The sequence below is a fragment of the Osmerus mordax genome, chromosome 13 (genome assembly GCF_038355195.1).
Source record: "Osmerus mordax isolate fOsmMor3 chromosome 13, fOsmMor3.pri, whole genome shotgun sequence".
In the NCBI taxonomy this organism is placed as follows: Eukaryota; Metazoa; Chordata; class Actinopteri; order Osmeriformes; family Osmeridae; genus Osmerus; species Osmerus mordax.
This window is the reverse complement of record NC_090062.1, coordinates 13,756,324-13,809,535: the sequence shown is the minus strand read 5'-3', so window position 1 is coordinate 13,809,535 and position 53,212 is coordinate 13,756,324. Positions and strand designations below refer to the sequence as shown.

The following is a 53,212-nucleotide window of genomic DNA, read 5'->3' as shown; positions in this document are numbered from 1 at the left end:
GTAGTCAAACAAGGCTGCTTAATTTAGCATTAGCTGACAGTTTTACCATGGCAACCAGAAAATACATAGTTTGCACATTGTCCTAGTTTAATTTCATTAACTTAATGACTTAATTACTGTGACATTGTTACAGAGTGAATATATTTATATTTATGTAAGTAATGTTTATCCTAGATAACAAAAAGGACGAGGAAATGAAAGACTATTATGGTTTAAACAATGAAAATGGTCTATGGCAGCTGGCATGATTTGTCTTACATTAATACAATACTGTATAGATTAATCTATATTTATCCAGCTAAACCAGACCTTGAAAGATATAATAAGATTGAATGTGCATATACATAAATCATTATTGGAAATCACAGGTGACATTTACTGAAAACACAGTGAGCATGTAGACACCCAACTAATTCACAATGGATGTAGTCTCATGTTCTGCTAGACTCCTTACACTCAGTTTTTTAATTAACAGAGGGTGGAGTTTTCATGTCTGAGATCTATTTATAAAAAACGTTTTTTTCTGCCTGCCAGAAATCTGTTGCTCATGCAGTCCCCCTGTGAAAGCAAATTTTGATAGCTAGGAATGGTAGATTTCCTCTTTGGGTTGTCAAAAAACAATATGCTAAAGTTGTAACTTAAATATGTGCAAAGGGAGCTGCTGTCTTTAATTTATTTACAAGTCTGACAGATATTGTTGTTCTTCTGGAACTTTGAAGAGACAGATGAGAAGGAGCTGCTGTGTCTCTTCAGGGATTCCCTGTTTTGCACAACTGCTTATGGTGAGGGATTTACTATACTATGATTAAGTTAGAAATGTATACCTATCACGTAATGTATGCATTCAGTATTCCTCATGGTCATATATAATTAATAATACAGGACTACCTTTCATCTGAGATGAAGAAATGCATTTTGCACGTGTGTGCACTGATGCTGTCGACAACTGTCAAAGGCCCATTTGGGCACAGTAACACCATAAAGCTGGTGTTAAAATCAAGTGTGCTGCAAAATATCCAATACATAATATTGCAATGTCTATAGTAGACGTGAATGTCCATCGGTTCATTTCATTAAGAGTTAAGGAACTTACTTCACCCAAACTTTTTAACTCCAGAGACCTTTAAAGTCAATCAGCACAGGATCAATCAGTCCACCATCTGGCTTTCCAGTTGATCACCTTGATGCTGGTTCACGCCCTGTCATTGTGGGCAAGCTCACGTGCCCTCTATTGTCACTAGTATGCTTTTAATCCTGTGGGAGATATATCTTATTCACCCTAAGGCAGCAGTGCGGCACCTCTAATAAAAGGATCAACAATGGGCTGCCCTCCACTTGCACAGGTGGGTGGTGTATGGAGGAATTAGAGGCTGGGAGAGGGTCCTATGTGAGGAATCATTGTTTAGCACACATCATAGTAGAGTCATAGTGATCCAGGGAGACTGGTCCCTGTTCTGTCCCTAAGGTACCTCACATAAGTGTTCTAATAGCCATCCAGCATTGCCTGAGGAGCGCACAGTAAAATAATCCTTGTGGCTCAAATGACACGCAAAGGGAGTCTCTTTTCACCTCACGTCCTCTCACTGTCCGACAGTAAAGAGACAGTAAACCTCAACACTTGTTGATGTCCTCGTTCTTGTAACACATTGTCCCATTTAGATTTTCATGTGTACACTTTGCACTTTTGTCATATTATTCTAAGCCTTTATACATTTACATTACATTTAGTCATTTAGCAGATGCTCTTATCCAGAGCGACTTACAGTAAGTACAGGGACATTCTCCCCGAGGCAAGTAGGGTGAAGTGCCTTGCCCAAGGACACAACGTAATTTCGAACTGGAAACCTTCAGATTACTAACCCGCTTCCCTAACCGCTGAGTCCCTCCCTTATACACCGCTGAGCACAACCAAAATATAAAATATGAATATCCTAAGACTAATACTATTGGGAATCCGATTTAAAGAGGGTCATAGTGTTCCTTCAGGGCTTTAAATTCAACAGACAAAGGGGTATTTAAATCTCCTCCTTGCTCTTATTACTTTTTCATAAGTGCAGAAATCTATTTTCTATTAAGTGTTTTTTTCTTCAAAATATTAAAGTGACCTCTAAGCCATACCAAAAATTGTGTGTTGTAGATCATATAATACATCCTTAGTTCATCCAAACGTACTCAATGTTTCATAGAAATGGCAACGAAAACATAGTCACAGGAACTTGGCAGATGCCCGCTCCACCTTAGGCAAAACGTTATCACTGGCAGATGTTAGTGTGAGCAAAGTGCATTTCTGGGTTGTAGAGCGGGACTGAGTGTGCTACCCTACTCTACAGCTGTGAAGAAAGTACAATATAAACCTCCTCTCATTTTAACAGGAGACCACTATGCTCCACTTTTAAATTAAATTCTCTAAGACCTTGGCCAAATCACTCTTTGGCTCTCCCTCACACAAACTTATTGCATTTAGCCTTGGCACATTGATATCACATACTCAACGAGATAACACTGTCATCATTGTGCACAGAGAGCAGACTTGGACCAAATTAAATCAAATTTTGGATAACCCTTTTTACAACCAATGTCAGAGGGCTTCACATGCCCATTGAATTGTACCTGGGCAATACCAACCTAAACACCACAAAGAAGACAAGGAAAAACTGCCAGGAAAACTGCAATTTTCTTCCAGAAAAAGGAAGAAACAATGAGGAGCAATTCACCAAGAGATCTCCTCCTCCAGAGATGGTTGTTGATACAGGGAGGTACAGAGGGTCGGCTCCAAGGGGGGACTTTGGGGGGAATGGCCCCCCAAATGGAATGCTGTGCCCCTTCAAAAAATTATTTTGTTAAAGTATAAATAAGAAATACCGGCATTGGCTATACATTAAATATCAAGATTGCTACACTTTCCTGCAGAATATGCAGGTCTGCTCTTATTTTGACTCTCATACATGCAATGCATGCCCCCCTTGTGAAAAAAAATGCCCCTCCATTTAATTCGTTCTGGAGCCGAGTCTGGGTACATACCATATAGGTTGAATACAATCATTCAGTAAAAGTAGAAAAACATTTAAATGTCCAACTGGATGGTGAAACACAGATATTCAGAGTTCTGAATCAGTATAGCATTTGCAGGGAAGTACAGGATCAGCATAGCACCACCACTTGTTTAAGAATCAAATTAATGTGGATCCCTTACAGTGACTATAAAGTAAGATACTGTAGACCAATCAGTAGACATGGCTGACTCATCGCATATTACTAGACTATGAAACAAGTTGACAATCCTTCATATCCCTGTTTGCAAGCAATGCACTTGATGTGCAAGGTAGAACAAGTCATTTGAAATTATTTTGGGGGGAATAAGACACAGATAAAAATGAGCTCTACATTACAAAATATGACAAAATAAAAGCAATATCCAATGCATTGTGGCATTCCGGTTTCTGCTTGGCAACAGCTAAAACTAAAGCCTACTGGAAACATCATTGCAACACAGAAAGATGGCATCAACAAGAACCATCAATCATTGGGGACCGAGGACTGGATTCTGTCAGTATGATGGATGTCATTGGTAAAATGAGAGAGTACAAGGAATCTTACAATCCACTTGTCACACCAAATTTGTATTGATTCATCAGCATTTTCTCTGCATTTATAACTGGCAGTTCAGTATTCAAATCAGGGGGCTTTTAAAATAAAGTAACAAAAATCCTAATGACACACATTTATTGTGAAGCTTGAAGATCCTTCAAAGTGGTAAAATAAGTTATGTCTGGGATTCAATCATTCTCCTGCTTTCTGAATCCTGACTTAGTCACTTCATTTAAATCAGTGTGCACGTTTCACATCCTAATCTGAATTGATTTCAGACATGCTTGCTTACACGGCAGATGGTCTAGCTGCCACCTAAAACTTCAATGAATGGCAATGTGTGAACTGCTGTTGTGCTGTTTTCCATTCAGTCAGTAGGACAGCAGAAGCCATCAAAATAGTCAACATTACCAGGTGGTGGTTACTGCACTGCATGACAAAAATAGCTACATTTTAACAGGATGCCAGAATTTAAAGCAGCTGTGGTCAAGGAAAAACAAGTCGGAGTCAGATAGTTTTTTCCCCTGTTTCCACCACTCTCCCTCACACCACATAAACTGCCCACACTGCAATGCATGCTTGTCAAACTCTTCACATGTCACAGTGAATACTGTATAGGATGGCTTGTTCTTTTGTCATGTGCTTTTTAAATTTTGTCTAATTATGTCTGGAAAATCGAAAGGTCAGTCTATAAAAAGAGCAGATGTACACAATTAAAGTGCTCTGTCGCTGATCTTTTTCACTTTGATGTATATTCTTTCATGCAGAATTTGCCACAATTTTGCAAGGTTATTAATAAAGTTATTTGTATGACCAACAAATTGTCACATTGTAAACAGTTCGATGTTTGTGCATTGAACAGTTTTACCATAGCTATTGCAAGTCTAAAATGTATCAACTGAGAGTGGGCTCATCAATTAAAATAGGCTGTCAAATATTTAGAGAACCTTGTAACAGATGTCGTGTCGCTCGTCAGTAGTTTACTACTCTAGGCCTACTCGCCTACTCAAACTGGGGTGCAATCCCAGGTATTGTGAATAGTGAACGCGACGACCACCTCTTACACACCACTTGAACTGAACCAGCTACTAGCTCTTCGATGGCACGGATGGACGGTATATAGGGGGGAGTGAGTTTATCAAATTAAAGTTGGTTCAAGCATTCTTTTACTTATCTTTTGCTTCTGATGTTAAATTGTTCTTGAATGACTGGTACACGAGCTCCCCCATCAGGACTGAGCTTGGGAAAACATCCCAGGTTGTCCTCTGTCAGCGTCCATGGATAGATACTTCCATATGGTCAAGCAGGGTCGGCAGGTCGTGCTCAACCTGGTGTATACTGCCACCTGTTGGGGTGAATCGTGAATCTGATAGGGGTGTGCGATACTACAACATTTGGTATCGATCCGATACCAAGTAAATACAGGGCCAGTATTTCCAATACCAATACCGATACTTTTTTACTTAGAAAAGCAGCTTATCTACTTTCGTGTAGGGGAAAGCAATGCCTCGTAATTTATGAAGTGAATGCATCATCAATATGCTAATTTGAATTTTCATGATCATTGAATGATTTTGTGATTAGTTGATCATGATTATGATCATAATAAAACACAGGACACAGGAAAGAATTTTGTCAAAAATACTGTTAGTGTGCTGCTGGGTCATGTTATCGCGTTCTATAGTCTCGCGATGTTGGATCAACCCCACCAGCACAATAGTAGGGAGGACAAACCCGTTTGAGCGTTTTTCCTGAAATACGTTTTAATAGTTATTCCTGGGGAAATTATGGAATTAAATTACATATTAACTATACTGAAATACGTGTGCACAATAATATCAACAATATTTGCTCAATTTAGACGTTTTTAAAGGTTTTTAATTTTACCTCGAAGCTACTTCCGTTAATCAGCTGTTTGTGAAAAAGAGGCTAGTTTTACGACAGTGACTTTGGATGTAGCCTACTTTAACATGCTAGCTGATTAGCCAGTACGAGTGAGATATGTAAACAGCTACGTTAACAAACATCTTGTTTGTAAAATATGTAGTCTTAAATACGATGGGAACACATCACATAAACAACTCTAAAACGTCCGACACGCCAAATGTTGTCATTTTTTGACAAGCGTCCCTGAAGCTCAAATTCCGAGTCAGAGTTCCATGAAGCTTTTCATTGCAGTGAATGGGGCGGAGAAGCGTTTCTTCTCTTATCTGTACTCTTGTATTGTCCAGTCGATTTATAATAACATGTTATCAAAAGTGGACCTCTAAATTACTTTTTGTTGTCTTTATTCAAATGAATGTAATTTTAATTAAGTTATTCCATTGAAACATAATACATGTAATATAATAATGACACGACTTAAATTTGTTCAAGAACAACAATGTTTAATATGCATATTTAATAGGAAACCTAACTCATTTTCCAGAGGGAATCAAAAAACCAGTTAACCCATTTTAGCCAATATGGGATACTGGAAAATTATTCCCCGACCCCTAGCAAAAAGGCGATCGAGCAAGCTCCTGGAAAATGTGTAGCTAATTGAAGGCACGTTCATCTGAAAAAGAGAGAGAAAAAAGTGCACATTTGTAACATACTTATTGACAATAAGTTACTTATAAACATATTTATGAAAACTTCATTTTACTATACAACCTCACTGCAAACGGAATGTGCTGCTACTGTTTCATTTTCTCTTCATACCTGAAATTAGAAATACATAAATTATTAAATATCAATATCAAACCTGATCAACAGCCTTACTAGAGTAAAACTGCCAATATTTAGCTATATAAACATCCTATAAGAGATACGAATATATGCAGAGGGAACTATTTACATCAGAAATCTTACATGAAAGAAAAAGATTATATTAGATACACAATAGTTACAAATAATTATACAGCTAACTTCAACCTAAAAGAAAAGATTAATATTAGAAGATACACAATAACTACAAATTATAGCCAATGCCCTACTCTATACTGTTGGCTTTTAAAGCCCGCTCAACAGTCTAACTGCCAATGCCCTACTCTATACTGTTGGCCTTTAAATCCCGCTCAACAGTCTGCCAATGCCCTACTCTATACTGCTGGCTTTTAAATCCCGCTCAACAGTCTGCCAATGCCCTACTCTGTTGGCTTTTAAATCCCGCTCAACAGTCTGCCAATGCCCTACTCTGTTGGCTTTTAAATCCCGCTCAACAGCCTTGCTTTACAACCTATGTAAATCTGACTTCATGATTTAAATAATCATCTAAAAGAGGACATTCGTAAACCCCCTCCTCTTCGTCCTCACCCTCGTACTCTACAACAAGTAAACTACCTGTGCTACAGCCCACTACTCTACCTGGATACCAGCACTCCAACCCATCATCACTATCTATGTACATGTGCTTTATTTTCCTGCCTATCATGTCTGCAGCACTGACAGACAACAACTCCACATACCCCTCCTGAAAATCGGACCATAAATCAAACCACCACAGTCTCTTTTCCCCATCATATCTTACATGGGAAATGGTCTTACCATTTACCTCCTTTTCCCCTATAACTGTGGCTCTGTACCAGACTTTAGTCCCATCTTCATCAAACCCATGTCTGATGATTTTACCAAGGAGCTGGTCTGCCGACTGCACATCAGGTACTATGACCTTTGAGAGCCCCCCCCTCTTCCTACCTGAATCCCGAACAAGTGCCTGCTGCTTCTCAGCAAGGCGTATAAATTCAGCCTTTGCCTCTGCAAAAACATGTGCTGATGCACACCCATACTGCCTATCCTCAGTGTCCTCCAACTCTAGAGGTGCCTGAACTACACTCCTAAGATTCCTAGTGAGAGTCTCTAAAGGCAATCTTCTCCTGTCCTTACTTAGATTGAAGACACCATTCTCATTTTTCATCCCTAGTACCACCCGTCTAAACCTCAACTGTGCTGATACAGCTAACAGTTTGGATCTCTCACCTAAACTCTCTAGTTGCTCATCTATTTCATCTAAAGTTGTCCACAAGCCCCCATACTTACCGATCTCCAATGTCAGCTTTTGCTTTGTGGCAACATCCCTAACTTCCCTCTCTCTCTCTTTGACCCTAGACGCCTGCAAAATTCTAAGTCTCTCATCCCTAATTTGTCTTTAGACTTTACTTACCAACAATTATGGAAAACAAACTCCAACTCCTTCGAAAGCCACGCGTGTGGATAATCGGCAGCTCGCTGATTTACTGGCTTGAACGCCACCTGACCGCCACGGGACACAGCCACCCTCGGCTTGATGTGCCAGATTGAGTGGATGGGGAAGAGGGGTATGAGATGGGAGCAGCTCCTGCCTCTTCTCCAGAGAACACCGGGTCCAGGTCCCGACGTAATGATCGTACATCTAGGCGGAAACAACCTGGCCTCTCAAACGTCGTGTTCTCTGATGATCCAAATGAGGAACGATCTTGGATGGTTACTGCAAAAGTACCCCAGTACCAAGATCATATTTTCAGATATTATCCAGCGATGGGTCTATCGGAACCATGTACCTGGCACCAGTGTGTATGGGATTGAACGGGCCCGAAGGCGTGTGAATGCCGGCATAGCCGCCTTTCTGGCTGATAGGGGCATGTCTGGCATCCGAAACAGCAACATCCATCATAAGGATGATTGTTATTTTAGGGACGGCGTTCACCTAAATTTCAGGGGAAACGAAATGTTTCTTTTGAATGTCCACTCAGGTCTGAGCAAGATATTGTGAAGACTCCCGCCTAAAAGCAACAAAGGCTCTTTTAAGAGCCACCTAAATAACCCCAAAATAAACTTTCACTAATGCACTCAGTGAAAGTCACATTGAGCTGATCACTGTCACTCAATACACACAATAGCCTACTTAAATTTGGGATTGGCTAAATTTGTTGTTTAATCTATGTGATATATAATTGTCTCATTATGTGCTGGTGATTGAAGATAATGCAGATCAGTTCACAAAAAAAGTCACTAGATGGCGGAGTTGAGGGGAATATAAAAACGCGCCTTTTTACGAGTATGAACATACTTTTTTTTTTAATAGTAAACCTTGCAAGATACAAGTATACTCAAAATACAAATGTTATATGAAGCCCAATGTACCAAAAACGTCAAAACGCAACCATGTCATGCCACTTAGGCACTGTAAAACTAAAACAAAGCCAGTATACCATCAGTCTGTCGTGGGCATTCCAAGCTAGGTAGCTAGCTACTGTCAGAATTCAGTAAATCACAGGCACTCCTCGGACTTAAGCTCGATTATAAAAAAAACCCCAGCTGGGAAATGTTAGAGGTTTTCACAGTCCTGTAGAGGAGACCTTCATGAACAGAATGACATCAAATTGAGGCTGTGGCATTGAAGTTCAGGTTAGTAGCCAATGGCTCAAAGTACTCTCAGCCCATTACAGACGTCTTAAAATGGGAAAACCTCTGTGCCACATACGGGATGGTATTGGCACAGGGATTGGCTCTAATTTGAGTGACAGGTTGATTCACCAATTGAAAAACTCATCTGGGAATTTTGATTTTTGTAAGGGGAGGGCCGAGATTTTACTGTCGCCGTTTGGCTTCCTAAACAGCAATAGAATTACAAGTTTCTCTAAACCGCGTCGCGTACAGCATAACAGTGAGCTACACTGGCTTAAAACTACAGGTATATAATGATAATTGTACCCATTAACTGTTTACTAGTAATATTATCTCATAATAAATCATAAAACGTTCATTGATATGTGAGCCATGTTTATTATTTTAACGATGGAAAACGGATGTATCACAGACCGCTATCGTATATGTCGTCCAACAGAGGCTAATTATGCTAACGTCTCAGTCAACAAGCAAAAATTGACTACTGTTTTCGAAAGTAAATGTACTAATAATATCATCGTACATCGTATTGTACATTAAATCTCACAAGTGTGTTTTTTATGACAATTTTAAATGAGCAATAAGTTCAGTTTAGCATTTGTTGACGCTTGGAACTCTCCGTTGTGATTACATTGAGAGCAGAACGTTTGTCCTCCCTAACAATAGTAGGTTGTACTCGGACGTGCAGAAAAGCAAATATTGGCACGACCAGGAGAGAGTGAGCGGCCCTTGGGGTGAGCTTATCTGGAGTTCGAGAAGCATCAACTACATAAAAATGACCAGTGGGTATCAACATATTAACTAACCGTAAGGCGTCTTATGTTCATACCATGACAATGATGTAAGCCTATACATAACCAAAGTTTATATTTTTTTTGTGATCTCTGCAATGCATAGACATAGCGACAAATGCTGCGGTTGTGTTGCTAGCTAATGTCCCGAGTTTGAGGACGCCTGTTTTTATAGTGCAACTAGGCTTGCTTTACACCCAGTCACATGCATGTCCGTGACATGTGGTTATCAAGTACTGTACATTCTATAATTAAAATAGCTAGATATTGGTTGCCAAAAAAATGTAAGGTAGGTAGGCTAGCCTAGTGTGGACAGACAGTGGCCTAACGGTAACTCGTTACAAAACTAGTCAAGCTAGCCTACCGTTTATAGTGGCTAGTAGTATGCTAAAGCTATCAATAAGCGGTTAGGCCGCTTATTAACCTATACTACTAGCAGGGTTATCTTGCTAGCCAGCTAATTTAGTAAACAGAAGCCACCTTGCCACCTTGACTATGGCTATATCCCAGGTTGCTAAACTATACATACAACTATATCTGAACATACATAGATAAACTATGTATGTTCAGATACTAAGTACATTCATTGTATTTGCAGGAGGAAATCAACGTGATCTTGCCCGCTTAAAAAATGCCAAGAAGCAAGGGGACCAAAACAAGGGGAAGAGGAGTGATGATGGTTTGTCTGCTGCAGCCCGTAAGCAGAGGTAGTGTCATCTTGACAATTCGTGCTCATTTGAGTTTGCATGTACACACAAACTACAATAGCGTAGTCGTCAGTGTAGTTAAGCACTTTAGAATCTGTTAGTTTTTGGGATAGTTTATTATTCCAACTCACTTGAATGTGATTTCTTGTAGGGATGCAGAGATAATGCAACAGAAGCAGAAAAAAGCAAATGACAAGGGAAGTGACAAGTCTAAATAACCTCGGAAAAGGAGTCCAGATCTTAGAGGACGTCCCTCGCCTCACTTACTTCTGAGTTTTGAGAAGCGATCATACTGTCTAGGCTCCGGAAAATAGAATCCTACAAACCTACATTCTTTCCTATGGCAAATTACGTTGCGTGTTGCATTTTGGATTTGTTTAAAATGTCTGGTGAAATAAAGTCTGAAATTGTTGGTTGGCTCACTTTAAACATGTTTCAATTAAGTGTCAATTGTGTAGCAGAATGAAGCTACATAACAATTGTGTATTTTTGTATCAATCATGACCCACTGACCCCAAATAAAGTATCTTTTTAGTTCACTCTACTCTAGTTCAGCAACTACTAATAGGAGTATATGCAATGGCTTTAGGTTGGCATTAGTCAGTTGGGTTTAAACTTTAATGAAAGATAACATGTCTAACGATGCTATTATAAGTAATCCATTTTAAAACACACAATAATTCACTTGTTTTGTTGTACACATCCTAATAGGAACTACACAGTCATTGCATTTGCACATGGATTACATTTTTTATCTTGGTGCTATTGACTTTGAACTCTGAAAATAACATCCTTGTGTTCAATTCTACCAGATTTATTCACATCACACATCATGAATCAAAGTCAAATTTAGAGTATGTGAATAAGACATCTGAATACACATGTTGAACAGAAGAGAGGAAAATAAGATTGTGATGAAAAGCCTTTTGCCTATTTGAAATATCTCAGACTGCACCCTTGCACAGGTAAGGAACATCAATCATCCTGGGTGTGACAATTAGTGACCTCCACTGCATCCCACAGGATCTCAGTACTAATTTCATCACTCATTTGTATTCCATTTTATCTGAGTCTACATCAAATGGTTTCAGGATATAAAGGGATCAGAGAGAGTAATTACAAATTTGCTAGGGAATGAAAAGTCCTATGGTAAAATACATCAGTTGACAACCAAACAATAATCTATGTTCTTAAACCATTGTCACCCTTAACCCAAACGAGAATATTGTTACGTGTTTTGACATATAGGCCCAGTTTCCCATACATGGATTAAGCCTAGTCCTAGATTAAAAAAACTTCAATGGAGATCTTCATTTAATTTTTCTTTTACTTTAGGACTAGGCTTAATCCATGTCTGGGAAACTGGTTCCTTATATGCAATACATTTTTAAATTGCATTAATGGACAATGATGACCTGTCCTAAATACGAATATGGATGGTAGTTCCCCATTTAAAGCGATAGGCAACCTCCTTCTTGCAGAATAAATATGATTTGAAGCTGTTGGGGTATGTCTTCTGTAGCCAAGATTGAATGGTCGCTGTGTTAGTTTTAAGCCAATGCATGTTCACTTTGATTGTTTCCAAAGATTGCTTGACAAAGGACATATGACACAGTCTTTTCTTTGTCACAAAGAAGTTGTAAACCTAGAATATGACAGAGACAAAATCATTTAATTCTTCCTTTTCAAACTAAACGTTTGGACTGTTTGAATGACTTGTTTGTGAGAAAGATCTGTTACAATTACCTCATCATATTTCTCAGTAGAATTAAAATGGGATGTAGTAGATTTTACAATACCAGACAAATAAGGTGACCCCAAGGGATACCTATGGCAATAAAGAAGTTTCAACTTTGTTAAGGAAGAGCCTGATTTCAATAGCATGCTCAGCTCAACCATTCATCAACATAAGTGCTATATATACAAACATAAATGCTTTATGCAACTCAATTATGCAATGGCACCTACTTCAACAAGATCTGTTCCCAGTGTTTCTGCAGGAATTTCCACACCATCTCATTGGTTGTGGGTCGGAACGCCAGCTGCTCCACAATGAGGGAGAAGTCCTGAGTCTTGATCACATGGTGCTGGAGAGACGCATTCAGCAACCTGAATGCAAACTCAGTAGTTTAGGATAATATCCGCAACCACCCAAACGGTTTGTGTTTTCGGACATAAAGCCAGCCAGGCTGTAGACATAAACTCCTTAAGAATGCCCTTTGACATATTAGGTAGAGGATACACATCTTACTCTCATCGGAATCCCGAAGACCATCCCATGTATTATTGGGGAAAACCCTAGGGTTCAGTTGGTATAGTAAATAGGTAAACCTATCAAAAGGTGCCTGTTTTAGTGTGTTTTACCCACTGTTCTGAAATAAGGTGAAGACATGATAAACTTGCCATAGTATCTTCCTCTGACTGCTGGTGTGACAGAGAGCTGCTAGCATAATAGCCTTTTCTTTACAAGATGTATTCTGCTGGTACTTTTTCAGAAGGAACTTCCACTCGATATGACCTCCTTTCCTGACACCCACCTGGAATATCAGCCCCCGCAATGTAGCAGGCAGTCTGCATCAGAATGACACAAAACAAGCACTGAAGTTAGCAACATGTCATGAAGCCTACTGGTCACCAGGTGGCAGAATGTACTAAAATAGAATAATCAGCAATAATTTTGCTGCATTTGGCTGGAGATTATCTGGGTAAGGTCTCGGCTGAGGGAGTTGTGAAATGGGCGAGATAGTTTGTTTTGCATAGCCTATATATGTAGTATGGTTCCTCTCACGGGTGGTCTCCATTTTTGGCCATCCAGAAGTGGAAGAGGCGCAGGGCATTTTGCTCTGTTTCTGGGGAGCGTCCCAATCGGGCTGCCAGTTCCAGAAGCTTGACTCTCCTGCTCTGGAAAGGCAAAGACCCGGCATCCTCCCAACGCTGGGCATCCGCCAGCCTTCCCAGCATGCTCCACAAGTGCTCCTACACACAGGAGCAAAAAAGCAGTGACGCCAGATGCTGGAGGATATTATAGAGGAACTAATCATCCTAAATCGACCCCTGTGGTGATGTACGGATGTAATATGGAGATACAATAGCTATATCCTCTGGTAGGCTAAGAAGAACATCAGTCAAATTCTTGACTTTCAGTTGTTTTTTGTCTAAACGTGGCCTAGGGGTGTATTTGTTGTTGTGCAGTATGGATTTAATTGTGATGGAAGTGGCATTTCTCACCTTGAGAAGATGAGTAATGCAAGGTTGTTTGTTGAAGGAGAATTTGCTTATCATGTTGGACATGTGATTGATAAAGACAGTTATGGGCAATAATTCCTTTTCTGTCTTCATGAACAGAGTGTATTTGAGTGCTTCACAGTAGTGCAAGGATCCTTGTCTGAGGGCGAAAGGGGTTCATCTTTATTATGAAAGGCAACAGTTTACAGAATCAAATGGCTTTTTATAGCAACAAACTGCAGCGTAACTCTACATATATATGAACTGTATGCAGTTGACATATACCTAAACTAATGAGAACATTCTATACGGAGCTATGCCATCATCCTAGGAGTCAGGTGGCTGAGCGGTGAGGGAATCGGGCTAGTAATCCGAAGGTTGCCAGTTCGATTCCTGGTCTTGCCAACTGACGTTGTGTCCTTGGGCAAGGCACTTCAACCTACTTGCCTCGGGGGGAATGTCCCTGTACTTACTGTAAGTCGCTCTGGATAAGAGCGTCTGCTAAATGACTAAATGTAAATGTAAATCCTGGCCCCATGTAGTGCAGAATGACTAAACTCTGTACCTGGCCAGATGAAAGGTGTCATCGATCAGTCCGGCCCTGTCAGCAGAGCTGAGACCAGCCTGTCCCCCCTCCAGCTGTGTGACCAGGCCTCGCAGCATGTGTCTGTCATAGAAGACCCTGTAGAAGCCACTGGAGTTCACATTGGCTTTGATCCATGTCACCTCCTCTGGAAGATCAATGATCTCTGAGCAAAAGAAAAATGGGGATGAGGAGGTCTGCAGGGATATCTGAGTTACTGCTTCAGGCTTATGTAGATTTGGGTGTTCTAGCCCAGTTCCTTTGTTAACCCTCGTGCTGCCTTCGGGTCACATGACCCAAAGGTTCATAACGAACCATCGTTGTGTTTACCCAATTTTACCCAATACAAAAACAAATAAAAATAATTTTCTTTTAACCTTCGCAATGTGGGGGGTCTGAGACAGCCCAACGGTTAAAAGAAAATGCTTCACTTTGTTTTTGTATGCGGTAAAGTTGTCGCAATACGACGGTGGGTCACAATGACTGATGGGTCAGAACGACCCGAAGATAACACAAGGGTTAACTGCCATCAATACTAAGTGTAGTGTGTTAAGGCCTGGACTGACCACATTCATTCACTCTCTGGCTACTTTAATTCACCGTAGAAGTAAATCTGTTTCTTTTTTTCAATTTCATCATCAGCGAACCATTGTCATGAAATATGCACTACAGTCATTAAAACAAAATGCAAGCTGACTGTAATTGATTTCATTTTGAAACACACAAAAGCACTTTCACAGCACAGTGATTTGTTAATAATGAATACCAAATTACCTTCTTTGCTTGTCATCAAATGAATGGTGACAGTGGATGAGCTACTGGTGTAGAAAGTAAATGGGATCTGCCACAAGGAGCTAACATCAACAGAAAAAAAATACATTCGAATTCAGTTCTAGGAAGCCTAGCCAGCCAGATAGAGGGACAGAAAGAGAGCGAGAGAGTGGAGAGAAAAAAAAGCATGAGACAACTGTAGAGAAGGAGAGAGATAGACAGATAGACGACAGGAGGGCTTTGTTTTAATTACTCTGTGTCATTCTGAGGCAAGATGGTGAAAAGATCCTGTCGCAAGTGAATGTGCGTCCCCTGAATGCTCACTGACACAACAGGATATCCCCTCTGGGTTATCCATGTGTCCATCAGGGCTTTCACATCTGTGAACATGTGATTCTGCTGGGCTGTCTGGGTAGGAAATAGGGGCATTATTCTGCTGGCAGCTTCATCTCAGTAGGAATCAGATATAAGTAGAGAGACAGGCAGACAGACAGAGACAAATGGACAGAACCTCTGACATTGCTGTCCACAGGTCGTCTGGTTGGGCATTGTTGTAGAGATGGGTCCTCAAATAGCTTTGAATTCCACTAAGGAACACATGGTCTGACAGATACATGTGGAGCATTCCAAGAACACTTGCGCCCTGTGACAAAATGTGAATGGTTCCAATTACAACAGTTACATCGACAGAAGCTGCAACATGCAAGAAACACTTATTTTGAGAATTTCAAGTTGCTATGCACGTGTCCGTTAATGTATGTTTGTTTATGTGCGTAACCTTGGAGTAGGAGACTGCGTCAAACATCTCTCGGATCTGAGTGGAACCGCTGACGGGTAGCGACACAGAGTGAGTGGTCAGAAGAGAGTCCCTCTCCAGGGCTTTGTACATGTTCATCAAGAGATACTCGTCCTCCTGCAACACAACAACACACCATGTAACTAAAGCTTGACATTTTCCACAGTAACACTGTGGGTTCGGATACACTGCATTCAAAACCTAATGACCTAGTAGGCTTTTCCTGAGTAACTTGGTCAGTAAAATTTGTGAAGAAAAGAAAAGAAAATGTATGCTAGTCACTCACCATACCCCAGTGAGGTTCTAGGTGTTTTATGGCTACATACTCCAAGTAGCTGGCAAAGCCTTCATTCAACCACACATCATCCCACCACTGCATGGTCACCAGATTCCCAAACCACTATAATGATGTTTGGGATATATACTGTAAGGTATACACTGCCCAGGGATTTCACATGTAGAATGTTGAATCCAACCACATAGATAGAGGATGACAAACAGTATAGTGTATGACAGTATTATCAGAGGTTGCTGTGTGAGTCCTACCTGGTGGGCCAGCTCGTGAGCGGTGACGAGACTGACCCAGGACCGTCCCCTCAGGCTGTCCCGGTGTTCCTGGTACAGCAGGGACGTCTCCCGGAACGTCACCAGACCCCAGTTCTCCATGGCTCCTGCCTCAAAATCAGGGATTGCCACCAGATCTGGACACACGGTCCTTGGTCATTGGTGAGGGGTCAGAGAGTAGGTCAGATCATGTTTTTATATCATGTAATCCGTACCTATTTTTGGTAAGGGGTACGAGATCTTGAAGTACTCCTCATAAAACTCTAGGATATCCACAGCTACTTTGAGAGCATGGTGAGTTTGGTTTATCTGATGGTCTGCCGCAAAGACCGAAACCTGTCACAAACCCCCAAAAGATTTCTATTCCATCTCGTAAACAAATCGAAAGGCAATGAATGATGCACAATTTCTGTGTTATTATACGAGTACTTTTCATGACAAAAGAGCAAACCTTGACCCCTTTCTTGGTCTGTGCTGTGTTCTGGGCAAAGTCACAGACGACAAAAGCCACCAGGTAGCTGCTCATCCTCACACTAGCCTGGTAGTGGTCCTCCTCCAGACCATCTTGCAGTGCTTTGGTGTATAACTAGAGAGAAAAAGATCATCTTAAAATATGCATTAGAACATATACTGTCTTTATGATTATCAAAACTCTTTGATGACACTAAGGTTAAACAAAAATCAGTTTCTACAATACAATTATCACAACACACATTATAATTTGGGCACTAATTTATTCACCTTTGGCATGTTAGAGAGGGATATTTGTCCAGCCTCCCTTACCACCACCAGAGAAAACTGGGCTTTCATTCCAGGCTCATCAAAACAAGGGAAAGCCTCTCGAGCATAACTAGGCTCAAAGTTGGTCGCCACGATAGTTCTGGTAAAGAAAAACCAATACACTCATCAATAGAACCTCTAGCACTCCTCGAAACCTGCGTTTTTAAGATACATTGTTTTTCCTACCTGAGGTCTCCATCTGGTGTCATGTAAGTGGCTTTGTAGAGACCTGAGTAACTCCTGGAGAAGTTCCCGGAATAGGAGATGGAGAGCTGGAACTTATGTCCTGCGTTGAGAGGTACGTCTGAGATCAAAGCCAACTGCTCATTGGCTTCTGACTCCAACACACGCAGGGACACCTGTTTTTTCACTGACCTCTCCTGTCTTCCATTAGCTTCACGGAGAAGAATCTGTTTCTGTATCTCCATTGGCTGCGCCCGTCTGTAAGTGGCAGCGGGATGGGTGAGGGCTCTGAGAACAACTTCCTTGATGGCCAGACCCTTGCTGTTCAGCACAATAAGTCCGGTGTCGTTCAACACCGTGACCAGGATGTGAACCTGACCAGTGAAGGTGTTGGCGATGAGGTCAGGGTGGATGCAGATGAAATACTGGTCGGGTTGAACGACGATGGGAAGCCTCTGGTTCCTCCATGGAAAAATATCCTCTGAATTTTCAGTATTAATCTCATTGGATGGTATCTCCAGCTCAGCCCAGACAACAGCCAGAGACCAGAGAAGCCACACAGCAGACACCATGGCATCAAAACAAGTCTAAATTATGGAAGACATAAAGTGAGAACAAGGAGGGAATTTGGGATGATGGCACCAAAGACTGCCTGTCGAAATTGAATAGAATCTTGATGAACACTTACCAAGAAGGAGTGCTCTGTCAGTATGCGTGCTTACTGTCACAGAACAATGCTAAAGTGAGAGTCAAAGCTAATCTTTCTGTCCACTCTGATAAGAGACAGTTTTGCACAGCCATGATATTATAGGCTTCATTCACATTTCTTCCAAAGGTTTTGCCTTGTAAAAATGAAATAGTACTCCTCATTGTTGATACTACTGCATGTGTTGGTCCATATGTATGTCACAACCAATGTAAACAAATTATAACAATCACAAATAATGTATCCAACTGTAGTTTTGTTCACTTTCAGTTTTATGCAAATCTATCTTTTGCAACTCAAATTTCTGTCTCCACCCACGCCTTTTAGAATGGGCATAAGTCGCTGAGCCTATGCAAAGGACATGATAAAGTATCTAAAAGGAATGACCCAGCACAATATAATCCCAAATAATACAACCCAAAGACTATATTCAAAAACATTTATTTATCTTAAAAAATTAAAATAAAGTGCTTTGTATGTACAATATAATAAAAACAACTGTCACAATAATAATGTATAATACAAGTAATACAGTTCACAACAGTTTTGTACACAACAGGTCCATTAAAAAAAACATTTTCATGCAGGCCATAGAGGACCATGTTAAATCAATATTTCAGTCAACTAAACATATGGTGTACATTATTGTCATACTGTAACTGGGAGGCTAACTGGAGTGTTTCATGAATTGTATGGACAGGAATAGAATTGTGATACTATTTAATAAACCGTGGCGACCCGACAATATTTCCATTTGTTTCTATAGTTACCTTATTAAAGTACAGTACACTGTGCCCAATATTAGAGTAAAATAATGAAGCAACTTATTATCCTGCTTTTAAATAAAATAGAGTTCTGCATTGTTCTTAGAGATGCTAAGACCTGAACATGTGATTCACTTAGATAACAGCTACATTCACCATGGGAGCTGCCCAAAATATCAGGCAAAAACAATGTGTGTCTTTGAGAATATCCTTTACCTTAATCTTCAGCTTGTGTCAAAATAAATAAAAATTGTCATAAGCTCCACGCAAATATTTACCTTCTGGCTTAATCGACCTGTAAGTACAAATATCAAGTAACGGTATAACATCTCCATGTGAGATTCACAGGTAGACAACTTTTACACATAGATTAATTTTCAGCAAGTCTACAGTAGCCTGAAAATACATTTTTGACACAATCCAATACAAGTAAAAAAACGAAAAGCGGAGCAGCTCCTAGTCCTGACTGTTAGGTGGAATATAGCACAAGCTTGGGTGGAATGATGTCCTTGGTAAGGCTCCATTCAGATGTAAATATGTGTAGTTTAGTTTGTTAGTTACGCTCCTGGTGGGCTACAATCAAACATGTTAACTACTACAATGTACCGTTGGTGAGGTCACCACCTAGTAGCGTTACATTGGACAGTATGTGGCACGTGGCTAAAGGCAGGACTCGATGGTGTCTGAAGGCATTTCAAAATGTGTCTAGGCTTTGATCGCTAGCTGACAACATACTTGTGTGCAGTAGTTTGTGCCAGAAGAAAGTACGCAGAAGTAGGCAGTAAGCAAAAGAACATTTCAGCAGTGGGCACTCTCACGTACATGACTATCTCTACCACAACACATCTTGCACCAGATCCCTTCACACACAATATAAGTACAGGTATACATTAAACCACTGTGACCATTGTTACGCAGTATGCTCCTTGTGCAATTACTTTGTCAAAATGTAGCAGACACGTAGCTTTTTAAAAGTTCCTTGATATTAGATAAAGCAAAATATTGTTTGCATTTTGGAATACATTAATTCATCGATACATAACATTGGGGATACATTCCACAATACTGTACGTGCCATTCTCTCCCTATGGCTGGTTATAGTTACCATGAGTTTGCTACATCTTTGGAAATTAGTCATCACAATTAACAATTGCAAAAATGGTCCCTGTTCTATAGTTCAATATAGTTGTACAAGTGGATGACATATCTGGATCAGTATAACCCCACAACTTTCAGTAGTGTCTCACACAAGACTGCTCCTCGGTTAAGCATAAAATAACTGAAATGTGCAAACGACTTGAAAGTGTTCAATCCCCATTCCCTTGTGCTTTAATGTTTCACATGGTCTGACTGATTGTGGTCATGGAGTGAGTGCCAAGACTTGTAGGAATGTGTATGGTACCTGGGGTGAATACAGCTCTGCTCTACACTGGGCCCTTAGTTCACAGTGCAGGACAAAGAGACAGTTGTCAACCCTTTTTATGAACTGGTTCAGTAACATGTACTCTTCTTTAACAGTGATCAAAGCTGACAGAAGGCAGTTCACAGAGCAGTTGCGAGAAAATGACACTAGTCATGGCACACTGAAAAATCAAAGACATTCTTGGGACAGTGTGCAATGATTTTGGTGCATCCTTGAGGACAGGGTGGTGTCCATGTCTTACTTGCGTCCGGAAACGTCCTCTGGTGGAACAGGACCTGTGTTCCTCTAATAAATCTCCCAGTCCCTAGATAGAATTTGTATTCACGTCTGTGAAAGTCTGTCCCAGTTCAGGCGAGTCCATCCTTTTTCACAAGACCTTACTGCCTTTGCAGTTCAATACTGAGAAAAGTGTCTAATTGTGGTAGAGTGGACACAAAGTCAGAGACCCTGCTTCCAAGTCTGACCACACATCAGGCTCCATGGCAACTGAGTGTTTATCTCTGAGCAGCTCCAAGGTTTTAAGAGGTAAGTTCAGCTCTGATTCTCTCAGGAAAATGTACTGCTGTCAGTCAGTCCCCATGTGCCTTGTTGAACAGTGGCTCCCATAATGCTTGTTCAGCCCAGAGAGGGTAGGCAGGAGCCATATGTAATCATACCCACCTTACTTGGCTCCACGTCAATTTCACGAACAGAAGCTTGCTGGACCACTGTCATGTTCCTCCCAGGCATTGTTTATCCCCTGACGGTGGCGTGTGTCTTACTCACATGCACGTGTAGAATGGGTGTTACATTTATCCTTTTTTTTGCCATTTCTGACTTATGTGATGAAGGACAATGCAGAATGCTTACTTGTAGCTTATTTGACTAATAGTAAGACTGTGATGGTTCACATCTGCAGCACATTCATGTATAATAAGTGGGTACGAAAATAACTCGGCAAATGAAGACGGTTGTATTATGGCCATTCTTTGCGGTCGTTGTGGTTTGGTGATGTCAGCAGAAGGGCAGGCTCGCTACTATCTTCATGACATGGGGACTCACACCCACATGCAAATAGACACCGACTCTGGAGCAGCAATGCTTTAACCCAAAAAAACTCCAACGTGTGCACAGAAAAAAAGGATGACAGAAAAAGAAAAGAGATGGCCTTCTGTGCTGTGATGGGAGCTGGATGGCTGAGCCTATATCCCACTGAGATACAGTCCATCAGCATTTCTGCCAGCCACTTTTGCCCTCTCTCATACTATCGAATCCTTGATCTCGGAGCCCAGTCGTACTCGGGGCCGGGGGCAGGTGGGGGAGATCTCTACGTGGCTCTCCTTCAGGTTCAGCAGCCGTCTCTCAGACTCGGAGAAGCTCTTGCTGTTGTCTGGCGAGGACTCGTGGGTGGGCGTGCTGCAGATGTAGTTGTCATTGAGCGTCTGGTAGCCCTTGTGGTCGGAGGTGGAGACGGGGATGGTGTTGCCATTGAGGGGTAAACTCTCCGCAGGCTTCCCTACGATCCTGGCCTTCTTCTGCTGCATGTTCGGACACTCCCCCTTCTTTAGCATGGATTTCATGCGGTCACGGTTCCTGTAGACCACGAACAGGGAGAAAACCACCAAGGAGAATGCTAGCAGGGCACACACCACAATCAGTTCATTCCAGTAGGTCTTTGCGTTGATCTGAGCCGAATGTGATTCGCCAGGCAGGATGATGGACTCCTCGTGATCGATGTGGGGGGTCCGCGAATGGCCAATCAAGGTGGTGCTCTCCTGCCTGGGCTCCGCCTTTACGCAGTAGTTGGCTAACAGCTGCCTGAAGCCCTCCTCCTGCGACCAGCACTCGTAGGTCTCGTCTTTGTCAGCCTGTGCCACCACTACCAAGCTCCCCTCAGGGGTGGCGTACAGGAACTGGCTGGCACTCTGGCTGTACTGCCATCTCCTCTCTGCCAGGTTGGAGCGGAGCTTGCATGGCAGGACCCTGAAGGTGTTGGCTGGGATGATAATAACCTGGCATTGGGAACCGCCTATAAAAAGAGAAAGTGTTGTTATACAGACCATTAAAGATTCCTTCCATTAGGGCTACTTTTATTGTGGTGGTAAATGCTATCAAAAATGTGTTGGTCTTCTCATTAATGTAGTCACCTCATTCAGGATTTGTTATTCACACATCTACATTTGTTGTGTGACAATGTTTAAATAGGTCACTCATGGGCCGTATGACTAACACCTAGTAATGCACAGTATTGCGTCTAACATACTAATGTTTTTAGTATAAGCCTCAATTGACAACTGTGTGTGTGCATGTTGGGGACTGTGGCAGGGGAAAATGACAGGCCTGTTGAGTGACAGGCCTGTCATTAGGTGCTGTCACACACGCATGGGGACACTCACGGGAGGGGGGCGGTCTAGCAGAACGGGGGCTGGCCGCTGTCTTATTACAAATGGCTGACGTGTCAGCCTCCTCCACGTCCTGCTGCCAATGACTGGAAGAAGAAAAAAAAAAAGCATAGATGGTTTTACTGCCTTTAATGATAGGAACCCTCTTTACAAGCACCCAGAACCACCACCTTGAAACCTTTAATTGTGACACGAAAGAACATGTGTGTGAGCTGACAATGATATCAGAGCCCTAGGCAGTCATAGTTACAGTCAATGTTTTGGTTTACAGAAATAACAGACAGTATGTGTGTGTTTATATTTGTGTGTTTTTGCATTGACATGTGTTTGTATGTACAACTAAACCGACCTATCAGGAGGAGCCATCCGGACGTCCTGGCAGACCCGGCCAGTCCAGGCGCAGTACGGGTCTCTGGACAGAACACACTCTCCACAGCTCTGGTAGTTTGAACAGTTGGCCACCGGTACCTCCACTAGGCCAGAGTGGGAGGACACAAACAACAGACCCTGCAAGAGAAAGGGAGGGTCAACTCTGACCTTGGATTCTGTCAAACAATATCTACCTATAAATATATAATATAGCTTTTTTTTCCATTTCATACTGCTTTCATACAACCATTTCTATTTTATCTGAGGACTATATTGAACTGTATTCTGCTTTCTTAAAGAATGACATAATCCTAGGTTCATTGCTGTTTATTTTGGACTGAGAACAGCCTTATGTAATTGATAACGTGCCGTGAGTAATATAAACCGAGCCAGTCCAGTTCTCCGGAGAATCTCAACCTCTGCTGGCTCTGAGAGCAACATCTAACTGCAACATGCACAGCAGTGGATGCCAAGAGCTTTATGGTTCATCAACAGTTTGGTCAATATAAAAATAGCCAAAGATTTAGCTATAGCGTACCCTCTGAGAGTCTAGTTCAATATGTTGGACCGGCTGAGGCTGTGGAAACAGGGTCATCTCCTCGATGATGTGCATCTTGTCGTTGGCATTGATAGCCTTGTGCAGCTTGCCATCGTCTATGGAATGCAGAGCACAAAAGGGATATCAAGAGAGTTGTTAAAACCAAATCCCCGGGATCACAAGTCAAGATGAGGACAGAACTTTAATTCAGGACGGATCAGTTTAGAGCCGTTCTTCCCTGTTCAGATACACCTGTCTCACCTGTGCCGATGAACAGCACATCATAGGCCCTCTCCATGCCCTGGATCTTGTGCACGGCGATCTGGGTGTAGCGCACACTGCGCTTCAGCAGTAGGGGGGCGCTGCGAATCACGCTGTCCATTAGGAAGTGGTCCTTGACAAAGTTTAGAACTTTATCGGGCATGTGCAAGGACGACTGGATGCTCATTTCACGGGCGCTGTTTGTCACACACTGTGGGGTGAGAGGAGAGGAAGAAGCCATGAGTTACAAACAAAACATGAATATTTATGGAAGCAAATCATTGACAATGTTTTGAATTTTAAAAAGGTACTGAATACTTAAATTTAAACGTTAAAAGTTTAAAAGTTGTTTTAGATATTTTAACTGTTCGAATTTGAGCAACCTGAATTTCCAAATTATTTTTGTATCCGTTTTTTTCACATTGAAATAAATTAATATTTCTATTTTAAATAGGTGAATTCAAAACCAACAAGTTCGGAGCTGTTTAAATTTAAATATAAAATATTCAAAGCCTAAAAACATTGTCACTGATTTGGTTCCAGAATGCGTCTTCCAGAACCCATGAAACCAAACTGAGCTGAGATCCATCATAGGGCAGATGGTAATAATCAGTGCCAACTGGTCAAACGACCCATCATCATTACAATACATCATGAATAGAGCAGTGTTATAGTACCTACATGTACTTCAACAGGCCTGCCCCTGGGTATACTGCCCATTCCCATGTATATATATTATCAGGTTTAATTGAATTTGTTTCCATGCCCAGAGTAAGTCCTGGAGGGCGCCAGGGTAGGGGACTCACCGCTCCAGGGCGGGGTTCAGGGACAGGGTGGTTGTAGGTGTACCACTGCTGGGTCTCCCTGTTGACCTCACGATAGCGTCCGCTGAAGGCACGTTCCACCTGGGCCATTGTAAAGGCACAAACTGCCGAGCTGCCCGACGCACCTTTATACCTGCAATCGTGGGGTCAGATGGCTGAGAGGTTAGGGAATCGGGCTAGTAATCTGAAGGTTGCCAGTTCGATTCCTGGCCGTGCCAAATGACGTTGTGGCCTTGGGCAAGACACTTCACCCAACTTGCCTCGGGGGAATGTCCCTGTACTTACTGTAAGTCGCTCTGGATAAGAGCGTCTGCTAAATGACTAAATGTAAATGCAATCAACAACCTGATTACACTTTTACACTTGTCATTAAGGCTACATGTGAACACATAACTTTATTATATACCGGATAGGTGAAATACACTGAGAACAACTGAGTCCAATTTCAGGCCTATTTAATGACACCTATTTTCTTTCCAGCAAGCTATTCCTCCTTTTATCTTTTACAGTCAAATGACCCTGTAAATTATATCACCCAGGTAGTGTAGTAATTTCCATAGGCAAATTGAAACAGCCACTCATTTTTGTGTGTAACAGCGTCCGAGAGAATACTGGAAACATTACCATGTAAGAACCCACCCAGTTGCTTACTGCATTAATCACCAAGAGATTTTCGTGACCCGGTTGAGTACACTGTTGAAACTTATTACGGCTGTTCTAACTTCTGAGGCCCAGAGTGAGAGGAGGGTGGCGACTCGCCAGAGACTGGGCGTGCAGAATACAAATGTGAAGTGACATCCAACTGTTGGTTATAGAGAGAGCCGCGTGCAGGTGGGAATTGTGTGTGTGCGTCTAGTCTTACGTGTTTCTGAGAATGTTTTAGAGGAAAACCATACAGACCCTGCACACTAAATGCCCATAGAGTGTGATGCAGTGCTGCAGGCAAATTAAACCAGAACCTGTTCAGGGCCATAGCTAGGCATTGCAAGGCAAGACGACATTCTAGATACATTTGTCCCTATTTAGTTGCTGGAGTCAGAGAGAATAAAGTGCTGATCATGAAATGAGATTCATAGGACGGTGCCTTTCCAATTAGTGTTCAGTAAAGCATGTCCTCTTTTTCAGCTTTCTTACCATTGAGAGGTGAAGACCCCATAGAACACCGTGTTCTCCCAGCCCTCCCCATTGGGCTTGAGAACAAACATATCCTGGATGATGTTGAAGGGAAAGCCATCGTCTGGGAGGGAACACAGGAGCTGGGTCTTCAGGAAAGTGGTCCACTTCTTCTGTAGCACCCTTTCACCTCCCTTATCCCCCTATGTACAAAGGGCATGGAAGTCTGTTAATACTATTATGGTGAATGAAAATGATTTATCAGCTGCAGTTCCTTCTCCAGCCTATAGAGGGAATGTTGGGGTGTTGAGTTGGTTTGAATAGTGTAAAATGTCCTGAACTCTTAATGAGAATACAATATGTACCCAGAGACTAGACAGATATCATGTTCTGGTGAAGGTTCATGTATAGAAGTGAATTAGAGCCTGGTATGTGTTGTGTATTTATGCAGAATCAGATGGATATTTGTACAGTAAATTAGCAGCCTTGTTGCCTTTGAAACAGACACTGCCAGATTTTTTTATATATATATATATATGAACTACACACATAAAATACATTGAATGTGATAGGCTGAGAACTTAAGGCACTTGAGTTCATGAGGCATCTAAAGATGATAGATAGAGGGGTCAAATAACACCAACAACACAACTTTGAACTATTGCCCAGTACCTACAGTGTGAGGGAGATTGTTTAGTCATCTGTCACTCCCCTAAACTGTAAAACATTACAAAACTCTTATCAGAGCTCTTAGCTAACACTATAAAGGAGTGGCAAAGTACTTAGTTACACCCTAACATGAGGCACTCCTCAGAAGAATCGGCTTGTGCTACACCAAAAACATGCACGACAAGTGGAGGAGGACAAAAACAACACGCCTCACCCCAAGACTGTTTGAAGTTCTGCAGACTACTACAGTATACAGCCATGGCATCAACAGCCAGAAACCTGAGGAGTGAATAAACCTACAGCACATCATAAACTGTAAAGTAAAAACTCTTAATCCTCCTCTTCCTCCTACGTCTGCCATTTAACAGAAAACAACCATCTCCTTGAATGTCGAGGTGAAACCACATGGGACTAATGCTTGGATTCTGAGGCAATTACCAGGCTGCGGTAGCCGGCCCAGATAATGAGCAGAGTACATTCCTGCTCTCTCAGCTGTCCCCTGGCATTGTTGTTCTCCAGTACAGCAGCAGCAGCGCTTTCACTAGGGGCCACCCCCCCGCCCCCCATCCCCCCCTCCCACCCTCCAAACCACGCTAGGCCTTAACCCTTACTCTCTCTATCCATCTCTTTCCCTCTTTCTATAGAAAGAGACCAATGGGTACTCTGTACTTAAATGCCGTGTCTTTGATTTGATCTCTCCTGAGACAAAAGTGAGCTGGCCTGAGGTAAATGGGTAGAAGAGAGAGACAGTTTTGCTGTATGTTGATAAGGAGCTGGCCCCCTTGCTCTCTACTGCTCCTCATTGTGCACACCTGAATAAACAATGGAGGAAGGGAGTGGAAGGGAGGACAGGGAAGGAAAGCAGGCAGAAAAGGAGGGAGGGAAAGAGGGAGGGTGGGAGAAACTAAAGGAGGGAGAGCCGGAAAAAAACAACAACTCTATAGCAGAGGTGCAGACGCAGAAATATGAAGTGTATGTTTCTGCCACTGCCTACAGACCTATGTTAGCACCGAGCCAGCTGGGATGGGGCCATCCTACCCGTCCCTGAGTCCTGAGTTCAGCCCCACCCTCCCCCCCACCCACTGAGGGAGTAGGCCGTTTAGTCAGCTGTTAGAGTGGGGTTGTATCCTGTTTCTGTCAACACTCCCTAACCGGTTAGAAAAGACCGCAAACAAACTTGCTACTGAACATGTCTAGATATTAGCATGTGGACCATGGCTTCTCACTCACTTTTTTCACATCCAGCAACCAGCTCCAACTACACAATACACTTACATAAGAAACAAAGGATGTTGTGTTTAACTTAAGCCGTGTACAGGCCTATTCTTTATAGATATGCCTTCAACAACAAAAAACGTACAATAACCCGGGTCTAATTCAATTAAATGTACAAGCAGGGCGAGAATTGTGAAATAAGATGTCCCCATTAATCCACAGCATTTACAGTATATAAATGACTTCTCAGAAATGCAATCCTTCTGTGACACCCCAAAAAAACTGATTGCTATCCACCTTCCAGAGCAATAAACAAATATTTAGCGGGCTCCAATTTTCCATCTTATTGTACAGTGGATCTCCAGTGCAGTTCAGAGGAATTTCTGCCAATTACTTCCATATTTAGAACCCCCAAGGCTTGCAATTGGTTGAGAGGTGTCAGAGCGCTGAATGCCAAGCCGGAAAGTAGGAGGGATATCATTAAGCTGTCACTTAAGATTACACACTGTCCCCCCGATTATTCACATTACTGCTTCTATGAACAAACGGTTGCCGTCAATAAAAGATGCTGAGACTTTAGAGGCCTATTGGAGGTCTTGTGGACGGCAAGCAGCTCCCGATGACAGGTGAAAAGGGATACTGCCTTGGTGTCGATTGTTCTGGGTCACCAGCTAAATGAAACCGCTTATGAAAAGAGCTGAATGGGTCTAAATACTGTATGATTTAATTGATTTACTCTGAATTCTGAGATATTACAGCTGCACAGCTTGCCTGTAACAAATAGAGTCTATAGGAGATGAAAAACATTTCAAGTTGCTGTGGAGCGCTCTTGAATACTAATAATGGTTGCAGTGTGTGAGCAAGGGGGAGAGAAGAGAGCTGGGGGATTGGACTAGGGCTGACATGAGGAGAAAGATGGAGGGAGGGAGAGAAGGAGAGATGACAAGGCAGAGGAGAAAGGAAGTGGAGGTGGATTTCAGAACGAGAAACCCGAATCTGCAGTGTGAAATTGTCGTTGGATCAACTCCCACCTAGATATGCGAACAAATAGTCAAACAAAACACACAGTGCGTGCACAGACAGCTACATATTTCCACTTCTAACACTCGTACACACACATCGTACCATACCATGTTTACAGCCTACATGCCTTATATGTGCTTTCACACAGACACGCCTTTCTCTGGTTTAGGTAGGATTGTACTGGGATTAGAAGGAGGAGGTAGGGCTACTGTGCGTGTCTTGGTTTGACCAGGCGGTTACGTACGATGCCCCACGCCCTCCTTGGGTGTCTTACCTTACACACGCGAGCGATCCGTGACACAATGGTGTTGTCAAAGAAATCAAACTCCTTTCCAGCCTCGCTGAAGAAAAAGTAAATCTTGTCATCGTCGCCCACAGGGTTTCCGGCCGGCTGGCTTTCCTGGAGGTAAGCCGACCCCACAAAGGCTGGATCTGGAAAAAACAAGTCTTTCAGTCAAAAGACAACGTTTAGGACAAACAAAAACTAAGCACGTCATTCATGTCCTTTTATGGTCCACCGTGTGAGGGAACAATACAGTCTAAGTCTCTGCTTTTGCTCACAACAAAGGGTTAGGTTTGGAAACTGTGAGCCTCAAACTGGCTTGAGACGGTTTCATTCTGGACAAGTCAACAAGGAGGCCACGGGGATATGGCATCCTCTGTATAATTGTACTCAGATGCTAGTGGGCACTCTGCATGAATTATCCTGAGATCAAAAGACAAGAGAAGTCTTAATTGTGAGTAAAGTGCAGCTTGCTGTGAATTCAAATGTTGCAGGCATCTTGTTTTGATGTGCATACGCTGTGACTGATAGTACCCGCAATTTAAGGAGCTTGTCTTTGCGCTACGCTCTACACAGATTAGAAAATGGTCTCGCTAATGATCGCTACTTTTAGAGCCATATCTTCTTTCCTGGATAGACTGGAGATGTGCAGGGAAGCACATCAGCCGTCTTTGATGACAAACATCTTTACCTTGGAGCCAGTTCAAAGAGTTTTCTGTTTTCAGAGCAGTGCCAGGACCTAGGCTCTTGTAAATCACTGGTTCGTTTCCCTGGAAATTGCTGACCGTGCCCGCGTACAACTCTCCATCTGAAACACGACACAGGAAGAAAATCAACAAGGGGGGAAGTCCCTTGTTTTCAAGCCAACAGATCTATATTTAGTTATTTGTCTCGTGGGTATGGGAGCGCTGTATGTCCCGTGGTGCTCACCGACTATTATGGCGGTGGATTTATACTCTGGGTTGAAGGGGCATCTGCTGCGTCCGTCCTCCATCACCACCTCCCCTGTGTCATCCCGCTCCAGAGAGAACGTAGATGTGTTCTACACACAAGCAGACAGCCACAACATATGCATTAGCAATAATATAAAACAAAAGAAAATCAAATTAAATGTATACCCATGATTGAGTTAACTTCCCAATTAATGTGTGGCAGTGCTTAAATATTCCGTTTTGTTCCCATTTAGTGACATTTAACTAAATAAACAATTTCCTTCTCCAGGATCTTGCTTAAACCCCATAAATCTGACTGTCTACTAACGACCCTGCTCTGAACTAAGTGCTGTCTCAAATCCTCTGGATCGTGTCAACATTCTGATGTTGAGGCCAAGCAGTTCAGACAATCTAGCTTGAAGGATGCCTCTGGAATCCTGCTTCAGGACCTTAAGTCCTGCCAGAGACTATTCATTCTGCGCAGATCCCATATGATTTCTTCACTGTGACGTCAAAGTTAGTCCCCCACTTAGTTCCCGGGATTCAAACTAGGTCTCTACAACTTGATTTCCTCCTGTCAGGAAACGAATGTCACTGCGTAGTGACTGATGCGGCTCTCTCTTCCTCCCTATGTACTTGATCTAGACACAAACAACACCGCTTTCTGGCTTCTCTGCTTTCCAATCACATTAGTGCGAGACAGACCTTTCACCCCTTGTTGACTTACTTCTGCTAAAGTGCTTCAACAGCATTTGGCCACACTCTCACAGCAAGAGCTCCAGCACAGTCATGCCAGATCATTTAAAAACGCCCCCGTACAAAGATGTGGCATTTTAACTTACTGAAGTTGAGTGAAAAAAAATCATGGCTTTCACTAGCCCCTTTTTAATCAAAGATCCCACTCTAATGCCATTAAGAAGACCCATCCTTAAGGCGGCGTTGTTTGTTTACACTGAACTAAACAAAGGCGGCATAATCCTGTCCCATGTGTGATTTTAGATTGCAAGCCAGCGTTCCGGAATCAGAGGTGTCAGTGTGTGTAGTCGTCATGCCAGCTCTCACTTCACATAGACACGGATTCAGCTTTGTGAAAACCTCAGCTGCCGGCTTAATGCCAGTAAAACAAAGACCCCACATTACGGTTTTGTAACTTTTATACAAAACTGCGAAGTGACGTAAAGGTGCCACATTCATGCCTCAAAAAGGCAGTGTAAAAGGGGCTACTGATTGTTTGAGGGATAATCAAGATGATGCAGTAATCAGCAAAGAGGAGGATGCTCTACTTACTATGTATGCACAGACGGGACTGAAGGCGTATGTGCCACACACATAAAGATGCGTGCTGTTCAGGCGCAGCAAAATCTTGATGTAATTGAAGCAATCAGTCTGGATCAGAAACAATAAGAACATCAGTCTGGACTGTGTAGGGGAGAAAAACATGGAACAGAATGACTTTGAATGTTTTATTTTTATCCAGCGATGAAGTGCTTTTATTTAAATAGGGCCGGGAGTTTTTCTTCCTGTACAATTTAATGTATGTATATAAACGATATGGCCCACATTTCTACCTGAGACAGAAAAAACTCCCCCACAGAAACATGTGTCAAGTTATTGTAATTAACTTCCAAATCCAGGCACTTGGCCACTAAGCTTATGATGGACCTTCCCAGAACATATTGTTCAAGGTGAAACCATCTGGTGGGAGGACAGCAGAACAGACAGCAAACAGCAACATGTTGCAACCAAAGACCTACACTTCCCACATGAGCCATCACTGAGCATGCACAAATGAGTCTGTTTCTACTTGTTGAAACAGTGGTTTTCTTCTGCTGTCAGGCGCTCTTATCCAGAGAGACTTACAGTAAGTACAGGGACATTCCCCCCCAGGGAAAGTAGGGTGAAGTGCCTTGCCCAAGGACACAATGTCATTTTTCACGGTCAGGGAATCGAACCGGCAACCTTCTGATTAATAGCCCAATTCCCTAACCACTCAGCCATCTGACCCCCTATATTACCTGCAGATTCTTCCCCTTGAAGCTGCACTCTTCTCTCTTCCCTGCAGGGGTGTCCCATGTCAGCTGCAAAGAAACATTCAACGTTAGTGAGACATAGGAACTTGGCAAACTCGGTCATTCCTCTCATTTAAGTTGTGCCATCCGGCACTATGAGCTGTGAGGATTTGACTGTTACAAAAGGTTCCCTGAACTGCACCATAATAGAACATGCAGTACTAATATGTGATGAGTAATTTACTGCAACCAAGTAAGAGTAAGAGGTAAGAGTTGTGCCTAGGCATCCCTACTTCTGAATTTACACGCACGCACACGCACACGCACACACACACACACTTACACTCTTCTGCAGCTTGGTCTTGCTGATGTCGGAGAGGCTGAGGGCGAACAGGGCCTCCCTGGCTCCCACATACAACGTGTCGTCTTCCTGGCTGAGCAGGAGGGAAGTGTAATTGAAGACGCCGTCTTCGGAGAACCTCTTTGCTGACCTTTCTTTTGCATCTGCACACAAAAGGGGAAAATGATTGGACAGAGTCCTCGTCAACAGGCAGAAAAGACCATCAAATAACAGGGTCACACTTTACACACACGCACACACAGACACACGGATGCAAATGTTTGTACACATGCGGGTGCCAACTGTCATTACAGCAGTAGGTGCTATAGCAGATACTGTACAAACAGCAACACAAACGCCCATCCAACAGGGGGCAGTCATCTTGCTGGCACTGAGCATGCGGGAGGACCTACAATGAGACGTCAGCTGTGTGGGGGACACCCACTAGCACCAGGAGGACCACTGATTTGTAAGCCAACAAGGCGAGTCAAGTACTTCCTGTCCTGGCGTTCTTTTGGAATGCTGGCAGTATGGTCAATGTCCCCTCTGATGGAAGAGAGAGCACTAAATCTCTGTCTGACACCCTTTTAAAATTGTTCTTTGTGCAAAGACTAGCTAAGTCAAACGAGTAACTCTTTCCCACGTCACTCTGCCCTGCAGCCTCAGAATTTTTTGATAAAACACTGAGAAATATTCATCTGCAGTAGTTCACTTTTGCTCTCTCTGGTTTGCTTTCTCTTACTGCTTCGGAACATGAAGCTTTGGCCTCAAAATAAATAGTGCTTCCACGTAGCTGCTAAAGTGACCCTGACTAAGTTTTCTAGTACTTCCAATAGGACATTGATGAAACTTGCTTTTCAAGATCAGGTAAAATTGGAAAACGGATGGATTTGAAATTCAGTTCAAAGACCTAAGAAAGACAACAAAGAGATAGCGCCCCAAAACATGGGCCACCCCGAGACCTTAAGTTCCAGCACAGATGTAGGCCCTCTGGAAAAACATTTGCAGAGTTGAGGGGCCCGGCCGTGGTTGGAGGAGATGTTATCACTCAGCCTCATATCAACAGAACTACAAGAGTATCCTTACAGCTCTGTAACTGAGAAGCCTACATACAAACGAGAAAGAAGACAAAAGCTGGATAGAAGCTCATGTTTGTGTGTCCAGTACTTGCATGCATCATGCCCTTTGCATTCTTTGCATCTCTGGAAATGTTTATCCAAAGTCTACGACTCCAAACACATTCAAAAGCCTTTACGTGCTACACAAACTAAACGACTTGGGTCATGGACTCTATTTGCTTGTCCAAGTAGATTCTTGGCTCATATTTGAGGTCATAAACACCAATATTTGCTGCTATAAATCTGTTTACAAGCTTTCCCCCACATAACAACCACCAAATTGAATAGAGATTTTTAGACTTCTGAGAAAGAAAAAGAGACACCAGCATGAAGTGTATCTGTATCACTCCAGGTGGTGCATTGGCCTCTTACACAAATGGACCTAATAAACTGTAATAAACGTTTACAATCGAGGACTTAAACCTTTCAGCATGCTTGCAAACAAACAGATTGAAATCTTGAGGCAGTTTGGCATTAGAATTCTTTGGTGATCTAGTTCAGCCCAGCTGTGCAAGCCACAATCATGTCGAAAAATCTAATATAAGCTCCTCAGATCGTCACCTCCTCTCTGTTTTGTTACCATTGTGACATCTGGAGCCAATGAGAAAGAGGCCAGCCATTAACATCAGAGAGGGTGAGGAGGAAAGACAGGATATGGAATTAAAAGACTTCCTATTTTCATACTGAGCCATCCAAAAAAAATAAAAAGATATCCCAGGGAAGTAAAGCGTCGTCTCAGTGGGTTTACTTCAAGGTAAATCTAGTCTGTTTAAATTCCCTTAGCCTTTATGATTGTGAGAGATGAAGCTTTATTCAAGTTATAAAAAGCCATATTCGGTCCTGGTAGAGGCTGTAGACAGCAGACAAAAGGGTGCCCCATCTTTGCATGACAGGGGAGACATATCATAGACCCGTCTGCCATTACTCCCAAGGGTTAGACCCTTTCATTCTGAGCATGGGCAGTCCAAGCACAGCATATTAAAACTCCTTGACATGAATCACAGTGACATCCCGCAAGACAAACAAAAGAATAACAAGACGAAGAGAGTGAACTTGAAGGCAATAAAACTTTTACTTTTTACTCAGGGAGCAGACCTGGGGCATTTCTTCATGGGGGAGGGGGCCATCAGAAGAAAATCATTGTGTGAGGAGAACAGCAATTTTCTGACTGCAGTCCAGAGAGTTTATTGATATGGTATGACTTAGCATAATGCCTTTATTCTGGCAGCAGCAAATGCAGTTCAAAACAGTTGTGTTTTCGAAATTGCCAGCCTGGTCTACAGTCAGACTTCAACTTCTGAATGTTCAAACATTCTTTGGCACAGTGTTTCATTTGAGCACTTGTGTGTTCAGACACGCCTCTGGCTGAATGCAAGGTGTCTATCGAGAGCTCCAGCAATTATAGGCCATGCTGGCCAATTCACACTCAGGCTCCAGCTCCATTCATCACTGGGCTGTTTAATCAGCTGCCTGTCCCCAAGTAGGACCCAAAACCGCTGATAGAACACATCACACCCTCAGTCCATGTGTCCTCGCTAGCCTCTTACCACAGTGGTGCCTTCATGCAACTCTGAGCTAACGAGAGACTGGACCAACACTGGTGTTTTTTAAGACCGGTGTATATTGGCTCACAACTCAATAAAACATCAGCACTACAAGCATGCTGAAGGAAACTGTTTCAACTGAAAGTAATTCTGCTGATGGCTGTAAATACCCATAAGTGATCCATTAGGTTAAATTAATTTAGGTGATGATCTAGGCTTTCAATATTTTTTCATTTCTATCAAGCGCTGTGTGCTTGGGGTTCATGGTTATAAGTGAGTACATCATGTTTTTTTGCTTATTCGACACTGAGGTAACTGAGACATCACCACAGAGTGCCAACTCGCCAACAGCATCTCGCTGGCTAATAAAACAATGCCAGCCCTTTGCATGGCATCATATATCACGTCTGTCAGACAGGGACTGAAATTACCTCTACTTGTTGAGTTTAAGAGCATGCCAAGGAGAGGTTGAATGGCGGTTTTGTAGGTGGACGCCCGCCCTCCGGCTCCTAAAAGACTGCCCGTAAACATGCCCCAGATTTACTAAAGCAACACGAGCCAAGTCACAAGGCAAGGGGCCACTGGGGACAAATGGGGCAGGCTGGGAAAACAGACCAGTAGAGCGAGGGAGAGGACGGGAGAGGAGAGAGACGGGGAGCGGAGGTGAAGACAAGTGGACGCTGGGTGAAGGGCAGTGCCTTGCACCACCATTATCCATCACAGCACATTCTCACTCACACACACACCCTTTGCACACAAGTTCATTGGAAAGTTTAGAACTAAATGCATTTAGATGGCGTGTGTCTTTAGGTATAGCTAAGTGGTAAAGCATTTGATTGCAGATCAAGAGGCTGCAGGTTAAAATGCCCCTCTGTATATTGTTTTGCATAAAGCATCAGCTAAATAAAATGACATGAATCTTCAGGTGGATTTGACTGTAGTTCAAACCAACACGGAGTGTGTATGGTGTGTGTGCAGGGTGATAAATAGTGAACTGGCACAGTTAAAAAGGTTTTGTCCACCATGGATGTTTGTCCCGGATCCTTCTAGTCATCCTCACCAGCTAGCCAACAGGGCTAAACACTGGTGTCTATGCAGAGGTCGCAGACCTTTGGCAGGTGGGCAAATTGGGTGAGAAGGGAGCAGTGTGTTGTGCTGTGTTCCACCAAGAGTCAGGGGCCGTGCACAGATTTAATAAGGAGGACTGTGAGTGACAGCTCAGTGCCAGGCCAAAGAGAAAGAGAAAGAGGACACAGAAATGAAGCAGAACAGGAGGGGAAACATAGCCAGCCATCATTCAGCACGAGCACAACAAAGGCACCTTTTAAAAGGCAATAGAAATGATCCTAATAACACCAAAATTATGGGTGGTATTTGATAAAATAAAGGGGGCTGGTAGCGAGGGGCAGCTAGTGTCTGTCCATCTGCACTGAGAAAGCTGCAGCTCACAGATAAGAAGCGGAGATTGACAGTCTTTAAATCCACTGTTTGCTTTGTGAGGTGGATTATACAGCACCAGAGTTAATGGTGCCTTAATGTCCTGACTGCATACATGCAGACACACACGCGCATACACACACCCAAGGTTGACAGGTGTAAAGCAACCAAACAAAAGATGAGGTAAGCCCATAAAACACTGGCACCCCCAACTAAATAGTAGAGAACTGAGGATAAAACTGAGCTCACAGGACTATAATTATCATTTACATTTAGTCATTTTAGCAGACGCTCTTATCCAGAGCGACTTACAGTAAGTACAGGGACATTCTCCCCGAGGCAAGTAGGGTGAAGTGCCTTGCCCAAGGACACAACGTCATCTGGCACGGCCGGGAATCGAACTGGCAACCTTCTGATTACAAGCCCGCTTCCCTAACCGCTCAGCCACCTATCATCCTAAGGAGGCAGTTCTGGAGCGGATGGAACCTCTCCACTCTAACCAGTTGAGCTATGGTGTGAAGCAGTCTTGGGCTTTTGGGGGTGTGTGATCAGGCCCGGCATGTTGTGGGGGGGTGTACCCACATACTCAGCCATTGGTGAGGAGAGACTGGATATGGCGGGGATACAGATATGCACTCTGATCAAACCCTTATCTGAATCATGCTGGATCATAGTAGTGTTATGATGAAACCCAGATCCAAGAGTCCTGAGTGGGTGGATGAAAGGCAAGATATCCAAGGGTGAAAGATGTTGCCTAAATTGAACATGCGGACTCCAGCTAAGTGCATCAGTATAACAAACCCAGTTGGCATTGTTTATGGTTTAGATTCACCGTGATAAAGCATACGCACAGTGCTGCTACTAAATGTGTGTGTTCCTCGAGTTTACATGGAGGTGTGTGTGTGCGCGCGCCTTTGTGAGCTCTTGGTGCTGGTGGTTTTCCGAGTGCTCTCACTCTGGATGAGCGTGTGCTCAAGGTCCTGGAGAGGAGTGACCATTACAGCATAAACACAGGCCCTTCAGCACCATCCTCTCATATCTCTTGAGAGGTCCTTGATGGGAGGAATGCATTGGCGCGCTGGTGCCGCGACATCTCCCAGCACCAGTCTCAGTCGAAAAATAACAGAGTAGCCGTGATCAAACACATAGGGCTGTGCTTGCTCATGCTCTACACACGCCTGCGTACGCTCGCACACGCCTAAAAGATAACCTCTTCACATAGAAGAGGAGGAGGTGCGTTTGTTTACATCCAGACCATATGGCGCTTCTGTCAGAGCGATGGTTCGGAGTGAGAGGACTGGGTGAAATATAAATGGCTGTAGAACAGCAAAGTATACAGGTTCACACACAGGTCAAGGGAGCGGCCAAGGCAAACACTCCCTCACTCCCACCCATCAACACACACACGCTCGCGCATGTGTGTGGGAGGAGCAACAGGGCATCTGGAGTGCATAAACACAGCAGAGTAGGAGGACAGCCTCTGCAAGCGTCATTATGAAAGAAACATAGACACCCTGTGTTTAGGGAACTGGTGGGTGTGTGTTATTCTCAGTGGCCTAGAGCCATTACGATTTCAAGACGAGACACGGCCATCACGACAGATGATGGGTCCTGTACGCCTGTAGCTGGAGCATTGCAAAAGCAGGTATGTTATTGTTTGTCTGGAAGAAAGCCATCTCAACTCCAACAAATATTGTTCCATTGGAGGGTGACGGAAAAGTAGTCAACCATTATGCATTGGCATCCAACACAACAGCCTCGTTGCAAAGCTGGCTCATCCCAACTGTCATGGTGGCTTTGGGCTCTCAAGCCCAGAACACCTAAGCACCCATTGTTTCCAGATTTCCCATAATGCACCTCCCTCATCTGACCACGTCCACGTTTGTAAAGTCTCTCTGAGAGGATCTCTGTCGCAAATCAGACACAGACATGCCGACAGACACACGGACGCGTAAGAACAAGCTAAAAAGCCTTTTATAAAATGGTGAAGGTTATTGTGGGTATGTTGTCGACTATGATTTATGGCTCCTACCTGAAGCCATTTAATAAGTAGGGCTTCGCCGAAGCAGTCAAATCCATTTCAATGCAAAGTCCTTTCATCACTATCAAAATATATGCCAGGGCAAAAGAAACTGCAGACTGTATAGACACTCACTAGACTGTATTAAATGCAACGTAGCATTACATTATTATTGTTTCAAATCATTTAAATCCTCACCATTATGCAGACAAGAGAGGAATTGCAACAGTGGTATTCGGCATTGATATGTATTAATGTATGACCAAGCAGTTTCTTTTTCCAATCTGGCATTTCCAACCCCAAACTGTAACATTTTAGGACATTGTCTGAAATAATACATTTTCAAACACTTTCCTTAAGGCATGGATTTGAATAATCCAATAAAATATACCGCAGTACTGTAATTCCATTCTATTGTTGGCCGCTTCTGCAGGCTTTCCGAGTGCCACCTTTGCAGCCAGCCACAGACAGCTTGTCTTTCAGGATCAGCAGGCGTGTCCTTGCTGGGGTTTAGGTGAGCATCGGAGCATGTCTAAAACCTCACGAGTATCTGGCCTGACCCCCCTCTCGCTGCATCACAATCCACAGGCAAGGTCATTGGATTTGCAGGCATGAGAGAAAGCACATCATATCCAGCGAACATGGACCCAATGTGTATGTACAGCAGTGGACCGCACACTGTGCATGCAGGACATGCTTGGTCATTTGGTCTTCACGCTGTTGGAGACATCCTGATTTATTTTCTTAACAGTTCCAGGCCATTTCTGCATCCGTGTGAATTCCTGAGCTATCATTAGCCTCCATCCAGTCGTCACGTTACAAATACATGTCTGTGTCCAGTTTAGTTCAACAGGATCTAAACGGGCATCGCTTGTGGGATAGCATGGATTAGCAGTGGCTACAGTACACATCGAGCCCGGTTGTAGAGTCCACGGCCGAGTCCCATGATCTCCTGGTCTGTCTCACTGCACACTAGAGCTATAATGAGAAGCAGACCAACATTCCCACCATAACACCCACAAAACCTCCTCTCATTACGCATGGAAGATTAGCCCGCTCATTAGGAGCTGGGCTGGGGGGAGAAGTGAGGCTTTCCAGAGGGGAAAGGAACTCCCAGTTGAGGAAGGGACCCTTTTCTCTCTCGAAAGAATACCAAGGGTCCCCTTTTCTTTTGGGACTTCACAAATGAACATGGGGGCTGGAGGACGATTTCCCATTTCACATGTTGAGCCTCTGTGGGCCAGTTGGAGAATGGAAAGGAATTTACATAGTACACACACACCAACGTCACTAATGATTTGCTCATGCTCTGGCTCCTCTTTACACAAAGCTGCTTGGACTAAGGGAGTAAACATTTAGGGTAGCCTGAAATCAGCATCACTAATGTTGGACCAGGAATTTTACTGGCAAGTACATCTTAGAGAATTATATGAGACTGCCTATTTTACAGAATGTTTATCATATACATAAATATAAAACAACCACAGATGTATTTACTGAAATGTATGAAACGCAAAAACTGGTTGTCTGGACTGGTAAAAGGCTGACTAGTGGGAAAAGTAACTACAACACCAACATTTAGAAAAACACCAAACATCTGACAACCTATTCATTTTACTTGACACTTACCTCATTTAGGTCTTAAATAATAATAATTCTTTCAGAGAGCATGCTTCATGCTTGTGTAAGGATCCCTCTGAATGCCATTGCCATGCTGATTTTGTAGGCTGGCAGTGAGTGAGATAAGCCTTAAGAGCCTTTAAGGAGACGGGTGCGAGCAGAGACAGGTAGACATCGCTTTCTACACCAAGGGTGGTCATGCTTGCAGTACACCCGCATACATGCTGCCTTATCAGGCTTCCAAAAACAAGAGTTGGATGATGGGCCTTTTTTGTCCTGTAACAAACCCCTGAGTTAGCTCTACAGCTGTACGGTTTCACCAGTCACAGTTAAAGGCATAATAAACTACCGATATGGCTGTCTTTGTTGACATTTCCCTGAAGAGCATTTAAAACAGCCCATCAATTTACACGTTCACCCACAGCCGAACAGCTGCCTCCATTTACTCGAGTTTTCCGTCGTTCGTCAAACTCGCATTATACATCAATCAATTAACATAGCTGTTCCTCTTTCCTACATAAACAAGCTTGAGAGGGGGGGAAAAACTGAACACAGACACTTTTAAAATGACAAATACCTAATTCAAGGTTATAATATAAATGGAAAGAGCAGTGGAGTGTGTGGAATAATTATACATGATGGAGTCAGGTGCAAATAGCCCCCTCCCCCCCCCCCCCCCCCCCCCCCACGAAAAGGACCTTCTACTTTACGTGCCAGAGACGGCATTCATTAATTCCGCAGACAAATTGGTGTGCTCAACTAAGCATTATGAGAAGGCCATTAGCAGTAAGGGACAGGACAGGCATGCATGGGATGTGGAGCCAAAACAATACTTGTTATTTCACTATCCTCCAAATGCATGGTGGTAAAATAGGCTTCAAGCTGTTCCAGTTGTGTGTTTGTATACCGTTTGCATTTAGTGTAATCACCTGCCTAACACTTATCACATGTTTATGTGTCCTGATTATGTGACCTTTGTAGTGCAACAGCCTATGGGCGTCACAAGGTCTTGAGAGCACTTTGGGACTAAGGCGTGTTTTAGTGCAGAGGCACTATGTCACCAATAGGGGCACTAAAACAATAAATATTTATAGCAAATGCAAATAGCGGATATGGTTACTTACTGTAAGGGAAGCTGATACGAGGAGTGACATCATCTTCAGTGGCAGAAACTGCTCTGAGGCATCCTACCAATAGCAGCATAGCGGCCAGGGTACACAGCCCAGCTGAGGCTATTGTCTGCATGGTTCCTCTGTCCTGTTGGGTAGCACACAATGTTGCTCTTTCAGGATTCCCTGGAAGTCATTAAGCTCTTCTTCACTTCAGTGCTTATTTTCTTGCTCCTCTCTTCCTGGGGGGGTGGGATGGGGGGGTGGGCAGGCAGGCAGGCAGGCAGGCAGGCAGGCAGTAGGGCGTCCTTGACTTTCTCCTCAATTGTTCTCCAATTCTGGTTGGTTGTGTGGATATAGCCGATATCTGGACCCAGGGAAGGCTCTGGATGTTATCCAAATATACTTCTTGAACCTCTCTTAGTACCCATTCAGCAACGCTGCATCCTGTGAGATCTGCAGAGAGAAAAATATGGCATTGTAATTTGATTATTTGTCAAAGTGCTATATATTCACATATGTTCCAGCTAATCTAAGTTGGTATCAGAGATCAGGATGTATAGTATATGATGGGTTTCAATTTCAGCAGTAGCCAGAATGTATTCCAACAAATATTCCATTTGTTGTTTGAACTCCCGTGTCAGACAGTTGTTTAGTACTAAAGTACCTATGGTAAATAAACTGCCAATTTGCTACAGAAGTCCTGTTTAATTAGACTGCCAAAAAACCTTCATACGATATCATTGAGAAGATGACATGGCAGTGTTGGCTCTCATTTGCAGAGACATGGCAGGGAAATTAAAGAGCCAACCAACCATCTAGACAAGACTCTGTAATTTATCTCAAAGGCACAGACTGAACACAGCTGCTTGAGTTTTATTGCCCTCGATATGTGAGAGCCAGAACATGTACTGTAGATGCTGAGCTCGGAGCTTCTTGAAAAAATTTTATTTAAAAACTTCAAACAGATTTTGCCCATCTGTCCCAATGCGGTCTTTGAAATATATCAGGAGGTTGCCCATTGTACTCCTTCGAGCGTTATAAAAAGGCAAAGCAGCTAACCCACGTAAAATAAACTGGTGATATGTCACACAAAAGATTTTATAAACAGGTCATTCTGTTTTATAACATTGTTGCAGGTGGAACCGCTAGAATGGGATATTCTTGTGAAGCAGGGGACACAATGTAACATAAGAACTCTTTGATTACCGTCTTTCTAAGAGACTGATGTCCAGAACTTCCTTCCCTTGAGTCAGCTACACCCCCTTCTCTAACTTCAATGTCCTCTGCTTCTTTCCGTGAATCACATAGGTAATTAAGTTTTGTAAGTTAACACAGTGCGATCCGCATGTGAGGTAATGACATCGCTACAACACCTACTAAGACCTAATTTAAACGTTTATGGTCTCGAAAAAGACCAATGACACAACACAGGAGTCCACTGTCGGGCTGTCCCTGGCTGTATGGTGAGTCCTTAGGGGACTTCCAAAAATGTAAACAACCTTGAAACACTGGAGAAACCAGGACAGAGGATTTATGACACTGTCCCCACATTCCCAGTTGGGCTGGCTGAGTGACTGACTAACTAGCTCGCTGGGTGACTGGCCGGCTGGGTGACTGTCTCAATGATGGGAGACAGGCTGTCTTGCTGAGGACAGTGTGGTACACGGAGCAGGGGTCACTCCGGTTCACACACCTTGTCAGTCAAACAGCTGGTTCCCATGGTAATGCAAAGACCCTCCTATCACCTCTCTGGTCACACCTTGGCCCATGTAAACACCATCTTACACCGTTTCTCCAGGCTAGGAGGCTAGGCTCTGTTTCTGGTTCTCTCCCCTACCTTAGTCTGGTCACTGTCCTCTTGGGTGAACTGGCTATAAGCCAGTAAGTGTCACCCGGCACTTTCACGTCAGCAGACTGTGATTCCCACTCTGATCCAGTGAGGCAACAGGGGACTGATGATAGGATCCATGTACCCCCCCCCCCCCCCCCTCCATGGCTCGGTGTGGGTCCAGCAGCAGCTCCAGCCCAGGGGAGGAAGGACGAGGGGGAAGGGGATGGGAGAAGGACCAGCCTTGCAAGGCAGCTCAGTGTGCGTCACACCAGACCTCCCTGTTCCCAGGACACAGACTTACATAACCCAGTTTGTTCAAGTTTCATGCCAAGTTTTAAGGAGTTTTTAAGGGTTGTCTCTGAGGGGTAAGTGGTGGGGTATGGGGCCTGAACTAGCTAAGTATTAATGTAAGAACTTTAAAAATGTACTTCATTACTAGTATCAGTACTGACGGTTTCACTGATACAAAATATCACTAAGTGCAATTATTTCAGACAAAATCTTTTATCAAGAACTGATCACCTAATGACAATGATATCCTCTATTACTATCATCATCATCATCATCATCATCATCATCATCATCATCGAATAGAAAACATACATTTGCTAAGAAGATCCACACCTTCAGGTTCTTTAAATGTACATTTTATGCCTTGAGTGTACTCTATTTTATTTAGGCCGCAGACACTTGACATGCTTAATAATAAATGAAAGATATTTCAGTATAAACAGCCCCTGCAGCAGTTTGGGAAACTCAGTCTCGGGGGAATCCAAACCATTTGATGACTCATGATAAAGATGCCTCAGGTTTACATTACAGATCCGAGCACCGGCAGGGGTGGAGTGGGGCACTCACGACTCTCAGGTATGATCACAGGCCTGTTGCTAGATGTGACACCAGGGGGGCTGTCAACAGTCCTAGTGAAAACTCACTGGTAAAGAACTAACAAAGTCAACCCATTTTTCTTGAATAATGACTCACATCCAACACCACCCACATAACTTCAACAACAACAGTTCCTACAGCATGGAAGACCTCTCTGGCCCAGCCAGCCAGTCTGCTTAGCCAGGAGTGGGCCTCATTTCTGTGGAGGGCCAATATGGTGCCATGTTGCTTGAGGGTATAGCCTCATCAACCATTTGACCGTCTCCCCTGAGATTCCCTATTAATACCAGCATCTGTTAGCCTGAGGAGGAGTATCAGACACATTAGGCCATACTTAGATGGGTGGTGGTAAGTTCACTAAAGAGTGAGCGGTCCGAGTGCCAACCAAGTAGGACGTCTTTAATGCCACAGACATAAATGAACTCCATGCTACACCTGGTGCTACCAAATATTTAGTGACTCATCTCTTGATTAGTCTTTAACTTCTCTGAAACACTTGTGAGAATAATCAGCTGTTCGCCTGGACTCTGTGTTGAGTAAGTGTACCCCTCACAGGAATCAAACCCAGAACCTTCTTCCTGTGAGGCGACAGTGCAAGGTACTGAGCCAGCAGGCCACACTAATAAGTAAGAGAGAGGAGTGTTCCAGTGAGGTTAGCTTGGGAGGGTTAAACAGTTATTTACATACAGACATAGATCCTTTTCTAGGAAGATATATTGGACTTTCGGCTGGGCAGACAAACCCACAGCAGGCTAGTATGGAAGCAGGAGGGTCTTTAGTCTGTTCTAGTAACTAACGCTACAGACTTCCCACGTATCTGTGGACTGGAATGGGAGAGCAGAGAAGAGACTGCAGAGACAGTGTTCCAAGCACCAAAGCAGACTCCTGAATCATTCAGGACTGGGTTAAAAATAAACAGAGAACTCCCTTCAGCAGCAGCTTCAGCATGTGTTTCCCAAGCTGGCAAAGCTCATAGTAAATTCATCACACTGGATCTTAAAGAGATCAAACAATTCCAAAGCATGAACCAGCAAAATACAGGGAGAATATGGGCCAATGATGATGATGCATTCAACATTGACGATTCACTGTCAACATCTTACACACTTCTGTACACATTGCATCCTACCATTAAATCTCAGTGACTCCAAAACAAAGTCTAAGCTCTAACGGTATAACACTTAGTCATTTTGCAGACGCTCTTATCCAGAGCGACTTACAGTAAGTACAGGGACATTCCCCCGAGGCAAGTAGGGTGAAGTGCCTCGCACAGGGCACGTCATTTTGCACGGCCAGGAATCGACCTGGCAACCTTCAGATTACTAGCCCGATTCCCTAACCGCTCAGCCACCTGACTCCCTATAACAGGGTGCAAGTAGGACACATCAACCAAGGTGCTTATATATAGGTCACGTTGTTTAGATTGTAGATGACATCAGTAACTCGTCTCCAGGATATCTTCTCAAAGCCCTCCTACTCTAGTCACAAGTCTGGTTGCCAACATCATCATTTTGTACTAAATAGATGCATCCATAGGAGCGTGTACATTTTGTTCCAGCAGAATTTCCATTTTGCTAAACATGCCAGTTGGATAAAACTCTGGAACTCACTTCAGCAGTAAGGAATGGAGAAAAACAATACCGCAAGTGAAACTGAACATCACAGGAACTTTCATAAACCACAACTAATGTTATTTCTTTGTTCTCTAATTTGAATTCTACCCTCCAGGTAAGACTGCTCAATCTTGGCTCCACAGTCTCCATATCAAAACACAATAGACAGGGTTTGAACTCCTGGTAGTGGAAACCTTCTCAACAAAATCCCAAACCAGCCTTTATAACAGAGTCCAGCTGCTCAATTCAGATTCAGGAATCCTTCAGGCGCTATGGCTATGAATGGCAAGTGTGTAGGCTTGCTATTAAAGCATAAACACCGGACTTGAATGCTGACCAGTTGCTATTGATTCTAATTAATTATTTCTGAATCTTTGCATGCAGGTTTTACAAATGTCACTGCCTTGCTTGTCACTATTGCTTCCTCACTTATAAACTCTGACTTATAAACACACGTGAACACCTTTTAAAACCAGACTTTGGTCTCGTTTTATCTCAACGGAACAGCTAATAATTCAAAGCCATGTGTGGGATTATTTCAATTCAACTGGATTGAAAGTAACCTTCACTGACACACTTGGCATCTTACTTTAACAGCTTTGAATCAAAACACATGCCATATGAACATGCATCATCAATTTACCTGTACTGATCAGGGTTATGTATGTATAAGACATCAATGGTAATGGCCCCAAACATCCATCAATCCATTCCTCCATTCCATATTAGCATTACACTCCCGAGGAACTAAAGACTTGTTACATAAAATGTTATATCCTCCTATGCGGATACTGCAGCTAAATTTGCAAACACTTAATTTGATCAAATCCCCGATGGCATTGCCCTGAGAGACTGCATCAACTACATGTCCCAAAGCTAAACAAGAGGATTCAACCTTCACTTTGGTCTTTTTTCTATTCTAATGCTAATATCGTGCTAGGAGGAGCATAGGATGAGGCCTAATGGGCTCCATGAATACCACCTATTAGCATATACTTGTTCTAATGGTTTGATTATGTTTTCATGGAATACTACATGTCCAGCAGTATGATTTGGCTATCTTTCATAAAAGCCAAGCCTCAAGTGACATTCACATTGTTACCTTGTTTTATTTCATCAGCATACCTTCTTGTTAAGACACTCACTTAAGAATTAAACTAACTTAATGTTTAAAACCTCCTCACACTGGTTTAGCATGAGCAAATATTCAAAATCATTTAACATGTGTTTAATGTACACGTGGACCAGCTGCAGTCTGAGTAATTATCCTTTCAAATGTGTCAAAGTAGCAGGACTGGCAGAGGAGATAAGTGCTGAAAAAAGAGCTTGGGTCACCTCTTTGCCTCTGATATTGAGTTGCCCTTGCTTCAAATTATTCAAGACTGATGGATACCTGTGGGAGACCACTTCTGGAAAAACCTTTCATGGCTTCAATAATGAGCCACGTATGTCACTCAGAATTATAGGAAGGCATTAATACAGTGATCCAAACATGGCGCCGATGCAGTTACTGTGGGCCCCAGTGTGGACTTAATAACTGGAAGACAAGTGTGCTATCGTGTTATTTCCCTTTTCATGGAAAAACAAATGATTTCCTATCTCTACTATAATTCCAGGAATCTGTGTGTATGTCACCGACATCTTAATCATTGACTGGATCACAGGTACTGGGTACTAGTCCTTTTAAATTATCCATTTGTGACAAGTCAATTGAATGGAAAATAGATTACACTGATCTCCAATTGTTTACTGTTGGTTACTCAACTGTTAAGTCCTTTAGGCTTTTAACCTTCTGACCTGTAGAATACGACATGGATTTACCAATAGTGATAAAGGCAAATTACATGGTAAGATTACTGAACAAAACACCAGATTTAGTTTTACTATTTCCTCATGTTAAACAGAATGCTTGCTCCTTGTTTAGCAGCTTCTGTGATACAGGTATTACATTATTCACCAGGCATCCAAGTTACTCCATATCTTTTTAACTCTGATATCTAGGTAAATCTTATCAAAGCTGCCTCCTACAAGCCTAGACAAACCATTTTTTCAACTTTGGGTGATGATGTCACTGCTGTCCATGAGTAAACCAAGTCATTCGGTGTCAAAGGAAGTTTATGGCCATGCAAAGACACAATGATAGCCTCCTGGTTTCTGAGTCATGCAACATTAGTCTCACTGTTAATCCAGTAATTACACAATCCAGTCCAAAGACTTTCTGTTAGTAGGCTATTCTCATAAATTAAACATGAAGTTGGGAAGCACAATTAATCCCTGTGACTTATCCTTTTTGAGGGCTCATTTCTGTATACGACAAGACAAGCAGAGCAAAAGGCTCTCTCAGAGAGAGAGAGAGAGAGAGAGAGAGAGAGAGAGAGAGAGAGAGAGAGAGAGAGAGAGAGAGAGAGAGAGAGAGAGAGAGAGAGAGAGAGAGAGAGAGAGAGAGAGAGAGAGAGAGAGAGAGAGAGAGAGAGAGAGGGTGTATCAGATGACTTTGTTTTTCATCTTCAGTTGAGATCAGGTAAACTATGGTGCCTTAAATACTGAAGACTGCAACCACAACTACGTCCAACCACAAACCTTACTTTACATTTTGAATGTGGTATGGTGACACAGGTTGTCAGATAATTGTTTGTCAGGTTGTGGTTTCAAGGCAATTGGATGTTTACACTTGGCAAACAAGTCTGGTCTTTAAAGCCCAGGCAAGGCTCTTCCACTTTGTTTAGTGTCAGGTAAGGTTTCTGTGTTGTTCCGAGTGGTCACAGCCAATATAGGAAGTCATGTCAACTCTGGCCTCCCCTGGAGAATTAATCATGCTGATAGAGTGGATGTTAAGAACAGAGCATATCAATCACATGTTACACGGGTGGAAAATGTCCCATTAAAACAAAGATGTTTGGGAAAAATATGTTTGAGCATATAGCACATTTACAGTTCAAATAAAGCTTTTTGAGCTTTACCTGAATACTTAGATTCTTGTGTCACTCAGCTAGTTGTGTTGCCATGTGGTCAGAAGGCTTTATAACCATGTCAACATGGTTCTATTTTGTTACTTCCTCTCTTAGGGTGCATCTTGTGACCTCAAAGCATACAATACAATAGATTTCTATATCACTTCAACTAAAAGATCATCAGAAGTAACTTCACGTCAAAAAACACTCCAGAATCTGAAATAAGTTCCTGACAGAATCAGAGTGTGTATTTGTCTTCTACATTTCCCCCTAAAACAGAAAGGGGAAATTGCGAGGACGATAACTTTACATTGGGGAATTTGCACTGAGGACCTGTTTCGTAATAGATTTTCAACTAAGGATGGATTCCTTAGTGGCCTTGTGCAAATTGGAGCAGAGGCCCTTTCTTAGGAGCAAGATGGGAACAATAGGGAGGCAGCAGGGATGAGGATGAAACTGGGATAAGAGAAAATGAATGTGAAACTCATCTCTACTGTCCCAGAGACAGTCCCTGTCCTCAAAGACCCCCCTCCCTACCCACTATCTAAACCACAGCAGGACATGACCAACCTTCCTAGACAACTTGTGACTCACACTGACTGTAAATAGGCTCTCAACTGGCCCAATCCCACAGACAAAGACCTGAACAGCCATGAAGGAGACAGCTGGCCCACCTTGGGTGAACTAAAAAGTTGACCATTACCTTGTAAAAGAGCACGGTGTAAATCGTAGCAGGTAATTTGTTACAAAGCAATCAAAAGTCAACCTCTGCAATTGTATGATAAAAGGTTTTTGGGGGTGATATTTAGGACCTGAATATTTTACAATACTCATTTATTTTTGGGTGTTCCTACCATCTATTTTTACTTACTTTACAATTCCAACAAGAGATATTTTACTTATTTTATTTATGTGCTCTTAGAGTCCCCTCAATTATGGGGGCACTGTCTGGCTTGAATCCAAGGTGATGGCAGATTCCCACATCTTGACAAGTGTATGGGAAAACAGTGAAGGGCCTCTTCGTCTCCTAAGACCAAGTTTGCAAGGTTCCCATCATTGCATGCAACTACAGTCTACTCCCTCCAGGCCTATGGTTAACCTTTTGGGTGAGTAGTGGCTGAAGGTCTCCCCTCCCCCATTTCCCCTCAGCCCCAAGTCTTGCCACAGCCCCTCCACATGTTGACCATCCGTCTGAAGTATCAAGAGGGTGGAGTGGGAGTGTGTGTATGCATGTACTGTATGTGTGGAGAGAGGTTAAACATTGTGCTTAACAACACAGTGAGAGAAAATATTTTATGTGATACATCATTTGGGCTGGTGCCTATTTCTGAAAAGCAAGGGGCATTTCTTACGTTGAATGGGTAAGTAGTTTGTCCATTTTGTATTTATTAATTTTTACAGTTACTAACTAGAACACAATTGACTAACTTAACATATTTAATAGCTTTCTGGTCTCACTAGAAACAAAATTTTCCTGCAACATCTAGGTTACTTGAATAGACCGACTGAGGATAACATTAACGGACCCAATCCTTAAACATGCCACTGTTGATCCTTTACACTGGATGCAAATGACTACTGTTTAACCGGACGAGAAGAACAAGTAAAGTGGGGCATGTCCATCTGGCTTTTCCCCTCCCCAAATTACACCTACACATCACCCCTACTGTTAAACAAATGGGCACATTTGCCCATTTTTTGTATTGCGTTTGTTGTTTAACGTCATTTGACAGGGACAGATAGCGAGGTTTTGTGTACCGATATTTATAGATAATAGGTTTATTTTCAAGGTGGTTACTAGCTAAACAGCTACATCGTCTGAGACGTCCACTAAAAGAGCCCGCGCCCCCTCAATACATGCGCCCCAGGTTGAGCAACATCATCGGTGGAGGGCTTTGCTCGCAATGCTGCGGACGATTTTAGTAGGCTACTGCTTCATTATAATGTTGTGTAAACAACGTACAGAAACTAAAACCAATAAGCAACGCATGATAAAGCATCCGAAGCGCCGACTACTTTAAACGCGGTTTACTTCTCCATAAAACCTGAAAAGAACAGGTTCGTTTAGAACGTGAATAACACTTCAATAAAATAGCTTACCTCAAGATTCAAACGCTGGAAATTAGTTTCAATAAATCTCTCAAAAACAATTAACAGTTTTCACGTTAAAAAAAAGTATCTCCAAGGTAAGCAGCGAAACAAATGCTCCAATACCACGTAAAAGTTCAGCACATGCCTACAGTGTTCGTGTTGGTCAGAATACTACAACCTACCGCCGCCGACTACTCAACAAATCTGGAAACTTTGGTCCCTCCCCTCACACTCGCTGAGTTTATATTATAATTGAGCAACAAGCAGGCGTTTTCCAGAATTGTCAGAGAACAAGTTCAATATTTTATTCTCAGTGTTATAGACTAGACAAGAGGATGTTTGCTGTTAATAATTGTTTAGAGACGTCCCTTTTAGGTATAAGTGTGAGAACACACTGTAACAGAGCTCTGCATCTTATTCATCAAAAGCAAGACAGCTATTGAGTAACAATTGTGAGCATCCACCACAAAGAGTATAAGGGATTATGAACAAAGCCACAGTCTTGAACACAATCAGCCATTCATGTAATTTCTTTGTGCCAATGAAAGGAAAAGGGAATGGAGGACCTAATTAAGAATTTTTTGAAGGGTTGGACCATATAGATAACTATTGACCTCAGGAGTCTTTCCCTGTAGAATCAAGGGAACATTTGCCACTGTCAAACATCTATGCTTGCCTGGATTGAAATGAATTAGATGTCAATCAAGTATCATCTTAAATGTACGATTATAAAAAATGAAAAACGTTCTTACCAAACAAACAAGTCACCTGGTAAAGTCCACTGGTACTAGTAAGTTTGAACGCAAAAGCATGACAAAGAAAGAGACAAAGTTGCTTGAAGAGTTCCGTTTACTAGTCAACCAGCAAGGTCAAAACTAGGGGATCAGTCAATCAGGCAATATAATCCGATGGGGGGCAGGAAGCAAGCAAGCACGGCCAAAAACAGGCAAATCTGGAAAAGCAGGAACCATAAATACTGGAAAACTCAGCAAAAGATAATCTGGCAGGATAGCCAAAAAAGGTTAGTGGACTGATATACTTGCTGAGGGACAACAAGGGTATACGTTGCAGGTGAAACCAAAATAATTATTACATGGCAAGAAGGAGTGGCAAGATATTAAATAAAAGCAGTTAGTGACATTGCATGAGAAGAAAAACCTAATGAGAGAAACTAAAGGCCGCAATATGCTTCTGCGTCTCCGTTTACGGATGGGCGGGCGCACGGATACGCACGGATACGGACGGATGACTGCGTTTATGGTTCTCCGTAGCCTGTGGGTGCTGAAAACAATTCACCGCCAGAAGAGTAGGTGGCGCAACGGTTTTTTGTAAATCCTCGTGGAGTGTTTATTTACCTAGGTTATCGAGAAGTCGGAGCAAATTTACAAATTAGCCGTTTCATCAATAAAATACGCACATTTTCAGCAACTACACTGCCCATTTCTCGTCACATTTGAATTCAGATGCTGATTTACATGTACTGTTTAGCTGAAATATGAATTGTGAAAACTTACAGCAATGGCGGTCAAAGGATTCTGTTCGTCCTGTTTATCCCGGCAACCCCGCCCCTGACGCAAGCGATTCTTAATACTGACCAATCACAGCCAAGGGGTGTCTCCGTAGCTCTCCGTCTCTCACGGCGGATAGTTAGAAAATTCAGGAGGTGCACGTCGAGCTCTCCGGGGCTCTCCGAGGGCTGACGGAGAGCTCGTAGAGGGCGTTCCTCGGAGAAGAGGGTGTTCCCATGTGTCCGTTTTTCAAAAAAACGCAGAAGCATATATAAACCTTAAGAGTTAGCAGGGTTCTTGACACACTCAAATAAAAAGCTCTATATCTCAAAGCCAGAAAACACAACTGGAGTGGAAGAGATAATACAATAATTGGCCCCCGGTCCTATTTTCCAATTCAGACTTTAACAGATTGGCAAATATCTTGCCTGTGACTTACGAACATCAAGATGACAATTATAAAACCATTCCCAGAATTTTTTTTTTTTAAGTTGTCGACAGTGACTGGTTTTGCGTGGCTGTGTCTGAGACAGAGCAGAGGCCAGATTCTCTCTGGGAAGTAAACAGAGATTGGTGGGGATTGAACTGACAGTGGCCTCTCTCTCTGAGTATGTCCTTTGTAGGACACAAACCAAATCAAAGTTTCTCCCCTTTATCTGCCAAGGGCACAGTAATCCTCAAAATTGAATCACAGATTACTTCTAGGAAGATTCTAATCACCCAACTTCTGCACAAGTCAGGCCTGAAACAACAGGGGGTGGATGAGCTACTAAGGGGAATTAATTATTGCATGTGGGAGGATATTTCCTCTTTTGATTGTTTTCTTTTTTTAATCTTTGGACTGAATCAAGTTTCCTGCACTTCCCCAAAAATAACATTATGAATTCATAGTACACCTCAGCCCATCACTCAAGGCAAATTATAAACCATTAATACACTGTCACATCGTGTAAATCATTGTTTGATAATGTTAATCAGTCCAAAAAAGTTAAAATAGGCATTTTCAATTGGACAACAAGAGGATTCGTAACACTCATCATCCAGTTGTTTGAATAAGTGTGTAAAAAAAAAAATACTTTCATCCTTCAGGATTTATAAAAAGGACCTTTTTCCATTTAGATGATTTGATGCAAGTCCCAGTAGATGAATACAAATGCAACACTTTAACTCATGCTAAGATACAAAATCAAAGTGCCAAGAACTCTCCAATGTTGGTTTATTTGGATAATTATAACAACATCCTTAGTTACCGCTGTGCTTTTGGAAGTGGCGTG

At 42.7% G+C, this 53,212-nt stretch overlaps 3 protein-coding genes across 3 annotated transcripts; 1 reads left to right on the top strand and 2 right to left on the bottom strand.

Moving 5' to 3' along the window:
- The first annotated feature begins 9,645 nt into the window (after nucleotides 1–9,645).
- serf2b (small EDRK-rich factor 2b) lies at nucleotides 9,646–10,993 on the top strand. The gene is made up of 3 exons (XM_067249565.1): nucleotides 9,646–9,737; nucleotides 10,345–10,453; nucleotides 10,605–10,993. The coding sequence occupies exons 1-3, from the start codon at nucleotides 9,731–9,733 to the stop codon at nucleotides 10,669–10,671; spliced, it is 183 nt and encodes a 60-aa protein (XP_067105666.1). The 5' UTR covers nucleotides 9,646–9,730; the 3' UTR covers nucleotides 10,672–10,993.
- An 880-nt stretch (nucleotides 10,994–11,873) lies between these two features.
- LOC136955611 (endoplasmic reticulum aminopeptidase 1-like) lies at nucleotides 11,874–17,927 on the bottom strand. Its single transcript, XM_067249335.1, has 17 exons — nucleotides 17,359–17,927; nucleotides 17,134–17,272; nucleotides 16,844–16,978; nucleotides 16,608–16,728; nucleotides 16,375–16,529; nucleotides 16,115–16,228; nucleotides 15,811–15,945; nucleotides 15,544–15,675; nucleotides 15,286–15,440; nucleotides 15,036–15,115; nucleotides 14,244–14,427; nucleotides 13,682–13,838; nucleotides 13,242–13,429; nucleotides 12,857–13,024; nucleotides 12,422–12,562; nucleotides 12,200–12,281; nucleotides 11,874–12,098 (listed from the first exon to the last, which is right to left on the bottom strand). The coding sequence occupies exons 1-17, from the start codon at nucleotides 17,925–17,927 to the stop codon at nucleotides 11,874–11,876; spliced, it is 2,880 nt and encodes a 959-aa protein (XP_067105436.1).
- A 3,440-nt stretch (nucleotides 17,928–21,367) lies between these two features.
- Nucleotides 21,368–41,189, bottom strand: sema4bb (sema domain, immunoglobulin domain (Ig), transmembrane domain (TM) and short cytoplasmic domain, (semaphorin) 4Bb). Its single transcript, XM_067249547.1, has 14 exons — nucleotides 41,069–41,189; nucleotides 32,209–32,369; nucleotides 31,872–31,934; nucleotides 31,144–31,242; nucleotides 29,855–29,966; nucleotides 29,616–29,732; nucleotides 28,916–29,073; nucleotides 25,756–25,937; nucleotides 24,604–24,754; nucleotides 23,798–24,008; nucleotides 23,537–23,652; nucleotides 22,979–23,136; nucleotides 22,624–22,715; nucleotides 21,368–22,256 (listed from the first exon to the last, which is right to left on the bottom strand). Exons 1-14 carry the CDS (start codon nucleotides 41,187–41,189, stop codon nucleotides 21,487–21,489), a joined length of 2,511 nt encoding a protein of 836 aa, XP_067105648.1. The 3' UTR covers nucleotides 21,368–21,486.
- Nucleotides 41,190–53,212: the final 12,023 nt, after the last annotated feature.

Coding starts and splice junctions, on each gene's coding strand:
- serf2b (XM_067249565.1), top strand. Junction 10,454..10,604: donor GCTGCAGCCCGTAAGCAGAG/GTAGTGTCATCT, acceptor GATTTCTTGTAG/GGATGCAGAGATAATGCAAC.
- LOC136955611 (XM_067249335.1), bottom strand. CDS start 17,927: ATGGTGTCTGCTGTGTGGCTTCTCTGGTCTCTGGCTGTTGTCTGGGCT. Junction 16,729..16,843: donor AGACCAAGAAAGGGGTCAAG/GTTTGCTCTTTT, acceptor GGTTTGTGACAG/GTTTCGGTCTTTGCGGCAGA. Junction 16,229..16,374: donor CTCACGAGCTGGCCCACCAG/GTAGGACTCACA, acceptor ACATCATTATAG/TGGTTTGGGAATCTGGTGAC.
- sema4bb (XM_067249547.1), bottom strand. CDS start 41,189: ATGCAGACAATAGCCTCAGCTGGGCTGTGTACCCTGGCCGCTATGCTG. Junction 22,716..22,978: donor CGGATGGCTCCTCCTGATAG/GTCGGTTTAGTT, acceptor TTCTTCTTCCAG/TCATTGGCAGCAGGACGTGG. Junction 22,257..22,623: donor TGCTAGACCGCCCCCCTCCC/GTGAGTGTCCCC, acceptor CTCTTTTTATAG/GCGGTTCCCAATGCCAGGTT.